The sequence below is a fragment of the Mesocricetus auratus genome, unplaced genomic scaffold (assembly GCF_017639785.1).
Source record: "Mesocricetus auratus isolate SY011 unplaced genomic scaffold, BCM_Maur_2.0 Super-Scaffold_100004, whole genome shotgun sequence".
Taxonomy (NCBI): Eukaryota; Metazoa; Chordata; class Mammalia; order Rodentia; family Cricetidae; genus Mesocricetus; species Mesocricetus auratus.
The window spans coordinates 56,301,081-56,373,169 of NW_024429189.1; the positions used below are offsets into that span (position 1 = coordinate 56,301,081).

Consider the following 72,089-nt stretch of genomic DNA (forward strand, 5'->3'; position numbering starts at 1 on the left):
CAAAGCTAGGGATCTCTCACTGTTAAAATACTTTAGACTATTAAATGTGGCTATTCTATATGCATGGTCCCATAACTCTTCACTGAAACATTTAACTGTTTATCAATGTTTCTAAACCTCTGATAATGAAATGTTAATTTACAGTTATTGTCAAATTAATAAAACTAAAAATAAATATTGAAATATTTTGGATAGGGAAAAAATTAACAAGAGAAAAACTGAAAACTATACAGTATGACAGAGTTACTCACACTGAAGCCCCTTTGTCCTTGTATCTTGTAAATGTTCATCAAAAATAATCATTGGTTGGGTTTGAGGTCTCTGGCTTCTACTACACTCTCAAAGCTTGATTCTCACTGGGACTATTCCTGGGTATCCTCTTGTTACCCTGTGCTGTGGAAATCCTGCAAATTTGTGTCAGCAGGTCAGGTTCCTGTGTTCCAGTAGGAAATAGATTGTGGTGGATGTTGTGATGGGCCAAGTGATAAACCTGGATTTAAGACTGGGAAGCTATAGTGATGGTCCTAACGAGAAAACAGGGAACAACTCTCCCATGTTTATAACTCCCAGTCTGTCACTCACACACCTGCCTGATAGAGTTGGCTCTCTGCCAGGTATTGATAAGCATGATGGAGCTACTCTATTGAACCTCAAGACAGACTGGTAATGTGGACAGCACCCCCAATGTTCATAACTTGGGGCCTGGTTCATCCATACCTTCACTAACAGGGTGGACTCCATTGGGCTTCCCCGGGTGATGTGCAGTGCCAGCTGTCCTGAGTGTTGTAGCTGGTGTGGGTCAGGGATGGGTCTCCAATGCTTTACATGACAGTGCCAAGTCTCCCATCTGTCCCAGGCATTGATGAGTGGAATAAAGTGCATCATTCCCAGATCCATGCCACAACAAGACAGGTGAGGACATCTCTTCTTGCTTACCCACACCTCAGCTGACAGGTTTGTGTCTACTGTGATTCCCTGGTGAGAAGCAGGTCCTGTTCTCCTGAGTGTTGCAGCTTGTAGGGTCAGGGATAACTCTCCCACTCTTACTACGACAGGGACAAATCTCCAATCTGTCTCAGTGTTGATGGTTGGGGGACAGGGAGGTGGATAACTCTCCATGCCCATGCTGACTTAGGATTGATGGGTAATGAGGACAATTCTACCTACTTTCTGGTGTAGTTCATGTCTTGGTTCCCTCAATGATGTACTCTAAAGTGTAATCAATCCTTTCCTTCCAAGGTTCATTTTGGTCATGGTGTCTTATCAGAACAACACAAAGTCAATGTGGATAGCAGCCTTAAATTTTAAAGGCTATTACAAGCATTAAAATAATTGAATACTGTATATAAAGACTCATGTACTGTTTATGAATGTATATACAGAGCATTTTGAGTGACCAACAACTAAGTTCAGAAACAGGTATTAGCATTGTATAAGAAGTCCACTTTGTTTCTTTTAAGCAGGGACATATTCCAAATTTAATCACAAATTTCATCTAAAGACAGTTTGTTTGACATGATCCTGCACAATTCAGACTAGGTATCACACAAATTACACAAGTTGGAGTCTCTCTTATTATTTTTTCCTCAGTATATGTTTTTATTTAAATTAGAAACATGAGTGCTTCACATGTCAATCCCAGCTCCCTCTCCCTCCCAGCCTCACTTGTCTCTCCACCAGCCACCCAACCCCAAACCAATCCCCACATCATTCCCCAGGGAGGATGAATCCCTCCTTGGGGGATCTCCAAGGCCTGTCATTTCATCCAGGGCAGGACCTAGGCTCTTCTCCATGTGTCCAGGCTGAGAGAGCATCCCTCTATTTGGAATGGGCTCCCAAACATCATTCATACACCATGGTATACATTATCTGCTACCCAAGACCCCATTGATTCCTGTGGCCTCCTCACTAACACTACATTCATGGAGTATGGATCAGTCCCTTGTTCCCTCTTTTTATTATAAGATGGTTTCTGAGAATTGTCTCTCAAAAGTCAGAGTCTATTATGTTAGTATAAGAAAGTTTATAAGAACTATACCATAAAAGTTATAATCTATCATATTATTATATGAGAGATGGTGTGAATCATTTCTTGTGTTTAAGAATTGTCAGATTGTTTGTTCCACTAATGAATACTAATTTGCGATATAAATCCACAGTATAATTTTCTCTATCCATTTTGCAGAGTGTTTAGTAGTACTCCTTTTAGAGCTGATATGTATTTCAATAATTTCTTAATATGTCACTAATTTAAAATACAATGTATTGTAATTAAAATACAATTATAAATTAAGTTAAAAAGATAAGACACTTCAGAGAAAAATTCTAGGATTACTGTAATAAGATATTTATTCAGTTGAAAAAAATAAACATGTCTAGGATTAAACGAATTGTTTATGGTACATATTAGCAAATACAAACATTGTTAACAATTCTGTGGGGTGAAAATAAAAACAGAGAATTCTGGAACAGCCATGTGTGCAATGGAGATAATAAAAAAACATAACAAAACTACCTCCTCAGAATAACTCGTATATCTGTGTTAACAAGATTAACACCTATATAGTCACTACTGGAAAATCTTATCAAATAATGCTTTCTATGCAACAGAAACGATTGTTTATAATATTTAAAAAATAAATTAATTCAGAAACAAGTCAAAGGCAAACTTTTGTATAAAGGATTCCAGTAAGAGGGGTAAGAAGTCAATAGTAAGGAAAGCTAAAGTTTCACAACAGCAGTGGACTCACATACTCAAATTCACAGGATGTTAAGTTCAGATTTCAGGATTGGTGTGAAGTCTCAATGGGTAAAAGCACCAACCACAAAGCCTGGTGTCCTGAGATCCTTTTCTGAACCCACACCGTGGAAGGAGACATGCAATTTCCAAAGTTGTCCAGCCACCTCAGTTTGCACATTCTGGCAAGTACATATGCTCACATAAGCAGACACAAAAATAAAAAACACTTGTAATAAAGAGACTTATTTTTGATAATGTATGGAAAACATTAAATACATGAAGAGGTAAATACTACTTCCTTAGATCCTGTGGAAATGAAAGACATTATAATGGGGAGGATTATAAACAGTGCAAGAACTAATGATGCCAAATTTGAAGTCATTGTTTACTGACATATTAGGAGATTTGTTTATAAAGTCAGTGTGCAGTTAAAATAAAAAACCCAAAAAGCTTTTTCTTAGCTGAGACTTTATGTGAGGCTCTCAGAAATCAGAGACTAAATCTACCACAGGACAGAGCTATACTGCTATGAGGCAAATAATCAAAGGGTGCTACATCATACCACAAGAACACTTGCTCAACTATGTTCATACCAGCTTTATTTGTAATAATAAGGACCAGGAAACTGCCTAGGTGCCCTCAGTTGAAGAATAGATAAAGAAAATATGATACATTTACACAATGGAGCATTATGTAGCTGTTACAAACAATGACATGATGAAATTTGAAGGCTAGTGAATGGAACTAGAAAAAAATCATCCTGAGTGAGGTAATGTACACCCAGAAAGACAAATATGATATGTATTCACTAATAAGTGGATATTAACTGAACAATACAGGATAATTATGCTACAATCCACAAATACTGAGAGATCAGGTAATAAGGAGTGTTCAAGGTGGATGTCTGGATCTCCTTGGGAAGGGGAAGTTGAGATTTTGTGAGTGGACTGAGGGCAGATGAGGATGAAAACATGAGTGATCAAGTAGGAGGGAGGCAAACAGAATACTGAGAGAGACTACTGGAAACAGAGGTCATTTCAAGGTCAGGAAAAAACCTAGTGCAAGGGAATCTCCCAGGATTCTACAAGGATGACTAAAACTAAGACTTCTAGCAATAGTGGATACACAGCCTAACCTGACAATCTCCTGTGACCAGGCAGCAATTCAAGTGGCAAGATTGGGACATCAACCAGCCACACAACATTTGATCTACACTCTTTCCACCATGTGGAACCTGTTATGTTAAGGATGACCTATAGATTGAGGGAGTGGCCAACCAGTGACTGGTCTATCCTAAATCCAACACCAGGAGTGAGCCCAACTCTGACATTGCCTGCAATACTGGGACACATAGGATGGATGACCCAGAGACCTGGGATAGGACCAAACACAACTGGAGCGAAACATGTCTATATAGTGATGCCTAATGATATTCTGGTATACTCATAGACAAAGACCTTGCCCAATTGTCATCAGAGAGGCCTCATCCAGCAATAGATAGAAACAGATGAACACCCACAGGAAAATATCAGTCTGAGCATTGGGCAATTCTGCAGAAAAGGAAGAAATGTAAGAGGCAGAGGGATCAAGGACACAAAAATAAAGGTCACAGAATCAACTAATCTGGACTCATAGAGGCATGTCCAGACGGAAATGTCAACAAGGAACCTGTGTGGAACTGATCTAGCCCCTCTCCATGTATTTTACAATTACATAGCTTGGTCCTCTAGTGGGACTCCTAGCATTGGAATTAGAGTCTTTCTCCAGTTCTTTTATTTGCTTTTGGCTCCCTATTCTTCATCCTGGTTTGCCCTTCTCACCCTTAATAAAAGACAAATTCTTAGTCTTAGTACAACTTGATATGCCGTTTTGACGACCTACCTAGGCAATCTGTCTCTTTTCTGAAAAGGTAGGGACAAGGAGTGGTTTCCCAGGTTGGGAACAAAGTGAGTAGAGGGAGAAACTAGGAGAAGAGGATTGAGGGAAAATTACGGCAGAATCACAGTAAATTAATTAATTTTTGCTAGTATATAACATAGTGGGCTTGAGGGATTCTCTAAAGTCTGAAGAACTGTGATTCCTGGGACACAAGCATTCAGAGAGCCTGCTGCGACAAGCTGGCAGAGACCTTCACTCTTCTGCTGTGGCCTGCCTACTACACACACACACACACACACACACACACACACACACACACACACACACGTATATATATATGTAATGAAAATTATATATGTTTTTCATTATCACATTCTTATGTGCACACATGCGTGTATGTAATTAACTATATATCATTGTATGTTGATCACATTAATTCCTCCATTTTATTTTCTCCAGCCCCTCTGCCTTACCTCCCTTTTTTGTCTATTTCACACATACACAGATAACCAAACACGTTTCTGTTTATGAACAGACAGATATATAATCAGTGTCTGACGACAATGTGTGATATATTGTGTTCCTTCCTTGTATAACTCTATGTTGTTCCTTTTTATCAGCCTTTATCACCTTTAGAGTCTTATGTCCTCTTCTGGTCCATGTAACTCATTGATAGGCAAATATACACTTATATAGGTATGTACATATGTGTGTGCATATATACGGAGATAGATAAAAAGAAAGATAGGTAGATAGATACATAGATAGATAGACAGATAGAGAGATGGTCTCCATTAGAGAAAAATATGAAAAACGTACCAATTATCATTCTGTGTCTGGCTTACTTTATTGGGTACAATGATAACTAGCTTCAACCATGTTCCTGCAAATGATATAATTCTATTTTTATTTATGTTATAGTTTTAGATTCCTATGCAAAAGAATTAAAATATATGTATGCATGAATTGCATACCAATGTTCACAGACGTATTGTTTATAACAGCTATAAACTGGTCATTAAAATATACAAATGTCCTCGAGTGAAAGACTAAAGAGTAGAATATCTCTTGGTAATAAATAAGAAAAAGTCCCCAACAATGCAATTGCATAGTAAATTTCCAAAACATCATGCTCCATGAATAATATAGACATGTAAAATCATATCACTTTTTATTCCAGAGACATAGTTTCTGGAATAAAAAAGTCACCACATGTTGCATGGATATTCTGCATAAGAACCAAAGAGATAATTATGGTGTCATTGAGGGGCACCAGAAATCTGGAATAGTTTATTTTTATATTTAATTTTTATTACCTTTAGTTTTATTCTATGTCTCTGATTTTTATTCGAGCTTGAGTACCGTTGGATGCAATGCTCAGCTGTCTACAGGAACATATACTTATAGGATTTCCAGTGAATTGGTTTGCTGAAGTTCAGCTAAGCTCCAAATATATCTCCCATTTCCAGTATTCCTTCTTTTGGTTGTTTGTTTTACAAAGCAGAGTCAGGGTCTTATGTTGTATGTGTTGCTGGGATGGAACACTTTATTTACACCAAGTTGGCCTTGAACTCATAGAGAACCCTATGTCTCTGCTTGTTGAGTGTTAGAATTAAAGGTGTCTACTACCATGTTTGGTCAAGTACTTTAAGAGTGACTCTTTCTCTACTTACTTTTCATTATATCTAGTTTTTCAGTTTTTTAGAAGTAGAGAATTCAAACCTAAACAATGAGATATACTGGGTAATATAATTAACATATTATTTAATATATATACATATATATATATAAGTACATTGACTAAAATAATAAAGTTATAGTCAAAATATTACTTCTGTTTGCTATTTTTTCTGGATTATGGCTATGATCTGAGAATTCATGAACCTTTAAATTTAAAATAGTTATATAGCTTTAAATTCAATGGACACTGGAGTTTAAAGTTCATTTGAGATCCATAATATTATTTTGACCATGGAAGAAGACTCTGGGAATACATTCTCCCTAAGGTCACTACTGTTTTTCTTCCTCTCCATAACCAGACTACATAAGAAGTGTAAGAAGGAGAATTTATTTCCAGAGGCACAACAACCAGGCCATTTCAGTAAAAGAGAAGACCTGGAAAAAGAAAGATTGAGTTCTGACCCACTGTGTTGAGGATACCAAGGATTCTCTGGTACTAATTATCATAATTACTTAGGATTACTACATTATCTAAGAAAATGGTAAAAAAAATGTGAGTTTATGCCTATTTGGAAAATATCAGCATGATTTGTGCTTCTCAAACTAAGAAAACAATAATTATTGAAGGTATGGGTTGTCAGGTTTTTGCATTTATAATAAAATTTAAATAATCTGGTTTTTTTAAAGAAAAGGAAGTGTACGATTATAAAACCAATGGTAAGAGAATGGAATATATGTATGTATGTAGCTTAGAGACAATGAGTCATAAAGGAGAATAAGAAAATGCTAGTCATTGGAAAGAACATCAAATCAGAAGTGCTGAGAAAAGCAGGAGGCTTTTAGTTGCAGGTGTCTTAGAGAAAGATTGTTTCCCTAGTCCTCAGTGCTTTAGACAGGTATCAATTTCATGTATGTCTATAAGTTCTAGACAAACAAATAGGGAAACACAGTAACAATTGCTCTTATATTCTCTGATAGGGGCTTATTTGTACTGAAAAATTTGTATTTCTAAATACCGTAAGATGCCAAAAGACAATATTTCATAAAATCATAGAATTAAGTTTGATTCCAAATGTGATTAGACTACCACTGTTCTTTAGTCCATTTCCCCCATTTATCTTTAATATACAAAATAAGACAGATACATAGTAACATTTGTACAACTTTTGAACAAAACCTGACAATAACACAGCAAACAGGGCTTTCCAGAAGCTCATGGTTTCCCTCTTTTTTCCTGCAAAAACCCCCTGAAATTTCAGGATTCTCTGGTCAAAAATTAAACACAGTGGACATTTAAAGATGCATTTCCCAAAGGAGAGCTCAACACCAAGGAAATACTTATGCCCATGAATCGATTTGAGAAATCATCTTGAAACCTCTACTAATCCAAATGTATCCAAATGTGCTTCCCCTTATCAATGATGCACATCAGTGTGTCTGTGATTCTACTGCCAAACATAGTTCTAATTAAATAGATCCCTGTCGTGTCTGTAGAATATTTCTAGCCCAATTGAATGACAACCTCTTTCAGACACTGAATTCAAAGTCATCCACATAGGGTGGTTTTGTGTACCTAATAAGAAGCAGGAAATTTGAGGATGCATGTAGAAAAGCTGATGTTAAAGTACCAAGCACTTACTCTTTTGTTTTTGATATTTTTTGTCTCTTTGTTTCATATAGGTAGTTAAGTATCATGTCAAAGAAACTGAGGAGAAATCCTGGGTTGCACATATTGGCTGCTGTAGAATTTACATAGATATTTGTTTTTATCTTGATCAATCAGCAGAGCTGGCTTAATCTACAGAAGATTCTTCCATTATTAATTATTACCATAGTGATGAATAGTCTTACCTTCAGGGTTTTGTGGTGCTTTTATGCTTAGGGAGTGATTTAATTTTATTGTAGAAGTGACCTTTTATGACAAATAATAATGATTTAATACTTTATTATATCACAAATGAAGTAAGCAAAGTCTCATAAATTTAAAGGATTCATCTGACTTACAGTGGAATCATGTCAGAATCAAATATGACTAATATAAGTTCCTTTCTGTAACACCACATATATATATTGACTCATAAAGCCAGATGAAAGGCCATAATTTCACTTCAAGATGATTCAGTTTTCAGGGGAAGGGAAGCCTGCAGAAGTCATGGAAGGTATGATACTTGTGATTTCTTAATAAATGTACTAAGGCAGGGCAATATGAAGCATGTAAAATCTGACGAAAAAATTCGCATTTCTGTATTCCAAAAGAGCAAGCATTTACTGATACTTCCGACAGCAATCTGTTTGAAATTTAATAGGAATCTTATACAAAATAAGATTCAAGTACATTTTGGAACTGATGTACAAACTTTAAAATGCAGAGGAGCAAGGTTTTAGGAGTCATAGGGGACTGGAAAAATAGACTTATTTCTTTGGATTTCACTTGTCATCTGAATTGAAAATACACAGGAATATAAAACTTAGGCAAGATAATCAGACCAGATGCATTTAAAATGAAGCCTGAGTATTCATGGCATAAGTGCTCACCTTCTACCTCCAGCCACCATAATTCTTCATTTGTTATAAAATAGAAATGCATGTGGGCTTTTTCACTTTCCTTCAGGTAATGTAACGTCCTCTTGGGAGTATGGCCTCAAGAACATATTCCACACAAGGAGCAAACAATGTCACTGAATTCATTTTCTTGGGACTTTCTCAGAACCCAGATGTTGAAGAAGTATGTTTTGTGTTGTTTTCCTTCTTTTACCTGGTCATAGTGTTTGGCAACCTCCTCATCATGCTCACAGTTTGCATTGGAAATCTTTTGAAGTCCCCCATGTATTTTTTCCTCAACTATCTATCTTTAGTGGATATTTGCTACTCCTCACTCACAGCACCCAAGATGATTTTTGACCTGTTAGTGAGGAAAAAAACCATCTCCTATGTGGGGTGCATGTCACAACTCTTCGGGGTTCATTTCTTTGGCTGCACTGAGATCTTCATCCTTACTGTCATGGCCTATGATCGATATGTGGCCATCTGTAAGCCTCTCCACTACATGACCATCATGGACCGAGAGAGATGCAACAAGATGCTGCTGGGAACATGGGTGGGTGGGTTCTTACACTCCATTATCCAAGTGGCTCTGGTGGTACAGCTCCCCTTTTGTGGACCCAATGAGATTGATCACTATTTCTGTGATATACACCCTGTACTGAAACTTGCCTGCACAGACACCTACATTGTTGGTGTTGTTGTGACAGCCAACAGTGGTACAATTACACTGGGAAGTTTTGTTATCTTACTCATCTCATATACAGTTATTCTGGTGTCTCTGAGAAAACAGTCAGCAGAAGGCAGGCGCAAAGCTCTCTCCACCTGTGGTTCCCACATTGCTGTGGTCATCATCTTCTTCGGTCCCTGTACTTTCATGTATATGCGACCAGACACTACCTTCTCGGAGGATAAGATGGTGTCTGTGTTTTACACCATTGTCACTCCCATGCTGAACCCTATGATTTACACTCTGAGAAACGCAGAAGTGAAGAGTGCAATGAAGAAGCTGTGGACTAGAAAGGTTTCCTGGGAGACGACTGGAAAGTAGCAGAACTTTATCTTTAAATCAGAAAACTTCAGTTTCTTCAGTCTGGACCAATGCCATTGCATAGTGAAACAATAGCACCATCTTCATAGGGTTCGGTGGAGAAAGATGGGGCTCTGTGTTACACGGAAGTGGAAGTGAGGTATGAAAATCATGATCAATACTATAATATTTTATGTTCAAATAATTTTTGGGAATGTGAATGAAAAAGAAATTCTACTACTCAGTCTTAATAATGCTCGTAGCAAAACTGTTGCATTCTTTTTCCCAATTAACTATTTTCCTTAAAGTGAGAGTATGCCAATAAAATACATGATGCTATTTCCAAGGTTTAGAACTCTGTTATGTTATCTGGGTGGTCGTGGTTCATGCCTTTAATCCCAGCACTTGGGAAGCAAGGGGTTGTCTGTGAATTCCAGGCCACTTTATTCTATGGAAAAAGTTTCAGCACAGCCAGGGATATGTAGAGAAACCCTGTCTTGAAAAATGAAAAAAAGAGTGGTATTTACCTATTGATCTCTCACTGTATGTATACTTCATGAATAAAGGTCATACACATGGGCAGCATCTCATCCCTGCTAATGTCTTCTTAACAGATTTCAGAAAACAAGGAGAATATTAACCTTCATAACATTGGACCTGTGGTGCAGCTGACAAACAATGTAAAAAAACATATCATATTTAGAAGGCAAAAGATTAGTTTTATTCATTTGTTTTTGATAAATAGTATTTTCATTCTTTATAAGTTATTTTCTTTTATTCCAAAAATCTCAGTCCTGGATTGAGTGATCTGCAAGAGCTTTCATTTCAGGTATACCTTTGGACTCATCCCATTCTCATTCTGGATCTGATATGATATTTCTGTTCACTAGGATTCGCAAACTGAGATTTATTTTATTAGAGTAAGTTTTGGGTATAAATATGTGTTTAGCATAATTTCATAGTATTTTACTAAAGTCCAATTATCCAACTTCTACTTCTACATATACATTTGTTTTAATTATGTTGCAAATGGAATGTAAATGTAGCTCCTGGAAAAGCCTGTATTGACTAAGAATAACATTGTTGCACCCATATGATTAGATGTTAAATAATAAACAATATGTTTACTAGATAAGCCTGAAAAATTATCACTGAATAGATGTCTATATGTGGGACCAGAGGATGGGGGGAAGTTCAGGATGAGGATTAGGCAATACTGGATACCTAGCAAAATCATGGGCAGTCTAGCACAATGAGTCATTCTGACATCTGTTCACCTTCACTTTGTTGAATCAGATAATCCTTGCAGAGGTTTATCTGTGTAAGTAAAATCTGAAACTTTATTATATCTTCTTGCTTCCTTTACATTGTATTTTTATCATTTCTCTTCTTATGTTTCTAAATTCGGAATTATTTTTAAACAAGGCATGTTTACATATTTTAGAAATAAAAAAACAATCTTGCTAAAATCTTTGTCACATTGAGGATTCTTTTTGCAAATGGGTTCCTGACCTTAAATATGGTGTTTTTCAAAAAAGGGATGGAGATACTTAAAAAACTTCCATGCCAAATTTTTCTTTTAGAGCAGAATTTTGTACAGCTGATGGGCATCAGAAATATCATGTTTGAATATCTGAGGAGATCCTACTCACTCTCTAGGCCATAGCTCATCAGCTATGAGGCATAATGGACCCAGAGATCCTGCCTAGTTTATTGAATGTCTAAAGGGATATAAAAGAAATGCCCATTAGAATCCTTAAGATGATATTATCCTATACTCAAGATTAAATTAGTTTCACCAGAAGGAGATGTGTCTCATTGCCAAAGTCTATGTTATTAAAACATTTTAAATGCCACATCCTATAGATCTATGAAGTATTGAAAGGTGACCCATCTGTCTAAAATACATCTCTCTTTGACCTTGAAGACATTACCAAATTTGACTATAAGTTTGGCTGTAGTTTTTGACTATTTACTAACCTCCATTTTCTTTTTAAAATTTTATATTGGAAAGGCACTTATTTATAAATCTATCCCCCAATTCCCTTGCCCTCCTGTCTTCCCATGCTTCCCACTGATCCCTCAACCCCCCCACCGTCTACTCTCCAGGGGATTATCAAGCCCAAAATTTCATTGGGGGGCTCCCAGGCCCTCCTTTCTGTATCTGGGCTGCAATACTACCCATCCTTAGGGAATGGGCCCCCGAAGTCCATCTGTGACTCTCCAGTAATAATGATAACTTTCAAGGACTGGAAATTTGCATTTTATTGATAAATCAATGTTAGGTACAATACTGTGAATACGATTTGAAATACATTAATCTCAAATTAATATCAATATACAATATCTGAATATAATTTATAATAGTCCAATCCAAGGTAAACTATTCAAAACTGGTAGTTACTTTTTAAATGTAGACACAATAACCTACTTTTTCATCTTATCATATTTATATCCTCCATTTTTTCTTTTGAGAGTAGATTCAATAATCTATCCCTCTTATCCTATCATATATCATTTCTTTTTTTCATTCAAAATGAAAATCTTGAATCTAATGCTGTTTGTTTAACTTTCTTCCTGACTATAAACAAAACCCTTTTTAACCAATTCCCCTAAAATTATATTCAAATAATAAGTTATCAGAAACCACAAACCCCACCTCTTGTTAATGTAGGTGTCTTAAACTTAAATTTACTTCTGCTGTCTGGGTGTGACAGCATATTTTGGGGACCCTGAAAAGAAAAATTTGGATTAACTCTCATGCTGTATCATTACTTTATGTTGGAAGATTATTCATTTCTTAAATCTATTGATACCATTTCTAGTCAGTTTTTACAGTAGAGGAGATAATGCATCACTTTTTCTTATTCTTCATAAATGTTATTTAAATTAGAAACAATCTTATTGTATTTATCAATCCAAGCTTCCTCTCACTCCCACCCTCCCATAACCCCCACCTACCCCCAACTGACATCCCGCATCCCATTCCCAATCCCCTCCCCAGGGAATATGAGGCCTTCCATGAGGGATAATCAAAATCTGTCAAGTCATTTGGAGCAGGGCCTGCCCTTTTCTGTGTATTTTTGTCCAGTCTAACCATAATGAGAAGGTACAGGGCTTGTCTCAAGTCCTGGTTACAGTAGTTTGAGAAGCTGGATCATTTAATCTACCTACCTTGAATTAGTTCTGAGCATTATCTGTGAGGCTGAATCATCTCTGATGATTATTACCTCAAAATTGTTCTGAGTAATTTGTAGTAAAAAGCTGATCTTAGTTGTCATTGTTCAGCTTAGTGTTGCTATCATAGTCCTGGTGAAATTGTCATCTGTTGGGTTCCATCTTCTTTTTCTTTTAGTTTAAATATGTTTCTTTTGTTGTTGTTATTATTATATTTTTCAAGACAGGTTTCCTCCATGTTAACAATCCTGGATGTCCTGAAACTCACTTTGTAGACAAGGCTGGTCTCAAATTCACTGAGATATGCCTGCCTCTGTCTACCAAGCTTAGATTCAAGCTTCTTTTTGGAGCCTTCAGAGATCACATTAGGTCAGATTATTCCTTTTCTTGGTAATTTTTTGCAGGTAGCTCTCTCTTCTTTCCTGAATGCTTATTTGTTCAAAGGATTTTAATTCTTCAAGACGGTTGTTTTAATTTTTCTGAAAAGCACAAAAAACCCCATCCCCCATATAACTTTGGGAAGGTTCCTAATATAATCTTTATCAATTTGATTTATGGTTTCTCCTGAATTTCTTTTGTTTTCTCTTCCAAAGCTCTTCTATCATCCAGAGCAGTATGTTTTCTTACAGTAATGCATTAAAGTTTTAAGTTGCTCTGGGAATGTGTTACCTCCATGGTTGCAGGGAATATTCTACATTTCTTAAGTATATTAATCCTTATAGATTGACATCGTGTGATTATCAAGATGTAAAAGTGTCAGTCGCTTGTCACTCAAACCTCCACTGAAGCCCTAACAGAAGAATGAATCTGCTCAGCTAGGGCCCTTTTGTGAGCACTTTGCATAACCATGGCAACCCACAGGAGGTACGTAGTAAAGCAAGGGGTGTTGGCAAATAGGCCCTGGCACTTCACAGCATTTGCCATGCTCTGGCACTGAAAAGCATCCCAAGTCTAAAGATACATTTTCTTCTCTATCATGGAGCCACAGAGCACAAGGTGGGAATTACAGGAGGAAGCTAGTAACGTATTATTCAAGGCTGTGAGGACACATCATACTCTGCTGTCTGGCCATTTGTAAAGACTTTCCCACTGTTATCTGGGCGTGGAGCTGCTTCACTCTGGATTTGGTGAATTGGTTAATTGCTTTTTCTTGTTACGCACATAAATTTCAGGATTTAAAAATAAACAGTTAATTAGATGAGACTAATGTCTTGTACCATAAACTGAGTCGAGAGGTTTGTACCAAGTGTTAATTGTTTAAGGAACTTGAGTAGAGAGAGCCAGAGTACTGTGTTATCAGCTAGACCTGGCAAGAGAGTCTGGCATAGGAATATAGGTGGCCTTTTTGTCTAAAAAGAACTTATTTCCATAACCCATACTTCTGTAATTCTGCCCTTGTGCATGATCTGTGAAATTTTAACTTACGGTCTGCTCACAGACATACTCAGTCTAGTTAATTGTACTTTGTTGCTTTGTCAGCAAGGGAATGATGCAAAATAGGCTTCTAATTTTCTTACCATTTGTGAATCATAGGTTTTACTGTAAAGGGATATTTTATTCACCAAAATTACATAGTATGGTAGAAATTCCTCCTCCTGTCAATTCAAGGAACAATAGTGTCCAATTGATGGGGAACACTTTGTCAACAGTTGTGGGAAGAATCCCATGGTCATTAGGGGAGATGTCATGGTGGCACACAAGAGAATTTCGGATGGAAACAGTGTGTTATTCATTGGCAATGGTTTAATGAAAGTTTCCTAAGAGTTTATCCTCCATCAAATAATTATTCATCTTGTGGACTGACCTTATGAATATCAGGTATCATCTACTGTATAATTTTCCAGATCTAAACAAGAATGAGTTTGGGAATTCTGACCCAAGCAAGATAAATGTCTGAGCAGAAGAAGATAGCTAAGCAAAGGATAATAAAATACATAGCTGAGAAAGAGAATGCATAATGGTAATATTATATAACACATGGGACAAACTATAAATAAAGCAGCAATATCTTATTAATGGACCTTGAGAGCTTGTTTGGAGGTTCTAGAAGGGGAGCGCAGCTACTCATATACCCTTGACCGAAGACCGGTCCTCCTCTGTTCGGGGAAGGTCGTCCTCTTCGACCGAGCGCGCAGCTTCGGGAGGGACGCACATGGAGTGGTGAGGGAGGAAGGGGACACCCGCCTAGCCAGCCAGATCAGCCGAATCAACCCTGGCGATCAATGGGGTGACAGATGTCACAGCCAGATCGCCCTCACATCCAATATCTTATTAATGAAGAACTACATAAGTATTCTTTTATAAGGCACTCTAAAAAGGCTGGATTTGGTAGGTAAATGGTGTCATTTACTGATTAGTTTCAATTTTCTAAAAATTATTTCTCATAAGAATTTATGTGATATCAGAGGTTAACAAGCATAGAATTAGAAGCACAGTAAATATAATGTCAAAAAACACAAATAAAACTTGAAGTTATAACACAGTGTTACACTTCAATGAACACAAACTGAAATCCAATATATTTGAGTAACATTTGGTATGTTTATTTATCCCTCAATTTTCATTGTCATTTGTAGGACAAATAAGGTAGAAAAACATCACATATTTGTTTTATGTAAATATGTGTATATTATATTCATAACCTTCCTGAAGCAATTTTGAAGATCTATGTTTTGAAAAACATTGCTCTCATTAACAGGAATATTTAAAAAATAGTGATTATCTTGAGGCATAGAAATATTGGAAATAGGAAGGAATTGGGCATTTCGGGGCTTGCTAATGGGTCCTCAGAATGATTCTGGAGAAGTTACGGGCCAATGAGTGGTTATATCCAACTCACCGATTCTCAACCACAGTAACCAGAGACTGAAGGGATGAAGGGAAGATGCACACCTTGTGCTTTCTATGATCTTCTAAATGATAACTGGCCTGGGCATATAATACCAGAATCACAGCAATGTACCATTTATTACAACTCTGAATGTGACATTCGAGACCACAACTTGCGCAGAGTGCTTTTCATCTCAGTGTTCCTCAGAGTGTAGATGAGGAGATTCAGCATGGGGGCAATCACAGTGTAAAAGACAGAAATTTCCTTATCCTTATTCTCACTTCCTGCAGGTAGAACATAGGTATAAATCAAGGGCACAAAAAATAAAACGACCACCATCACGTGAGAACTACAGGTTGAGAGAGCTTTGTTTTGCCCTACAGATGATCTTGTCCTCAGATTGTACCGAATGTGCATGTAAGAAGCAACTAGTACAAGAAAAATCGCAGCAACCACCATCTCAGAGTTGGCAATTACTAAAATATTAACAACATGAATATCTTTGCAGACCAGTTTCAAAAGAGGCTTGATATCACACAGGTAGTGACTGATGTGGTTGAGACCACAGAAAGGCAGGCTGAGCACCATGAGCAGTAAAGCAATGGCGTACCAGAACCCCACAGCCCAAGCCATGACAATCAACATATTACATCTCTTCCTGTTCATGATAGCCAAATAGTGCAGGGGCTTGATAATGGCAACATAGCTGTCCAGGGCCATGCACACCAGGATGAAGATTTCCACACCCGCCAGTAAGTGGGCAGCGAAGAGCTGGGTCCTGCATTCATTACGGGAAATGTTTTTTGTTGCTGCAGCCAAGTACTTGATGAGCCTGGGAACCATAGTGAGGGTGTAGCAGAGGTCCATGAGAGACAGGTAACATAGGAAGTAATACATTGTTTGCTCGATCAACTGACTGTAAGTGACGGTGAGGAGTATGACAGAGTTCCCCAGTAACACAGCCAGGTAACAAAGCAGGAACAAGAGAAAGAAAAGAAGCTCTAATTGTTTGTTTTCCCAAAGGCCCATAAAATCAAACTCTGTGACATTTTTATGATTTTTCCATGAGCTCTATATGAGCAAACAATGACCATCTGAAACTTAGTTCATCTGAAATTAAACATAATTAATGGTACAATTTTGATAGATCTTTTAGCTTTACAGAGATTTTTAAATCAAATGACAATCTTCATATTATATTTTTAATAAACATCAATTTAAAATGCATAATCATATTCCCAATGCTTAATTAAATACAATTAATAATTACTCTATGCCATTAAATTATATATACATATATACACATACATTTTACACATATTTAACTCATATAGAACCAGTTGTGTTCTATTCTGCTTTACATATTACACGGGAAGAAACATATAAGTGGCAGGTGTAGGCCAATTATAGATATCCTTAAATATGAAGCAGATCTGTGTGCTGCATATATTTCCTGCTGCCATCCTATTATTTGCACAGTAATATTGTCCAATAGTATGGAGAATTCTACTCATTTTTCTTTCTTGGGAATGAAAAAGGCTTATATCACATTTTGTCTATCATTCATGAAATATAAAATACTTGAGACTTCTTTCTTCTGAAATTTCACATATAATTTATCTGTAATAACCCCAAGTCACATTTAGCATTTCATACATCCTATGACATCGATAATCATTTTCCAAAAGGTGCAAATTCTTTTTTTCATATATGCCTTATTTAATAAATTGCATCAGCTATATTTCATATTGTAATTTCTAATCACACCAACAACATAGCATTGAATTAGCTGAGAAGACTCTCAGTACTCCTTTGAAATTTCCAAAAAAGTTGAAGACACAGAATGTCTAGGAAAGAGGTGTTTGAGGTAACTACATGTCCGGCATTTAAATAGAAAGGACAATTATTTGTATTTCTCTACAAACATAATGGCATGTTTTAGAACTAATTGCTTACGTATTAGGGTCACTCCAGGGACATGTTCATTTCCTAGTGTCATGACCTTCTTTTTAAATGGAGTGGTAGTCTTGTGATGTTGACATCTTGGATCATAAATGGAATAAGTGAATGAACCAAGTTTTAATAGCATTTAAATGCTCTCCTTAGTAACTTTATTTCTTATAGATTATATATTTAAAATAATCTGGGTTTTCAGTAGAAGTGTTAAAGTCAGTAGCTTGCCCTAAGAGCATCAAGGTCAGATTCTGTGAATTTATTTTTCTCTAAATGAGCAAATATATTAGTTCCATGCTCCCTGCTTCAAATGGTGAGAAGATATAGTGTTCTGACCTTTGTGTTTTCCTACAAGGAGATTAGTTAACCTGCCATTAAACAACTATCAAGTACACTTAAATTATGCCTTTATATATGTTATTTCCAGGTTCATATTTTATGGAATGATATCTGGAATGGAGATCCAAAAATGTGCATAAACAAGAGACTCAAAACTGTAGAAAGCACAAGTCTTAATAGTGAAAATGTTTCCTAGATATTGTAATTATGAAACTCTTTTAACATGCAAATTCAGGGCTTTCTTACCTCCTATGATCAAATTGTCTAACCATATCAAGATCTGTATAGACAAAAAATGCTCCAAGGCTATTTCATAGAATCCTAGAAGTCCAGTGAAATCATATCATTTTTTGAAACATCCACATTTCCTATTCTATCCCAAACTCCCTTTGTTCTCTTTTTAGTTTGACTTTTAAGAAAGCAAAGAAGGAAGGAGGAGCAATAGGTAGGGAAGACATAATGTGGTAAAGAAGAGAGGAATGAACAAATGAAGGATGGTAGGGAGGGAAGGAGGTAGGATGTCATATGCTTATTTGGTTGGGGTCCAGCTTTGAGGATATGTATGCTTTATCAAGCCAGATAATTTATAGCATTAAGACAGGATCTACCTATTGAGTCAGAAGCATGAAGTGGATCAATATGTTGCATACAAGTCAAGGAAATGGGGGGAATTCTCATGTTCCTTTATTAGCCTTTTTATGTATAGGTTTTTGCTATCCTTCTGCTCTTTCATCTATCCTGCTACCATTCCATCCTATCTAGCTGGTCTCCTTCCTCTACTTACAACAGTCCCTTTGTGACTGTCATGTCACATACCTGTTTTTCTCTTGTTGATCTTTTTATTCCTATAATACTGAAATCAGTATCTCCCTCATCGCTCTCTCACCTCTCTCCTTTTTCTGTCTCTCTTGCCTGTTCTGCTTTCTCTGTCCCACTCTTCATCTCCCCTTTCTCATCCCTTCCTATGCCATTCTGCCTTTTTCTACTTTTCTATACCGCTCCCATTCTCTGCCATACCTCTTTTCAGTCTTCCCTCTCTTTCTTTTCCTTTTCATATCTTTCTCACATGCACACAAACTTATATAATCAGATTTAGAGTAATCTCATTTCACCTTATTTAGTAACAAACCTTTTATCTCAAACATTTTCTGAAAGTCTTTAATTTAATATTTTAAATTGGAAAGGCCTCTGAAAGACATTGTTTACAAAGCTCTTTACTGCACCATAACTAGAAAAAAACTAGGAATGAAGGACAACATTGAAGTGTAACTCTTCAGACTTAAAAGGTTAAGGACATGAAAATATGTTACTAGTGTTAACAGGAATATTATTCTATGATTTTTCTGACACTTTGAAAGCTCACCTTATTAGTGGAAAATGTAAAACAACTATATGTAATCCCAATGGCTTGTGCAATAAAAAGAAAGGAGTTTACATGTTTCATAGCTAGCAATAATAATCCTTTGAATATAGTATTAAGTAGTATTCATAACTTTTCTTATTTTACTTCATGATACCTGATGATACCTATGTCAATGTATTTCTTCCAGTTTAGTAAATAGACATACAATGGGACAGGGCTACAAATGAACAAACAGGAGATAAGTACCTCAAACATGTTTGCATTTCTCTGAAGATAGTATTTCAAAAAAAATAACTTAAAACCTTGGGTATCAAGCCAATTTTCCTTACAATTGTCATATAATTTTAAAATGTTATTTTAAAAAAAACTGTAAGCAAATAAGTCATGAATTGAATTCATAAGCATGATTTATTAATATCAAATTTATACAGTAAAATCAAAACTCAATAGATTTCTATTGTATAGATGTAAATATAGATATAGATATATATGCACTATTTGCAAAACTTACTACTGCCAGTATCCAATTTTTCAAGTCTATCACATGTTTTAAAGTAGTTCGTCTTTCTCTCCTGTGACTTTTACATAAAAATTGTGAGAAGCACCTATCTCTCTCATGAATCTTTAATTAAATGTAGCTTTTCAAGATTTATTGCCTGAAATACTTTAAACCAAAAGATGGTAAAACCCAAGGGGAACTGCCTCAGGGGTACTTTTTGCAACATCTGGGCTGTTGTTACAACAGTGCAGGTAAACCCAACCTTATTGAGTGGTCACGTAGTGAAGATTTCTTTTATTCATTTATTAAATCTATGCCATAAATACTCTATTGTTTCTGTATGACATTTTTCTTTTTCCCAGAAATTTTCCTCAAAGTCTGAAACTGCTGCTTTGTTGTGTGTATATGACATATCCAGCAAACACTAGATTGTTTCTAATCAAATTTTTCACCATACTGAGTATAACTTAAGACTATTAATGTTACCTTCATATGTGTTACAATAAAATCATTATTATCATGAAGGTTTGAAAATACTTCCTGTCTACTTAATTATTTCTACCAAAAATTTGGAAGACATACGCACTACTGTCTTTTTATAGGAATTCACTAGCATCAGTGTAAGACTTTTCAACTTATGCTTAAGTCTGGATTTTTAATTTATGCTAAAATCTGGATTTAAAAAATAATTTTCAACTCATGCTAAAGATTGGATATAAAATAGAAATGATAGTCTATCACAGTAAAATGTATCTGTAATCATCCATCATTCAGAAGGCTGAGACAAGGATATTGCTGTGAATTTTAACCCAACTTGGCCAACCTTTTGAGTTGTACTCCAGCCATGACTATATAATAAGATCCTGTCTTAAAATAGAAAAGAATGCACACACACACACACACATGCACACTCAAACACACACACACAAAACAAATAAAATAACAGTGGTACACTTGATAGGATTTTCTAGTAATCTTGGAAATATTTTGCACTAATATGCTATCCTCAAATATTTGAAAATAGCATATTAACCACACATTCATGGATATTTCCTCTTACTGAATTTGAAGTTAATTTGTTTTAATTTTTCCTTCTTTTTACTTGCCTTGATTAGTGCAGTAAATTATTTTGTCTGACATATCTATATTTAGATATTTTCTTTGTATCTTCAGTTTTTACATATTATGTGCACTGTTTACTTAATTTCCTTTTACAAGATGAAAAAAAGCCTGTTCCTTAAAAAGAAACTGTTGCTAAGAAGGCTTTACATGAGTATCCTCATGTAATTTGATTATTAAATACCTATATAGATACATCTGCTGCCAGACACTGGATAGTTTTTTTTCACTTAGTAAAGGGCTATTAAAATCCTTAACATTATTTAAACATATTGTACTTTAACGTGTTTTAGAATTTTTTGATGCCTTTCTTTGTCATTAAAAGCAAACAGATAAACAAAATTTTATATTACATGCTACAAACTAGAGTGGACAATATAAGCAAGTAATATGAGCATCTAGAAGTGACAAAATGAAACTTAGTTTCCCTTATGGATAGCTGAAGTTAGCCCATAACAGAATAATGCAAGCGTGAACTATACATTCGATTGTAATAAGTGACTAATTACTAACTTGAAGTTCCTTATTATCCTAAATAGTTGGTACTTTCAAGGGCTACGTATTTGCATTACATTTTAAAATGAGTTGTATACCTACAATACTTGAACTTGCTTAGAATTGTATATACACTGTGTTATAAGAAAATCAATCTAAAATTTGTACAATATACAAGATTTGTATACAATATGCAAAAGTGTAATATATAAACTATTAGTTACTTATTAGGAGTACATTTCATAATCTAACCTTTTGTCCTATCATACCAGTATTCCTCTTGTTTTCTTCACAAAATAGGAACCCTGAATCTAATTTCCTTTTTTTGTTTTTCCCTGGTCATTATCAATAACAACTTGTCACCACAATAAACAATGACAAATATCCATAACCACTTAAACAAAAAAACCACTCACGCCAGCTCTTGGGAATGTGGGCATCATATTCTTAAATTTTTTCCCTGCTTACTCGGGCAACAGCATTTTTGGGATATCTTGAAATGAAAAATTTTGGCTAATTGTCAAGTCCTGGGAGAGGAAGCTGTACCATTTGTTGTCCAGTCTCTGCATGGAGTGGGTAAATGTGGGCTTGTCTCAAGTCCTGCCTCGAGAAGTCTGTGAGGTTGGATAATCTCAACAACCCACCTTGAGTAGTTTGTAGTACAAAGCCAATATTAGGTGATGTTTTTCAGTTTAGTAGTGTTACTACAGTCCTGCTGAAATTGTACTTGTTGTACAGCATCCTCCTTTAGAGTACTTCAAAGGTCACTGTTAGTCATGGTCATGGTCATGGTTCACTGAAGAAAAATGATAGACACTGATGACCAAAATCCTTATAAAGACGGTAGATGTAGCCTTTTTCTAAAATTAAGTAATATTCTATATGACCATTATTGTCATGACAAAAAATGTAAAAACTACAAATATATTAATCTTATAAATTTTGAGATAATATTTATACCTTAAAAACTATAAATAGGAAAATAAAAACAAAGGATTATGAGATTAGTGCCAATATGATAGTCCCTGAATTTTTGTTTTTCTTCTGTCCCATAATAGGTGATTTTATGACTTGAGACAGATATTTTAGGCATTACTTTAGCAAGCATGCTTTGACTTAGAGAAGGAGAGAACCACATTCCAACTCTAATACTAGCATTCGGCTTTATATTACAAAGAGCAAAAAAAGATTCATTTTCTTAGATATAAATGCTTGAGCATTATTGTCTCTCTTAATTTGTGCAGATATACCAATGGTGGCCATAACTTCCAGCAAATGTGTATTTATAGAATCCGCCTTTTTCAAACTCAAAGCAGTTGCACATTGAAAACCTGAATAGGTACCAATGATGCGCTGTACATATTTTAATTGTCCAAATTCTGAAACATCTGCCATATTCCATTCCTTTGAGTTACTTCCAACAGATAGTGGAGTTTAGTATATAAAGAACACGTAGGACCTATTCATATAATTTCCTTGGCTTGTGATGGAAAAAAAATTTAAACTCTTGCTATTGACATGATGTTTTTATGTAATTCTGAGGCCTCAAATTAATAGTTGATCAAGTTCTTCATTACCTTGTTCTAGAGGGCCTGGCAGGCACATATGGAATCAGATTATATATATATATATATATATATATATATATATATATATATATATTCCTATTCCTTACTGATTGGAAAGAGGGTCAGTGCCCTGCAGGATGAGGGGGACTTCCTCGGACAGGATGCTGCTTTGGTCCAGAACACTAGGCAGTGAGTTGTGACAATGGGTCCTGTGGACCATCACCACTTTTGTGCATTTATATTTTCTATTCCTGATTAGTTCTTGTAACTGAATAAATAATTATCTCAATTCTGTGTAATCAATTTTTAATTCAGTGGTTTCAATATGCAAATCAAATTTCTACATAATGCAAATAAGTAATTTTATAAATTTTTTCTTTAAAATTTATTAGGACCATGACTTTTGGACATAATCATAAGGTCTTTGAACCACCTTACTTAAATTTTCTGATTCATAGCCTAGCTTTCCTGAACCTTTTTGCAAAAGTAAACAATTTAGGGGTTTCAGATATTGGTATTCACCCATATAATGCAAGGAAAGATAATGTTAGTTCTCTTTAGGAATTGAATTCTCTTGCTTTGGGGATATGTTTTGTTACTCTTTCCCAAAAATATTTTTTCAAGCTCCTCCCCAAGGTTCACTTTCAGCTCATAATTTTTCAGTTTCATCATTAATAAAAGATACTAGAATTTCTGATGGGTATATAACTTCTATTCAATAAAGTCTCAATTTTCCTTTACACATAACATTTTAAAATATTAAATCTCTTCATTAGGAAGAAAATTCATTATAAGATAGTAGCTACCCTCTATCTTAATATTCCCTTGAGAGAATGGTTATGCGGCAAAATAACCAGAATGCAATCAATCTCTGGATCCAAACTATACACAAGTGCATCCTGTAATTTCTTTTACACCAAAACTGTTCTCTCACCTTCAGCTGATAATTCTCTTGGACTATTTAAGTCCTTGTCACAGTCTATGGTTTTGAAAAACTCACTCAGTTCCTCAGGATTTACCCCAACAGTGGGCCATAGATAGGAAATGTCACCTAGCAGTCTTTGAAAGTCATTAAAAATTTGCAATTGATCTCTCCTAATTTGCACCTTTTGGGGTCTAAATTGATATAGACCTCATTTATACCTTAAATAATTATAGAATATCATCTTTGTATTTTTCAGGAAGAATTTGTAATCCCCAAAAAGGGAAACTTTTCTTTACTTCTTCAAACCTTCTGTATAAATTATCAACATTCAAACCAGCTAGTAAAATGTCATACATTAAGTGGCAAATTATAGATTGAGGAAGTTGCTTACTTATCGTTTCAACCTGCTGTCATAAATAATATCGGCACAGGGTGAGGCTATTAGATATTCCCCATGGGAGAACCTTCCATGGATATGTGTTAGGATGAGAATTAATATAAGTAGGCACTGTGAATGCAAAATTTTCTCTGTCTTTATATTGTAAAGTTATAGTAAAAAAACACTATTTTAATTAACATTTTATTAGTTTACTTTTTACATTCCAGTCCCAGTTCCCCCTCACTCCTCTCATTATGCCTTTCTTGCTTGCCTCCATACCTCACCTCCCATCAGCTCCTTGGACCGGATAAGACCTCCCCTAAGAAGTCTACTGAGTCTGTCCTATCTTCACCTTGAGGCACAACCAACACACATCTCCACCACCACCCCCCCACATCCCTCTATGTAGGCTGAGCATAGTATTTCTCCATATACTAAGACAGTTTGTACATTAGAGGTAGATCTTGGATCCACTGTCAATGGCTTCTTATATTGTCCCAGCCACACCACTGCCACCTATATTAAATGAGTCTAGTTCAGTCTTATGTGGGTTTTCCTTTTGTCAGACTAGTGTCAGTTATCTCTCAATGTCTTGGGTCAGTGGTTTCCGTGGGTTTCCCCTTTATGGTCTTGACTTCCTCAAGGAGCTTGAACAAATGGTTAGTTGTGGATTTGTGCATATGCTTACATCTATTTCTGGAAGATGGTTACACGTTTTCTGGGTTTGTAGATTGTAGGATGTGCATCTCTTGGTTTGTCTGGTATCAGTTATGAGTGAATACATAATGTATTTGTCTTTCTCATTCTGAGTTACCCCACTCAGGATGAATTTTTCTAGTTCTGTCCATTTGCCTGCAAATTTTAGGATGTCATTGTTTCTTATCTTTAAGTAGTAAACCATTGTGTAAATATACCACATTTTCTTTATCCATTCTTCAGTTGAGGGGCATCTAGGTTGTTTCCAAGACCAGGACATTAAGAGTCATGTTGCTATGAACATAATTGGACACATTTCCTAGGGGTGTGAATATGCCTCCTTTGAATATATACCCAAGAGTTGCTTTGTAGTGTCTTGAGGTAGGTTGATCCCTATTTTATTGAGAAATTGCCATACTGATTTCCATCACAGCTATGCAAATTTTCATTCTCAACAGCAATGGTGGAATGTTGTCCTTTCTCTACATCTTCTCCAGAATAAGCTCTCATTGGTATATTTGATCTTAGCCAATCTGATAGTTGTAAGATGGACTCTCATAATGGTTTTTCCTTGCATTTCCCTAATGACTAAGGATGTTGAACATTTCCTTAAGTGTCTTACCATCACTTTAGATTGTTATGCTGAGACTTCTGTTTAGATCTCTATTGAAGGCTGTCTTTCTGTATATATGATTCTCTTATCAGTTAATAAATAAAACACTGTGTGGTCAATGAAGAAGAAAGGTAAGTGGGATTAGGAGACAAGGAGAATTTTGGGAAAGGTAGGTATAGTGAGTCTGATACACAGAGTCGCCATGCTCCTCAAGGGGTAACAACTAGCTGGGGCATTAACGAGTAAGCCACAGCCTCTGGCTATATATTGATTAATAGAAATGGGTTAATAATTAAGATAGAGCTAGTAAATAACCATCCCTAATCATTGGTCAACAGTTTTCTAGTTAAAATAGCCTCTGTTTGTTTATTTGGGGCCACAGGGCAGTGGGACCATGTGGGACAAAGAAAAGTCAACAACAAATCTGTATCCCATTTTTCAATTGGGTTATTTTGCACTTTGATGTCTACTCACTTCAGTGCTTTATCAATTTTGGAGATCAACCCACTGTCAGATGTGGGGTTGGTGAATATCTTTTCCCATTCTCTTTTGTAATATTTTATTTAGAAATTGGACCTTTGTACCATTTACTCTTCTATGAGGTTCAATGTGGGGGGATTTATATTGAGGACTTTGATCCATTTTTAGTTGAGTTTGTACATTGTAATAGATATGGATCTATTTGCATTCTTCTACATGTTCACAGTTAGTTTTACCAACACCAATTGTTGAATATATTTTCTTTCTCCCATTTTATATTTTTAGCATCTTTGTTAAAAATTACGTGGTTTTAGGTGTGTGGGTTTATATCAGTTCTTTGATTGAATTCCATTGGTTTGCCTGTCAGGTTTTATGCCACTAACAAGTTGTTTTCATTATTATACGTCTATATAACAGTTTGAATTCAGGCATGATGATGCCCCCAGATGGTCCTTTATTGTATAGGATTGTTTTAACTATCCTCGTCTTTTGGGTTTTCCATATGAAATTGAGTATTGTGCCAGTGGCTGAAATGCCACAGGCAAGTAGCTTTTTTGTGAATGCATGCCCCCACATTGGGTACCAACTGTAGCATGTATTCTATTTGGTCTTAATAATAAAAACCTGTAAGAAGATATAGGGCTAAAATCTGAAAGATCAGAGAGACAAAGGAGAAAGCCACAGCCACATCATACATCTCCAACTTCTTGTCCAAAAAGAGAGGAGATCATGTATCCTCCTGCCTTATATTTCTCTCTCAGCCCAGCCATATCACATCCTGTTTGCCTTTTACAGACCTCTTGGCCTCTGTGTTTCAGTAGTAGTATGGTCCAACTTCTAATATTTTGGCAAGCTTTATTTATTTACTTATTAAAGTACAATCTATATATCATCACAGAAGTTTCCAAACTTCTTGGGTATAGGGTGTACAGAAATCAACAGTAGTGGAAGCGCCCTCCTTCCTGCATGGTGCACATACCTCTGAAACGTTTACCTAAGATGGCGAGGCAGAGAAATCTAAGCTTTCACCCAGCTGTGTGTCTTATAAGGAAGTTACCTACTTCTAAATTAGTAACATGAATATTATGAGGGTAACCAACTGAATTCTGGTTTGAAATGAAGCCTACTCCAAGGAAAGAAGTCATACCTAGTATTGTAAACCTGGAAAAAAACATGGCCAGGGAATACATAAGCCATGGGAAAAAAAACTTAATGTTGTTGCTAAACTTAAAGAGAATCAAACAGATTCTAAATGTGTACAGGCATAAATAAATGCTCTTCTCAGTCAAAATAAGAGAAGGTTCTCTTTTCACTGCATAGTGGTGTATTTAGAGTTTTATGGATACTAATGTTACTAAAAATGAATTATGCTTGACAGCTCATCCCTATACAGTACATTCATACAAAATCTTAGATTCTGGTGTCATTGCTAAAAAGAGAGCATAAAGACTATAAGAGTCATACGAAATGGAGAATGGATGTGAAATGTTATTTGTGGATTTGGTACCTCCACTGCAATTGGTAACTCAGATTGTCTGTGCTTACCTGCACTGTGTCTGAACAAGACAGGCCATGTTAAATAATCCATGGTGTGGGAACAGGCTCATGTATCCCCAACCTACCTGGCAATGTGTAAACTATTGATGAATGGTGAGGACCAAAATCATTCCCTTTATTTGTAACCAACAGTGAACCTACCAGACCTCAGTGAATATTTCCATCCTTGTGGTCACTCAGATGGGCCTAGTTAAACTCAATGGTTCATAAGAAGAAGAAGGTGGAAGAGGAGAAGGAGAACAAAAATAGTAGAAAGAGGTGGAGATAATTATGGGAAAGGGAAGAGTAGGAAGGTTGAATTCAACATGGTTTAGGAAACAAGAGACGATACTAGTCAAAATAGAGCTGGAGAGATGGCCAAACTCACAACAAAAACACCAAAGTACATGATTTATATGCATGTATTAAATTGCCAAAGACACAATTGGACTAAAAAGAAGAAGGAGGATAAATGTCATGTACTTGAGAAACTAGAGTAAGCAGATCAGGAGTTCAACTAATGCTCTGCTTTACAGGAGTACTTTAAAACAGTGGTCAGTTTTTTGACTTCGATGGTTTAGCCATTAAGCAAACTTTCAAAAATGCTACCCCGATGAGAATACAAATATTATTCAGGTAATATTTATCACAAGAGAAGCTGAATTCGTATTAGATAAGCTAGAATATGACACCGTTGCTTGTATGGCATTCAGTATTCCTATCAGACACTATTAGAGAAAGGGATCTACTAAATGTTGTCTTTCCATGCTTATGAAACTCTACTGTTTGTGGAAGAAAGGATAAGTCATGGATAGTTTCCAAAACACCAGATTCTAAGACAGAGACTTTCCATCAAAGGAAATAATTAATTCCTGGGAGAGAAAGTACAATAATCTTTGAAATTCACAGAAACTACTTTAAATACCCTTGGAATGAAGGATACAAATGTTGGCTCATTGCACAACACATCCCCATTGTAAGATTCACCATGAGTAGACTGTATCCTATGGAGGCTTTTCTGTGACCTTGCCAACAATTGCCTTTCAGAATGAAGGACCAGAACCAGAAATCAAAGATAGTCTCTACATAGTATATTAAAAGAGCTGATTCTAGATTAAAGTCACATACTGTCAGTGCAACATGTTTGCATTTGAGGAAATAAGGATGGATTTTCTATGGAGACACTATTTGGTATATGTTGTTTGGATATTTGCAAAGGTGTTGAGATTTCATCCTGAAAGTTCTGTCTCCCAGGTTTTTTCTGAGAAGTCAAGGGTTCACATTGACAGCTACATATGCTGATCTAATTTGTTGCTTTTTCTTGTCTATTGAATTACATATAACATATGGAATTTGGACTTTGATCCAAAGATCTTTGGGCTCAAATCAAAATAACTTTCAACACTGCTGATGATTAGTTGATACTTTGACATCTTTGGGCTTAGATCAAAATAACTTTCAACAGTGCTGATGATTAGTTGATACTTTTTTATGTAGGAGTTTGATTTTTCTAAGTTTAGTAAGTATAGAAATAATATTTCATTCACCCTAACTTTTCCATAGTATTTGGTAAGTATTCTGCATTTTTTAATGTCAGACAATGTGAGACATAAATATGAATATGTGGATTAGATCCATGTAAAGGGAAACATTTTCCTTGTTAGCTGCTTTGGTTTATCACCCGCCAGTCACCTGGGCTCTAATGTGTTGTAGTCCCCAAATAACACGCAAGACGTGTATTAATTACGAAGCTGAGGACCTTGCTTGTTTCTTACTGGATAGCTCTGACTTAAGTAATTACCCCATAATTGTTAATCTAAGTATTTCTCTTACCGGACAACTTTCCGGGATTCTTACCCCATGGCATTACACCTGACTCTCCATGTTTCTCCTTCCCAGAGTCCTCCTGGACTCCTAGTCCCTCCTATCTAGATTCCTATTGGCCCAACAGTGCTTTATTGACATAATCACAGGACTTCCCACAACATCTCCTCTTTTCTGTCTAAACAAAAAGAAAGTCTTAACTTTCACATAGTCAAATTATATATAACAGAACAGTTATCAAGTAAGAACATAGTTACAATATTTTAGCAAGATCTAAAGAAAATATCATCTATTTCATTCTTGAGAGTCCAAAGTCCTATATGTAGCTTATCTTTTATCATAACTAAGGAAAACTATAATTATAACTATCTGTCTTCAATTCTATCAAAGACCACAGAAGGGTAATATATAAACACTAGAATTGACAGAGACATCTTGCTACCTGGACAGTCACCCAAAGTTCCTCTGTAATGTTGGGGCATCCATCTTCAACCCATAGGCCACAATGTGTCCAGAAGATTTCTCAGCAAAGCAGGAAATTTCAAAACTGTCCATCCGCATTGGCAGTCTGTCAGTCATTTCTCTGTGTCCTGCAGAAAGTCTCATAGACTCTTCCATGAAGCAGGAACCCTGTAAGAATGAGTTCAGCAGTCACTTTCCTGTGGGTCCTGCATGTCCAGTTTATGCAGCAACAGTCAAGCAGTACAGGCAAGAGCAGTTTCTTGCCCAAATGGCTAATCTTGTCATGTTGAAAGTAAACTCCATCACAAGTTTCTTCGATGCCCATGTTTCTCTCAGAGGTAATTGGTGCTGCCAGAAGCAGACATTTCTCATTGTCAAGAAAAACCCTAAACCATTTTAAATGCCATTTTCTGAAGATCTTTGAAAGGTTTGAAGACTATCTGTCTCAAATATATCTCTCTCTATCTAGAAAACCTAACTTACCTAACTATAAGTTCTAACTATTATAAGTAACTATCTATAATTTGTATTTAATTATGCATTATGTTTTACAAGATCAGTATAAACACAATACTTAATCAAGAGGAGAAATATACAAATCACAAATTTGACCTTGAATTTGTATCAAAAAATGAAAAACCATACATATACCATAATTCCCCTTTTACCATTAAAAAGAGATTGGTTGTGATCATTAACCAATTATAAACAACCCCATTTAAATGAAAACAAAGATTTATAAACAAGATGGGAATTAGGACGTCGCTCATTCCAAACTGCTTCGTGCTGGAAGGGGGCGCTGTTCATACCATGGGGATCATGACAAAACTCAGAAACCTGTATAAGTCCTTATTTTTAAGGTCTGTGAAGCTCCATCATCTTAGCTGTCTCAATTGTTGGAACACCTGGCCCACTGCTTCCGGTGGTCTTGGTTCATCAAACCACAGAAGCCTAGAAGGAATCCTCACCTTTTCATTTTCTGTAGAAACATAAATGAAGACTCCTTTCCCAAGTAACATATCCTTATACTTAAATTTTGAAGTCAAGGCATTTTCAAAAGACAGAAGTTGAATTAATTCAGCAGCATTTATAATCAAGTGTACTTTAGCAGTTGTTCCTTCCTTAGCAATGAAAAAACTGAAAAATACAATAGCATACAGTATCCAGACTCTCTGTGTATTTTCCATCTTTACGTGGCTTATTTATTTATCTATTATTACTTTGTTTCTTTTACTTTTATTTTCTCTGAGACAGGGTTTCTCTTTGGAAATCTGCCTGCCTCTACCTCTGCAGCAAATACTACTGGCGTGTGCCACCACAGCCGGGCCGCTTCCTTCTCTCTCAACCTTACGTATATTTTCAAAGACACTATAAACCTTTAGAGGTTTTTCTTCATCCAAGTCTGACTTTACTGTAAACCTTTATGTTTTTCTGGCCACGTGTCTTATCTGTCAAAACCATGGCTGTTTTAAACTGCAGTGTTTCCAAGATGGCGGGTGTGTGACTCTAGCTGCCGGCTTGGAGATGTGGTCACTGCCACTTCCAGCTGTACATACACACCTTTCAATCATTATCAGAGCCTCTTAAAACAACCTTGCTTTTTTATTATGCTGAGTCAGAAAGCCTAACTTAAGCCAGCCGCGAGTCTCTGCTTGCTTCTAACAAAACAGAGCCCACCTGAGAAAAATGTTGCTAGCAAAAATCTGTGCTTCTCTCCATTCTTCTGTTTCTAAAATTCCTTTAAAGCTTTTGTCATTTTATGTGGAAATTCATCATCCCACTCCTGACTGCCATTTGTAAAGGGAATCATTTTCCTTGTTAGCCGCTTTGGTTTATCACCAGCCAGTTGGCTGGGCTCTGACGTGTTGTAGTCCCCAAATAACACACAAGATGCTGTATTAATTATGAAGCTGTTGGCCTTGCTTGTTTCTTACTGGCTAGCTCTGACTTAAGTAATTACCCCATAACTGTTAATCTAAGTATGTCTCTTACCGGAGAAGATTCCGGGCTTCCTACCCCATGGCATTACATCTCGACTCTCTGTCTTTCTCCTTCCCAGAGTTCTCCTGGACTCCTAGTCCCACCTATCTAGCTTCCTATTGGCCAGCAGTACTTTATTGACAAATGCACAGGACTTCCCCCCAACATCCATTTATCATTGTTTTACCCTGAGATATCTCTTTTACAAACTAAGGCTATTCATGAGGTTGAGCACAGTTTAGCATAACCACACAATGAAAATCCTACATATCAATTTTAGTGAGTAATATAAGCTTATGATTCCATGTAAAGACTCAGATAATTAATTTTGGAGTTGTGTGTTATGAGTATTACAAGTCTCTGTGATTTCAGTAAAAGTATTTAAACAGTAAGTTATTGTAAGGTCAAATGTTTCATTATATTGCTGCTCAAGCTATCAATTATATTTATCTGATAACTGCATTCATACTTTAAAAATGTATTGTAACCTTGTATGTATGCTTTCCAATTATAGCGAATTCTCATTGAAAGTTATGTAATACCATTCTTCTTCCCATTTTATAGATAGATGATGAAGCAGGTATTTGATTGCCAGAAAAGGAGCCCAATGTGAGTGACAAGAGGAAGAACCAGAACTCAAATTTGATTCCTACAATTTTTGAATTAATATACTTGGTCACTGTTGCAGTACATTTCTCAAGTCTTTCCTCTAGATGTCCAACCTCTAATATATAGGATATTTGGAAAAGGTGAACTAAAAATGGGCTAACATGTAAGAATCCTTCTAAGACTCGAGCAATATTATTGACTTAATGACTAAAATAACAAATATATCATTGTGTATCAGCCTATGATCTGGCTTATCTATAAATGTGCAACAAATGCAATTATTCTTAAATGCTAGGAAACACAAAATTAAGTCGTATTTAAGATAGTTTTGGACCATCTCCACTGAAGTTTTTGCACAAATATCTGTTCTGATTTGTTGCTTTCCATTGTCTATGTAATTATATATCATATGCAATTTAGATTTAGGTCAAAGCGTTTGTATTTTCCCAAGTAGCTTTTGAAATGCTACTATTAGTATTCTATTAATGTGATTTCTCCAGCGAATAAATTCTCTAGATACTATTAACTGATGAATAACAGGCTCAGTTTATGATGTGACCATCCAAGGTTCTTTCTTACTCAAGTTCACTAATAGCTTTCTACTCAAATCTGATATATATTTTTGGATGTACATTTCCTATAAATAAACTGCAAAAGTTTACCTTTACTTTAGTGGGCTCTGCACTCAAGTACTATATACCCCATTGTCCTTTGTGAATTTAACTACCTCTAGGAGTTTAATCTAAACTACCTCTAGTCTATGAGTCATCCCAAATATTCAGGACACTTAAGATGGCCTAGTATATTTATATACATTGCTCACATCCATAAACTTTTCAGCTATCTTCAGTATTAAGTAGTCACAAGAATTTAGAACATTTACTGAAATGTTAAAATTTCATGAAATAGCAGAATCTAAACACTAATCATTAGAATATAGAAATTAAATAACCATGAATATGCATCATTTTCCTTCAGGAAATATGATTAACTGTCTCATGAACTAGATGGAATACAGGAACAATGTGACCGAGTTTGTTCTCGTGGGACTCATGCAGAACCTGCACATAAAGAAAATTGTATTTGCTGTGCTTTTGTTCATCTACCTTGTCTCTGTGGTTGGAAATTTGCTCATTCTGATCACCATTACAAACATCCAACTGTTGGGTTTCCATATGTACTATTTTCTTGATTATCTCTCCTTCATTGATACCTGCTACTCCTCTGTCAGTACTCCCAAGCTGATTGTTGATACACTCCATGAAAGGAAGTCCATTCAATTCAATGGATACCTGACCCAAGACTTTGGGGAACATTTCTTTGGAGCTGTTGAGGTCATCTTGCTTCCTGTCATGGCCTATGACTGCTATGTTGCCATCTGCAAACCCCTGAGCTATGCAGCCATCATGAGCTGAAGACTATGTATTTTACTAGAAGGAGTGTCATGGCCTGGAGGCTTTCTTCATGGAGGTATACAAATATTGTTCATTACTAGGCTAACTTTTTGTGACCCTAATGTCATAGATCACTTTATATGTGATCTGAGCCCTTTGCTTGATCTAGCCTATGTTGATACCCACAAACTAGGTCTCTTTGTTGCAGCCAACAGGGGCTTCATCTGTTTGTTCATCTTCCTCCTTCTGCTCATCTTCTACACAGTCATCCTTTACTCACTAAGAACCCACAGTGCAGAAGGAAGGCGCAAAGTCCATCCTACCTGTGTATCTCACATTGTAGAGGTGGTCTTATTTTTGTACCCTGCACATTTGAGTACATGAGACCTGCAGGTACATTACCCATTGACAAGCCGGTTGTGATATTATATGCAGTGATAACTACCGTGCTAAACCCATTAATTTATATCTTGAGAAATAATCAGAAGAAAAAAGCCATTAAGAGACTGCTTAGTGGAAAAATTCAGCCAGGCAACAAATAAGGCAACAATCATGCAACTTCAGATGGACTGCAGAACGAATGGAATGTATAGATTGAATTATATCAACATGGAAAATTTACATAATAAAAAACAAATATCGGCCGGGCGTTGGTGGCGCACGCCTTTAATCCCAGCACTCGGGAGGCAGAGGCAGGCGGATCTCTGTGAGTTCGAGGCCAGGCTGGACCGACAGCCTCCAAAACAGAGAAACCCTGTCTCGTAAAACCAAAAAAAAAAAAAAAAAACAAATATCTGCAAAATGTATGTTATACTGAGCTATGCAGAAATTAGGGCCCCAAACGGGAATAACATAACTTAGGTTGCTTCATTACCAAAACAGTTAGATCACACAAAAAACATAAAAGTATCTGCACACACATACCCTGGCTCTTAATTAGGACAAGTAATAATAGACTCTATTTCCTTTCTTTTAGAAAATATCTGATCTAATAAACTCATTTTATAGATTTTTTCAGGTCAGAAATTTTTAATTTTCCTTTTGATGTTATTTGTGATGTAGCTACATTATGCCTTTGGCATTTAAGTAGTGACCAAAAGTATTTTCCATCCCATAGCTTCATTATTAGCATAGATATTTTCCCATTAAGTAACTTTTACTTCCCATGGTAGCATCTGATTGAAGAGAATAATGGTTAGATAACTCCTCAGTGCACCTGTCTTTTCATTCATAAATTGGTTTACAAATTTATCAAAATTATATTCTAGTCTCTCCCATGTTTAGGTGTAGGTCTTAAATGATTCATTACAAATTATAAATGACCAAAACTTTCCTTTCTTATTCATTGTTTTTTCACATGTTTAAGTTTTATTTATTGTTATTAATGTGTGTGTGAATGTAAACATATCACTGGACACACATTTAGTGTTTAGTAGAAAACAGAGGAAAACTCTGTAATGTTATTTCTCTTCTACCTTTTTTGTGTGAGTTCCAAAGATCAAATATCAAATACCAGGCTTGCCGAGCAAGCACCTTTACACACAAATTGATATTGACCACACATAAACTTTTTAATTTTTTAAAAACTACAATATAATTTCATCATTACCCCATCATTCCTATTCTTTCTCACACATTTCTTACCTACTCGTCTCACTTGCTTACCTGTTCTCTAATTGATTTTTATATCCATATGGATATAATTGTCTATACATTTTTAATCACTGTGGACATACTTTTGGCCATGTGACTGACACGTACATTGACAGAGCCATCCATCAATGTCTGATGTGCAACACTTAATGATGGATTTTACCCCACTTCACATGCAGCAGTAAAGTTAATATGATGTAACTTGCAGTTGTTAATCCATCATCATGCATGTTTCTGGATAAATTAGTCTAATCATACAACCCTTTGTAACATACTATACCAAAGGATCAGATTTTGAAGTAGACATAAATCAAGATTTGTCTATAAGCTTATCTAGGGGGTGGTAAATATGTAATGTTTTGTAGCAACATGGTCTCTCAGAAGGCCATGTTAGTTTCCTCAGACAATGTAAAATACTTCTGACCCGAGACTACCAGTTACAATGGAAACATAGTTCTGTTGCATATGAAAACATGTTCATTAACTCTTACAAATGCTCACATCTTCTACTGTATTACTTTAAATTCATTGAAAAGTACAAACCAGGTTGATTCTTTCTATTAGTCCCTGTATAACAAGTTCCTTAATCTTTGAGAATTTATTAAACCTGAACTGTGAATTTTAAGAAAGTAATGACAAAAAATCACTTGAGCAATATATGCAGAAGAAAATGTATGATCCCCCATGATGTCTGACCTCAGCTTAGAAACTTGGGGAGGTATAAATCATATTCTACCACACAACTGAATGTCCATGGTGTTTAAGGAAGAGGGACTTCTTTTTGTAGGACCATGATAGTGATTTATTGTCAACTAAGTGGTCTTATGGTCGTAACCATAAATTAAAATTGCCCAGAGTTGAGTAGGAATGTTAACTGTTAGTCTCTGAAATACATAACAGTTAGGGAATTTAAGCATATGCCTGTTAGAGAGCATATAAGTGAGATGTAGAAATATCAGTTTTGTTTTCCATTCTCATCTTTAAGATCAAATTCCCAGCTCTAAACTTGTACAGTCAGATCTTGATAAACCACAACCCATCTGTCAATTTTGTCTCTATATCACACATACCAATGTCATTAGTTCTTTTTCTTTATAAAGCAATTTTTTAGAATGTGTTTGTATGTATTCATTTATGTAGATGGAAATCAAAAGAGGGAATTTATAAGCATAACATAGAAAATTATACAAATTAAGTTCTTGTTAAACATATATGATAGGGTTTTCTACCAACAGTAAACTTAGAAACCAAATAAGGGTGCTGTCAGTATTCAGGTATTTTGAGTTTTAAAAATATGACCACTGTTCAATGTCAGTCTCTCTAGTGATTTTCCCTCTTTATTTGTTTGTCTCTTGTATAATAAAAGGCTCCCAGTATATTAACAGTCATAGAACTGGTGAAACCATGCCTTGATTTCTATAATATCAACTCTAAAGGGACCTGTTCTATGTTGTCTCCACCTAATATGTACTAATCTTTTAACATGTTAGAAGAAAAATTTGGAATATCACCAGCTTGAAGAAAGACAAGAGTTTGAGAAGAAGAGCATTCTAATCCTGAATTGGAGATTTTGCTGTGTATACATATGTAAAAAATATAAATGGTATATGATACATATATACATATTGAAATTACTTACTTAGATATCAATTTATAAAAACAAAAATGAAATATATTAAATGTTGAATGTATATTGTTCAAAAGAAGAAATCACTGTGCAAAATATAAATAATAATGAATGTCATGAAAACTACAGCTGAGTGTCATATTGAGATACTTAATGTCACCTGGAAGGATGGCATTTCAATAATAAATAACAAATACTGGCAATGATTGGTAGGAAGTAAGTCTCTTCCCTGCTGATTGTGGATGTATGTTGGTGAAGAATGCAAAACACCATATGGGTGTCACAAAGACTAACGCTTGATGCAGTAAGTACATCCTTGAATTTTTATGCCAAAGTCCTGGGAATCAGAATCATAATTTCATGAGTGTTCTTAATGCCATAAAATGTTACCAGCAATAAACAATGTGTGGGAGAAAATATTATGCCCCCTGCCAGATAACTGGATGAAAAAAATGTGATAAATTTGTATACTGAAATATTATTAAGCCTTGGAGAAAACATCAATTTTAACATCATATATAAATCCTGTTAGTATTATCTTAGGAAAAGTAAGATGTGGAAAACCTATCATTGTGAAACTCAGGGCATTATTAACCCTTCTAACTTATGAGACATGTTTTGTAAGAAATGTTTCCATTGTTTCAGGTGTTGAGTATATAAAATAAGCATACAAATCAAATACCCAACAGTTAGAAAAATTTATTCTTAAATAGTCTTACTTCTTAAAACTATTCTTTGGTATACTTATGGTTTCACCATTTATCAAATAGAAAAATAATTCATTGGTAAAATGTACTTTCCAATTTATCATATATTCAATTTTTGTTAAATATTTTGGGCAAGGCATAACCTCTACATCTATTTTCATAGCTGACAGATATTGTGAATTTATAAATATCAATGTTGAAAAGATTACTTTTGACAAATATGAAAGAAACTTTTTAAGGTCCATCTCAGAAAAAAAATTCTTTTGTAAAACCAAATCAATATCCATTGTTTTATTTTGTAATTTGTATTTATGTGCAGAAAACATAGCATTTTTAACTTAATCTACATTAGTACTAACTTCTTTGGCCTTTGCCTTTACCAGCTTGGCAGTTATGATCACAGATAAGGACCCAGGATGTTGCATTCCCAGTGGCAGCAGTTTTTATTGTATCTGTCATTTTAGTAGGCCCTAAAAGCTTCACCAGAATTGTCTTCAAAGTTAAACTGTGTGTAGGCAGCAGTAATGAATGTCTTCCTGTGATTGTGCATGATGTGGACCTTATGGAGCAAGTTAGGCATTGGTGGCTAATGCCTGTAATCCCAGAACTCAGGAGGCAGAGGCAGACAGATCTCTGTGAGTTCGAGGTCAGCCTGGTACACAGAACGAGGTCCAGGCAGATCTCTATGAATTCGAGTCCAGCCTGGACTACAGACTGAGGTCCAGGACAGGCTCCAAAACCATACAGAGAAACCCTTACTCAAACACCCCAAAAAAGGAAAAAAAAGATTTTATTAACTTTGTCGTATTACTCCTCACTGCCCTGTGTTTAAAAGTGGGGATCCCCTCATGCATCTTTTAAGAATCTTTTATGAAATTCAATTTGGTACCACAAAGAGAAAAATTTTAAATTACCACACTAATTTAGGGAAAGATTGTAGTACATACCAGTGGTGCTGATCATGCCCATTTGGGAATAGCCACAGTTGTATATGGGGTTTGTGGGATATAGGCCTTATGAGAGGCTGGCTCAGTCTCTCTCAAGATTGTGGTCCAGTCTCAGAGAGCAGAGGAGACTGGATTCTCAGAGTGCTGACCCTGCTTTATCAGTTTCTCATGTAAATGATTTCTTCTCAATAAAAATAACCTATGACATGCCTATCCCATGAAAGGTAATCTTCATCCCTCCATGTGGAATGGGCTCCCAGAGTCTATTTATATGCCAGAAATAAATTCTGCTTTACTGTCCAAGGTCCCACAGATTGCTAATGCCTCATCTCTGACAACCAGGTTGTGGGGGATGATGTCTGCCATGCTAGCCTCTCAGTCATGATGAATTCCATGAATTACCTGAATTCCATGAATTCCCCCCTTGTTTAGGTCAGCTGCCTCAGTGGGTTTTGCCAGTCTGATTTTCATTCCTTTGCTCATTACTCCCCTTTGCAACTGAGTTCTAGGAGTTCAATTAGGTTTTTAGCTGTGGGTGTCTGCCTCTGCTTCTGTCAGCCACTGATTGAGGGATCTGTAAAGATATCACTAGTACCAGATCTCTCCTACAACTTATAATAGGTCCCTCTTTTATGAAATCTCTCATATTTCTCTCCTCTATTCTTACCCTGACTCAACCTTCCTGTCTCCCCCATGTGCTCCTCTTCCCCCCCCTCTCTTTCCCCCATCTCTCTCTCTCTGCTCACCTCACCCTATGTTCTCAATCCCTGAGGAGATCTGTCTCCATTCAACTTCACTGGGCTATGCATATATCTCTTAGGGTCCTCCCAGCTTCCCAGACTCAATGGCGGTAAGATTGTAGGCTGGCAATGCCCTGCTTCAGGTATAAATTCCATGTATGAGTGAGTACATACCATGTTTGTGTTTTTGTGACTGGGTTCCTCACTCAGGATGGTTTTTTTTCTAATGTCATCCATTTGCGTGCAAAATTCAAGATTCCATTGTTTTTTCTGTTGAGTAGTACTCCATTTGTAAATGTACCACATTTTCACTATCCACTTTTCAGTTGAGGGGCATCTAGGTTCCTTCCAGGTTCTGGCTATTACAAATAATGCTGCTATGATTTAGCTGATATCCTTATTGTATGAGTTTACATCTTTTGGGTATATGCCTAATAGTGGAATTGCTGGATCTTTTGGTAGGCTGATTTCCATTTTCCTGAGGAATCTCCATACTGTTCTCTACAGTGGCTGCACAAGTTGGCATTCCCACCAGCAGTGGAGGACGTTCCCCTTCCTTCACATCTTCTCCAGCATAAATTGTCCTTAATGATTTTGATTTTAGCCATTCTGATGGGAGTGAGATGGTATCTCAGAGTTGTTTTGATTTGCATTTCCCTGATGGCTAATGATGTCAAGCACCTTTTCAAGTGTCTCTTAGCCATTTTAAATTCCTCTATTTAGAATTCTCTATTTAGATCTGTACCCCACTGTTTAATTGGATCTTTTGGTGTTTTGGAGATTTGCTTCTTAAGTTCTTTGTAAATTTTGGAGATCAGCCTTCTGGAGATTTGGTGAATATCTTTTCCCATTCTGTCTTGTTGACTGTGTACTTTGCCTTGCAGAAGTTTATCAGTTTCAGGAGGTCCCATTTATTAATCTCTTCCAAGAGGTTCATTGTGGCTAGATTGATATTGAGGTCTTTGATACATTTGGACTTAAGTTTTGTGCATGGTGATAGATATGGATCTTTCTGCAGTGCACCAAGTATTCATATAAAAGAAAAAAAAAACAAAGCAAAGTAGTGGGATGCATTCTGCTGAACTTCTGCCAAGGTGATGTGTGACACTGGGAGCAGGAATTCTAAGCAGCACTGATGATCATAGGATTTTTGCAGTTCTAATAATAGTGGATTGCATACAAGGAAACTGTATGAAAAGAGTGTTATTGCCCCAAGAGACAGAACGTAAGTGGAAGAAAAGACAAAGACTTGGGAATGGAGTTTTTAAAAGCTATTGGCACAAACATCATCACAGCATATTTATACATTCTGGATGAAAACTATCGAACTTTATGTTTATTCAGCTCCATTTTCATTTTTTAACTCAATAATTTCTTCTCACCATTCTAATCCTTCCATTTTGTAATAGAAATGTTCACTCTGTGTACTATAGATCAGACTGAGCCAGAGATGTTGCAGATGGAACAGAAATGGATATAAACTGAAAGTTCATAACCTGATACTTATTTCCAGCAATGGGTTCCACTAAACACAGTTCCTTATTGTCAGTGCAATAATGTAGCCTGATCCAGTGAATTCAAAGCATGATTCCATAAGATACATTTCAGATCCAAATAGTGACTGGACTAGAGACATAGAATAGCAGGTATAAACATCCATTGATCTTATAAAGAACCAAAGTTTGATTCCCAACAGTCACATGGTGGTTCACAGGTAACATTAACTCAAATTTGCATCATAATATCCTATAAACACGTTATTATTTGCAAAAGTTCAAAGTGTCAGATTACTAAATTTAAAAATATAATCATAGTAAAATCAAAAAGGGAGTCTCCCAAAAGTCAGCGGGATTTTTGCTGATAGGTGAGTTCTCTCTAATTGTCCTAACACTGTCACAGAATATGAGTAATGACATACACACAAAAAATAAAGACACTAGCGTTTCATCTCAAAACTGAACATTAAATTATCTATCATACATATATACATGCACATATATTTGTATGTATATAAACACACATACATGTATGTATACCCATATTTATATATATACATGTATATACATGTGTCTATATATGTATGTATATGCATATATGTATATACATACATATATAGACATGCAGAGAGATAGAAAATATATTCACATATATAGTAAGCCATAGCAACAATTGTAATAGAAATTAGTAAAGATGTTCCCTGGTTAGTTGTTAAGAATAAGGAGTGAGGGTGGGAAGAATTTCATCCAAGAGCTGCCTAGCATTTCCAATATTGTCAGGCTCTGGAGGACACGTGCAGCTTTGCCCCAGATCTCTAGATTTGGGGTGGAAAAAATTTCATCCAAGAGCCAGCTCAGCATTTATCACAGTGGGCAGTCAGGGACCTTTATGGTGAGTGAGAACATGGTGGAGAAACGGGAATAAGAGAAAGAGAGGTAGAACACAACATGTGCTGAGGAGAGAATCAGGTCTAGACTGGAGAGGCAGGTGAGGAAAAGGTTAAGTTAAATGCCCTTCGTACCACCCGGGGCCAGATTTCTGGATCTAGGCTGCTGCCCACAGTCATTACTTGGTCGGTGACCCAGATGCAGTTGTGGGGGTCTGTGTTGATGTCTGTTGCTCCCCTTTCCAGCAAGGGTCCTGGCAACAGCAGAGTATGAACCACTATCTGTGACTAAGTTGATGCCCAAGTTTGTGCCTCCACAGGGGCCATTCCAATTCAGGATGCCTGCAGAATCATGGTAAGGTCTTTTCCAGACTGCTGACAGGGGGCCATGCATGTGGTTCTGTTGTGATTGGGCTTTGAGTTGATGTCCATGGCTAGTGTTGCCACTGAGCTCCAAGCAGATGCCTGTGGTCCATGCAGAACATGTTGGTCTTACAAGGTCAACTAGCCACAGGGACAATACAGACCTTTGTGTCCCATAATATTACCCAGGACCATGGTGTTGTTCAGTCTCATACTGTGGAAGTAGGCCATGTCTGAGTCTGCAGCCCTACCTTAGCCAGGCTCTGTGTGGATGTGGTGGCTCCTATTATCATCAAAGGCTGAGTGGACATGGGGACATACTGGTGTTTGGGGGTCATGCTGCTACTTTGGCCTTGCTGATGTGGCAATATGCAAGGCCAAGTAAGGACACTCTGCCATCCAGCCTGGGATGTTGTCAAGGACCAAGCCTATAGCAATTTGAGTTCCCGCTTATGTCTATACCCATATTGCCACTAAGTTCCACACTGTTTCCCAGGATCCAGTCTTCTACCTGTGTACATTTTAGAGCCAGAAATCTGTGCTGCTGCTGGGTTCATGCAATGCCACCCAGGACCAGGGTATCAGAATGGCGTGAACTGCAGATGGGCCCTACTATAGTCTGGGTCTTCACCAATGTCAGTGGTTCCCATTACCAGCCCAAGCAGAGGAAAGTGCTGGACTGATTTCGTGCTGCCAGTTACTAACTCTGCCACTCTGCAGAGCAGATCCTGCACTTTCCCAGGGCATCACAGTAGAGCTCTCCTTTTGGTGAAGATTCAGAGAAGATGGTTCTGAATTTGTGACAGTGGGAGAGACAGCCCCTTGGCCTTTTGTGCTTTGGGGACGGTGAGATAACACCATTGTTCCATCACCTGTGACATCAACAGCAGGCTAGAAATCTGGTTCCAGGATCATGAGAGATGGAGAGCTGATGCTGCCCCATACTGGGTGTAGTTTTCAGAAGAGTGGGTCCTGCACCTATCCTTGGCTATATAGTAGAGCTGATGCCATTAATGGAGTCATAGATGGTCCAGAGACTTGTATGTATGTGGGAGACCTGGCCTCATCTGTTATCTCCTCATATTTCATGGTAGAGGAGGCAAAAGATAGATGACCTCCCCATCTTCTACCCATTTATCACCTCTATGGTGGGGGGGGTCAAAAAGCTGACCCTAAAATTATGAGACCAGGAAAGTTGGCACCATCCCTCACCAGCAGGAGTATTAGGTAGAAGAGTCTCTGCACCTTGCCTGAGCAAGATGGAGCTGACCAACTTCATGCCCCATTTGGCAGATGTGATAGCTGGATGCTGGGCCAAGGAAGTGGGAGGCTAGCTCTGCCCCTCACAAAATGAAACATATGAGAGGTTGGCCACAACATGTCACCTGAGTAGAACACTGGAACTAATCCTGTTGTCAGGAGCCCAGGTTGGTAAGGCATGTATGCCTGAGAGCCAGAGAGCTGCCCACACCATCTCCCTGGTGTGTCATGGGGAGGCAAGGGGAAGCCCTTCACCTTTGTAGCAAGCATTTTTGAATCTCTAGTACAAAAATCATGACACAAAAATTATTGTTAATTGTGGCAGCTTATACTTAGCTTAAGCTTATTTCTAAGTATCTCTTATTAGCTTAAATTAACCCATTTCTATTAATCTATTGCAGACACAGGGCTCAGAGCATTTGCATCTCTCCTCGGGCATGTCCTGTTTCCTCTATTTCCATATGATCACTCTACCTTTCTTAGTCCCCGGAGATCATTCTGTCCCTCGAACTCAGACCTAACATCTTCCTATCTTTTGACCATTCATTTTTCTATTAAATGAATCACAGTGACACATCTTCACACAATGTAAATGAAAATTCCACAACACAACCTCATCCCTTGCTAACTATGACAGGCAGGAGAGACAACCTCAGCGACATGGAAATGGAAGAACTGTCCCTACTCCTCCCCAGCAACAGTAATCCAGAGAATAGCCCCTGCAACTCATCTAGGCAAAACAGTAAGGATTACTGTGTTGTTATGAATGCAGGTGAGTTAGACAGTAGGTTTGAGAGCAGAAGAACTGGCCCTGCACCTTGATGTCTGCTATATTTGGTGAGTTGGGTAGTGCAGTACTAGTGAGCTTACCTTGGTGAAGACAATAAATGAAAGCTGAAAGACTGGCCAACCCTGACTATACAGGCAGAGTACTAGGACTATGAGGATGAAAGTCACTGCCTAGGGAATCCTTCCATGCGTCTGCATTGCATGGAAGAGCCTGCAGTTGGAGAAACCTGCTTCTCCAGGATACTATCATATAGAATCACCTGACAAAAATGCAGTGACATTGGCTTTGTGTCTTTCAGAGGCACTCACACTTAACTTTACTTCTATACATGTGTTATCATATTTGAGGAATACTAATTGACTGTGCAATTTCTTTAGTCTATGAGAGCTTATTAAATAGTCATGTGATTGCCCTCCACAAGTTTTTCAAACCTTATTATGTAATCCCATGATTCTTGTTAGATCATCACTGGGTGTTCTGGGAATTAGCTTAGGCAGAGGAACAGACACTCACACAGTTGAAGACATTTAAGGTACATTCTCTGTATCTAGCTGTCAGCAAAGTACTATGTAATTCTTTCTGACTCTTAGTAGAGGGAAAGCAGTCACATTGCAAAGGGCTTAGGTTTGGTAAGATGGTACCTGACATTTGTGAAGAAGTAGCTACTTGGTAAAATTTCAGGAACACCCCTCTACAAGATTTTATTATTGTTCTTATTCATTATGTATATAATAGTTGTCCTCACTGTTTCGGGTGTTCTTAAGTTTTTCTGTAAAGGGGTTAGAAAATTTCTTAAAACAAACTTAGAAGTATGTCTATTTTAAGTTAAAGATTTATAGTATCACTCTAGAAACATATAAACAAAATTAATACTACACTATAAAATACCTTACTTTGCTAAATTAATGAACTTTCTCATCATAAAGCTTTCATTTCTCAGAAGTATTATTAAGGTCATTAGTCTATATTAAACTCTTCTGGAAATTTTAGATAGATGTAGCATCTTCTAGGTTTTAAGAGCACATGAATAGTTTTTAGTCAGTAGGATCTCATCTAGTCACTTTCCTTGAAAATATTTGGGAAATTTTCTATACTTTAGCATATCAACAAATAGTCGTAAACTTTAATACATAAAATACATCCTCTTCCTCCCCAACAACAGTAATGGACATACCTGTTACTTACATGGAATCCATGGATTTTAAAAAATTGCTTTATTCCAAAGATTGCACTTCTTATTTATCAAAGCTGGCAACATATAATAGTATCCTGGGCTATTCAATTTAATATTTCTTTTACAAACTCTAGTATTTAATCATATATTCTCGCTGTGTATTGAAACACTGAAACATGTATATTTACCAAATCTATAATAATGTGTCTCTGATCTCACAATGCAGAAATATCTCTATCACCTGTTAGAGGACTAGCAACATGAGTCTCACATGCCCAACACATTGATTTTTTGCACATGATTTTTTTTATTTAGGTTAGAAACAATCTTGTTTCACATGTCAATCCCAGCTCCCTTTCCCTCCCCTCCTACTCCTCCCCTCCTTCCCCTCCCTCCACACTAGGTCCCCCAGTCCCCCACCTAATCTCCAGTCCAATCCCCAAGGAGGGTGAGGCGCTCCGTGGTTGATCTCCAATAACTGTCATTTCATCCAGGGCATGGCCTAAGCCCTCCTCCAAGAGTCCCGGTTGAGAGAGCCATCCATATTGTGGCATGGGCACTCAAAGTCTATTTGTATGTCAGGGATAAATACTACCCAAGGCCCCATAGATTTCCTAGGCTTCCTCACAGACACCCACATTTAGGGTGTCTCTGCCATTCCAATGATTTCCACACACCATCAATCTGGAGTCCAAGAGCTCCCCATTGTTGAGATCAGCTATTTCTGTAGGTTAAACCAGGCCACTCTTAACTCTTTGCCCATGAGTTCTCTCTTTCTGATACTGGATTCCAGGAGTTCAGTTCAGTGTTTGTCTGTGGGTATCTGCCTATGCTTACATCATTCACAAGATGAAGGCTCTGTTTCGTAGACTCTCTGACAGTGGGATTGTATGCTGGCACACCCCTGATTCATGTCTAAAACCCATAAATGAGTGACTATATACCATGTTTCTCTTTTTGTGACTGGGTAACCACATTGAGTATGGTTTCTTCGAGTGACTTCCTTTTGCCTGCAAATTTCAAGATCCCATTGTCTTTTTCAGTACTCCATTGTGTCAATGTACTACATTTTCTCTATCTACTCTTCAGTTGAGGAACACCTAGGTTGCTTCCAGGTTCTGGCTATTACAAATAATGCTGCTATGGACATAATGGCACAGACATCCTTGCTGTATAAATGTGCATCTAAAACATGCATATTTACCAAATCTATAATATCCCTGAGAGTGGAATTGCTGGGTCTTGTGGTAGACTGATTCCCATTTTTCTGAGGAATCTCTATACTGATTCCAAAGTGGCTGTACAAGTTGGCTCTCCCACAAGCAGTTTAGGAGTATTCCCCTTTCTCCACATCCTCTCCAGCATAAACTGTCTTCATTGTTTTTGATTTTAGCCATTCTGACAGGAGTACGATGGTATCACAGAGTTGTTTTGATTTGCATGTCCAAGATGGCTAGGGATGTTGAGCACTTTCTCAAGTGTCTCTCAGACATTTTAGTCTCATCTATTGAGAATTCTCTATTTAATTAAGTGCCCCATTTTTTTATTGGTTTCTTTGGTATTTTGGAGACTTGTTTCTTGAGTTCTTTGTAAATTTTGGAGATAAGCTTTCTGTCAGATGTGGGGTTAGTGAATATTTTTCCCAATATGTGGAGTGCCTTTTTGTCTTGCTGACTGTGTCCTTTGCCTTACAGAAGCTTCTCTGTTTCAGAGGTCTCATTTATTAATTGTCAATCATAGTGTCTGTGCTACTGAAGTTATGTTCAGGAAAATGTCTCCTGTACCATTTCGTTCAAGGGTGCCTCCTATATTCTCTTCTAACATGTTCCGTGTGGCTGGATTTATGTTGAAGTCTTTGATCCATTTGGACTTAAGTTTTGTGCATGGCAATAGACATGGAACTTTCTGAATTCTTCTACATGCCAGCATTCAGTTATGCCAGCACCATTTGTTGGAGATGCTTTCTTTTTTGCATTGTTTATTTTTAGCTTTTTGTCAAACATCAGAAGTTCTTACATGTATGCGTTAATATCAGATAGTTCAATTCGATTCCATTGGTCTACCTGGCTAACTTTTTTGCCAATACTAAGCTGTTTGCAGGAATACAGATCTATAATAGAGCCTCCAGATGTTTCTTTGTTGAACAAGATTGTTTTGGCTATCCTGGATCTTTTGTTTTTCCATACAAGTTGATTATTGTTCTTTCAAGGTCTGTGAAGAATTGCTCTGGGATTTTAATGGAGATAGCATTAAATCATATATTGCTTTTAGTAAGATTGCCATTTTTACTATGTTGATCCTACCTATCCAAGAGCATGGGAGATCTTTCCACCTTCTGGTGTCTTCTTTGATTTCTTTCTTTAAAGACTCAAAGTTCTTGCTATACAAGTCTTTCACTTGTTTGGTTAGTGTTAACCCAAGGTATTTCATGTTGTTTGTGGCTATTGTAAATGGCGATGTTTCTCTGATTTCTTTTTCAGCACTTTTATCATCTGTATATACTAGGGCTACTGATTTTCTTGAGTTGATCTTGTATCCTGCTGCTTTTCTGAAAGTATTTATCAGCTCCACAAGTTTTGGGTTGGAGTGTTTTGGGTCACTTATGTAAACTATCATATCATGTACAAATAGTGAAAAATTTTCCTCTTTCTTTCCATGTATCCCCTTGGTCTCCATTTGTTCTTATATTGCTCTAGCTAGAACCTCAAGTACAATATTGAAGAGGTATGAAGAGAGTAGACAGCCTTGTCCTGTTCCTGATCTTAGAGGAATTGCATTTAGTTTCTGTCTATTTAGTTTGATGTTGGCTGTTGGTTTGCTGAATATAGCTTTCATTATGTTTAGGTATGTTCCTATTATCCCAGATCTCTCCAAGACCTTTATCATAAAGGGATGTTGGATTTTGTCAAAGTCTTTTTCTGCATCCAGTGAGATGATCATGTGATTTTTGTTTCTAAGCATGTTTATGTTGTGGATTACATTGATGGAAGTTTGTATGTTGAATCAATTCTGTATGCCTGGGATGAAGCCTACATGATCATGGAGGATGATTTTTCTGATATGTTCTTGGATCCTATTTACCACTATTTTATTGAGTATTTTTGCGTCAATGTTTGATGCTGCAATGATGAGTGGCACATTTATTGAAAGTATAGGTAAGTATATATTGTAGAAATTACTCACAAGAGAAAAACAAGCAACCCAGATGAGCCAAGTGTTTTTCCTGCCACCAAACTGGAAGCCAAAAAGAGGGCAAGAGGTTCTGCTGCTCAGTCATTTATTCCTTCCTCCATACTTGCCACCAATGTCCATATACGTCTTTAGTCAAGCCTAAAGTGGATATGGTTAATAGTATGGTAAACTGCCCTTTTATTACTTCATCTGTGTGCACCTCTTATGCCACATGGCTAGTGGAGGAGTACTAAGTTTCACCCTACAATTCCCCTTTCAGTCTTAGAAGGATATTTATACTTAAAACAAAACTAACTTGTGTCAATGAACAAAATGTCTCAAACATCTATCCCATCTAAACCTAATCTTATCTGAAAGAAACACCGAAGTCTAAAAACCTCCTTCCAGTCCCAACTCTAAAATAATTGAAAACTAACACTAACTGTTGTAAACTATCCTATGATATTGATAATACAGAAAGGGGGTGTGGAATTCTCAAAACTACTTCCTGCTGAGATGGGACAATGACAATCTCATGGGGACCTGTGAGAAGAAAAATGTTAATGTAACAAAATCTTCAGTGGAATAGACAGTTTCTGTTTTGCAGTAGATGCTTTATTTTAGTTCCTGACTAGAATTAGTGTTGACTGAAGCTCTCGTCTAAAGTTCTGGGCAGATTATAGAATTGCACTGTATCAGTTCCTTGGTCTGGAGATGTGTTGTATGATATAGTTCTAAGCCAGTTTCAGGAGTCTTCTCTGTAGTTCAGTGTCTTTCTGCTGTAGTTTGTCCATTTAATTAGCATTAAGAAAATTAAATGTTAGTAAAGCATTATGTAACCTGTGTTTGGTGGTCTTTATTCCCTCTGGATGTTTATGAAGCATTCCTTAAGGTTCAGTTAAGTCTTCCAACCACTGCTTTTCCTGTGGAATTGTAGGGTATACCAGTTACATGTTATATTATAATATTTGAAAAAATTTTCCAATTTACTGGACACATATGCTGGATTATTGTCAGTTTTTATTTTTGCAGGTATACCCATAACTGCCATCACCTCTAAGAGGTATGTAATAACAGAATGAGACTTTTCAGAGCTGAGGGCAGTAGCCCATTGGAAGCCTGAGAACGTGTCTGTGGTATGGTGTACATATTTCAAACTGCCAAATTCTGGGAAGTGAAATATATCTATTTACCAAAATTCATTTCTGTGAAGCTTCCAAAACATTACCTGTTAAGAAATGATCAATTTCTTCATTGTCTTGTGCCAGAGAACCTGGAAGACCCGTAAGGGATCTGATGTGTGTTATATAATTAGGATGAGTCCTGTTTCTTATGGTTTCCTGTAATTGTAAAAACAATGAGGGTAATTCTGTGCCATCAGGAACATATTCTGCAGTTTCAATGTGTAAGGCAACTCTCTCTGCATACTGAGACTCCATAACTATATTGAGAGTCTTTTTAAAGTCTTTAAGTACCATGAGAATGGCTTATGACTCTGCCTTTTGTACAGAGTTAAAAGGGCTTTGAACTACTTTACTTATGTTTCCTGATTTATATCATGCCTTACCTGATTTTTTGCATCCGTGTAGATGGTAAGAACTCCAGAAATAGGTGTTTGTCTCACGATATGTGGAAGAATCCAAATAGTTTTCTTTATGAATTTGATTCTTTCTGTTTTGAGATAGTTATTACTAATAGTCCCCAACAATTCACTGGAAGCTATTTGCCAATAATCATTGTCCTTCCACAAGGAGTAAATTTCATTAGTTAAAGGTACAGTAATTTCAGCTGGGTCTTTCCCAGTCAGTTGAAAAAGCCTTAACTGACATTTTAATACCAAATTGGAAATATTTTCTATATATGTTTTAAATTTTTTGTTATGTTTATGTGGCAGAAGTACCCATTCTAGTATGATGTCTTCCCTCTGCATTAATATTCCTGAAGAGTATTCTCTAGATAATAAAATAAACAGAATGCAGTCCAATTTTGTATTCACACAGTCCACATGTGCTTATAATATTCTCTTTTCTACACATTCTAATTCCTTTTCAGCATCAGCTAATAGTACTCATGGGCTATTTAGGTCTTTATCTCCTTTTGAAGCCATTTTCAAGTGTTCTAAGTCATGCCCTTCTACACCAAAAGTGTCTGTAATTGAGGGATTTACTCTAATACTATCTGAAGATCATGAAGAGTCTAGTAACAATCTCTTCTGATCTTTACTTTCTGCGTTCTGATTTTTCTGAGAGTTAATTCATAACCTAAATAATTAGTAAAATCTCCTCTTTGTATTTTTTTCTGAGGCAATTTTTAATACCCCGGAAGGCAAAGTTTCCTTTACTGCTTCAAACACCTTTTCCAAATCAGATAGTAATATGTCATCCATATAATGGTATATTAACGAATATGGAAATTGCTTACGGATTACTTATAGAGGTTTACACACAAAATATTGACACAAAGTTGGGCTACTTAACATACCTGAGGCTGTTCCTGCAGCAGCATCAGGTAAAAAGGCCGGCTTCCCTACAAACTCATGGAAATTGAATATGCTCAACTGCACCATCCCTGGGTCAAAGAGGAAATAAAAAAAGAAATTAAAGACTTTCTCGAATTCAATGAGAATGAAGACACAACATACCCAAACCTATGGAACACTTTGAAAGCAGTGCTACGGGGGAAGTTCATAGCACTAAATGCTCACATGAAGAAACAGGAGAACAGTTGTACCAGAGAATTAACATCACAGCTGAAAGCTCTAGAACACAAAGAAGCAAACTCCCCCAGGAGTAGTAGATGCCAGGAAATAATCAAATTGAGGGCTGAAATCAATAAACAAGAAACCAGGAAAACAATACAAAGAATCAATGCAACGAAGAGTTGGTTCTTTGAGAAAATCAACAAGATAGACAAACCTTTGTCCAAACTTACCAAACAGCAGAGAGTGCACACGCAAATTAACAAAATCAGAAATGAAAAGAGGGACATAACAACAGACTCTGAGGAAATCCAGAGAATCATTAGGTCATACTTTAAAAACCTGTACTCCCCAAAATTCAAAAATTTAAAGGAAATGGACAACTTCCTGGATAGCTATCACTTGCCAAAACTAAATCAAGAACAGATAAGCAATTTAAATAGACCTATAACCCCTATGGAAATAGAAGCAGTCCTCAAAAGTCTCCCAACCAAAAAAAGTCCAGGTACAGATGGCCTCAGTGCAGAATTCTACCAGAAATTCAAAGAACAGCTTATACCAATTCTTCTCAAAGTGTTCCACGCAATAGAAGCAGAAGGGTCTTTGCCAAACTCTTTCTATGAGGCTTCAATAACCTTGATCCCCAAGCCACTCAAAGATACAACTAAGAAAGAGAACTTCAGACCAATATCCCTCATGAACTTTGATGCAAAAATACGCAATAAAATACTGGCAAATCGGATCCTAGAACACATCAAAACAATCATTCAATACGATCAAGTAGGTTTCATCCCAGGGATGCAGGGATGGTCCAACATACAAAAATCCATCAACGTCATCCACCATATAAACAAGCTGAAAAACAAAAATTACATGATCATCTCACTAGATGCTGAAAAAGCCTTTGAAAAAATCCAACACCCCTTCATGATAAAGGTCTTGGAGAGATCTGGGATAACAGGGACATACTTAAACATAATAAAAGCTATATACAGTAAATCAACTGCCATCATCAAACTAAATGGACAGAAACTCAAGGCAATTCTTCTAAAATCAGGAACAAAACAAGGCTGTCCTCTCTCTCCATACCTTTTCAACATGGTACTTGAAGTTCTAGCTATTGCCATACAACAACAAAGCGAGATCAAGGGGATAAAAACTGGGAAGGAAGAGGTCAAACTTTCATTGTTTGCAGATGATATGATAGTTTACATCAATGACCCAAAGAACTCTACCAGGGAACTCTTACATCTGATTAACACCTTCAGCAAAGTGGCAGGCTACAAGATCAACTCAAGAAAATCAGTAGCCCTACTATATACAGATGATAAAAGGGCTAAAAAAGAAATCAGAGAAACATCACCCTTTACAATTGCCACAAACAACATAAAATACCTTGGGGTAATTCTAACTAAACAAGTGAAAGACCTGTATCGTAAGAACTTTGAATATTTAAAGAAAGAAATTAAAGAAGCCCTCAGAAAATGGAAAGATCTCCCATGCTCTTGGATAGGTAGGATCAATGTAGTAAAAATGGCAATCCTGCCAAAAGCAATCTACAGATTCAATGCAATCCCCATTAAAATTCCAGCACAATTCTTCACACACCTTGAAAGAACAATAATCAATTTTGTATGGAAAAACAACAGACCCAGGATAGCCAAAACAACCCTGTTCAAGAAGGCAACGTCCGGAGGCATCACCATCCCTGACCTCAAGCTCTATTATAGAGCTATAGTCCTGAAAACAGCTTGGTATTGGCACAAAAATAGACAGGTAGACCAATAGAATCGAATTGAAAACCCGGGTATTAACCCACACACATACGAACATCTGATCTTTGACAAAGAAGCTAAAAATATACAATGGAATAAAGAAAGCATTTTCAACAAATGGTGTTGGCATAACTGGAGACTGGCATGTAGAAGAATGTGGATCGATCCATGTTTATTGCCATGCACAAAATTTAAGTCCAAATGGATCAAAGACCTCAACATAAATCCAGTCACACTGAACCTCTTAGAAGAGAAATTGGGTGGTACCCTTGAACGAATTGGTACAGGAGACAGCTTCCTGAACACAACACCAGTAGCACAGACAGTGAGATCAACAATTAATAAATGGGACCTACTGAAACTGAGAAGCTTCTGTAAGGCAAAGGACACAGTCAGCAAGACAAAAAGGCAGCCGACAGAATGGGAAAAAATATTCACTAATCCCACATCTGACAGAGGGTTGATCTCCAAAATTTACAAAGAACTCAAGAAGCAAGTCTCCAAACATCAAAGGACCCAAATAAAAAGTGGGCTGCAGAACTAAATAGAGAGTTTTCAATAGAGGAGTCTAAAATGGCTGAGAGGCACTTGAGAAAGTGCTCAACATCCTTAGCCATCCTGGAAATGCAAATCAAAACAACTCTGAGATACCATCTCACTCCTGTCAGAATGGCTAAAATCAAAAACACCAATGACAATTTATGCTGGAGAGGATGTGGTGAAAGGGGAACACTCCTCCATTGCTGGTGGGAGTGCCAACTGGTTCAGCCACTTTGGAAATCAGTATGGAGATTCCTCAGAAAAATGGGAATAAACCTACCACAAGACCCAGCAACTCCACTCTTAGGCATATATCCAAAAGATGCCCATTCATACTACAAAGATGTCTGTTCCACTATGTTCATTGCAGCTTTATTTGTAATAGCCAGAACTTGGAAGCAACCTAGACGTCCCTCACCCGAAGAGTGGATAGAGAAAATGTGGTACATTTACACAATGGAGTACTATTCAGCAGAAAAATACAATGGAATCATGAGATTCGCAGGCAAATGGATGACACTAGAAGAAACCATCCTGAGTGAGGTAACCCAGTCACAAAAAGAGAAACATGGCATGTACTCTCTCATATATGGATTTTAGATATAGATCTGGGGAGTGCCAGCCTACAATCCTATGGCCAGAGAGTCTGGGAAACAGAAACTTCATTTAGTGGCTGACTGAAGAAGAGGCAGACTCCCTTGGTTAAGTACTGAGCTGAACTCAAGAAAGCCAGTAACAGAGAGGGAGGACTGATGATCAAAGTGATTAAGACTGGGCTGGTTTAACCCCCAGAAACAGCTGACCAGACATAGATTAACTCTTGAATCCCAGGCATTAGCCTGGGAATCCAGCATGGGACTGATGAAGACCCCCTGAATCTGGGTGTCAGTGAGGAGGCCTAGGTAATCTAGTGAGCCTTGGGCAGCAGATCAGTACCCATCCCAAGTATACACACGGACTTTGGACTCCCATAGAACAATGTGAGGTGCACTCTCTCCCTGAACTCTTGGGGAAGGGTCTATGCCCTGCCGTATATTAAATGACAGACTATGGACATCCCCCTGGAGGGCCTCACCCTCCCTGGGGGAATGAAGGGATAACGGAGGGGGGTTGGGTTGAGGGCACGGGAGGAGGGGAGGGAAAGGGAGAGGGACCTGGAACTGACTTGTGAAGCAACCTTGTTTCTTATCTAAATTTAAACTGGAAAATAAAATTAAAAAAATTAAAGTAATAAAAAAATTTACAGTGGCAAAAAACCAAAATAAACAAACAAACAAAAAAAAAAACATTCCTTGCGGCAGTACCTTCAACCGGAATCTTTGTACCAGTCGCGAATTATTATAGGTAGGTACTGTGAAGGCAGTCTTTTCTCTGTCGTTTTCTTGTAACAGAATAGTGAAGAAGCAATCTTTTAAATCTATAAGTATAATTGGCCAGTCCTTAGGTATTAGAGAAGGTAGTGGCATCCCAGTTTGTAGAGACCCCATAGGCTGAATTACCTTGTTGATGGCTCTAAGATCAGTAACTATTCTCCTTTTCCCAGACTTATTCTTGATAACACAAACAGGTGAATTCCATGCACAAATTGATTCTTCAATATTTCCAGCATCTAGCACTTCCTGAACTAATTTCTCCAAAGCCTCTAACTTCTCAGATGTCATAGGTCATTGATCTACCCAGACAGGTTCATCTGTTAGCCATTTTAAGGGTAGAGATTTTGGTTGCTCTGTATGTTTGGCACTAGCACCCTGGTTCTGTACAACCTGTATGTTTGGCATCTGTTTTCTGCACTGCCTTACTATATTATTTTCACTACCAAGAGCTTCTCTATAATTCCTATCTGATACAGTAGGAATGTTAATCTGTGTACTCCATTGCTGTAATAGATCACAACCCCAGAGATTTGTAGCAATATCTGCAACATATGGCTTTAACCTTCCTCTCTGTCTTTATGGCCCAATAAATTCAATCCATCTAATGCTCTGTTTAACTTAAGATACGGTTCCAATCCCTAAGAATTGAACGTTTACCTATTTTAAAGGCCAAATCGGGTAGCAAGACTGATTTATGATGGTGACATCAGCTACAGTGTCTAAGATGCCATTAATCACTGTATGATTTACTTTAATGGGTAACTTGGGTCTATGATATTGTATAGAAGTTTGCCAAAATATACGTTTTGTATTTCCTCCTGATATAATTGATTCACCCTCTGTAGCTAATATATTATCCAGTGCCGTATTATTTACAATGGGCACTGGATCTTCCAATTGTCCTGAGAGAGGTTGTCCTCCACTGTGACTGGGAATGAACAGACTACCTTGGATTTTGGGGCCATCATGAAGACCCTGGACAAGTTTCCCTACTGTAAAGTTCTACCTTGTCTGTCTGTATTCGATCAGCATTCCTTTGTCCAGTATCTGCCCTTGCCACACCTCCTGCAGAGACCAGAAGGCTAAGGCCTTCTGTGTGAAGCATTCCTGGTAGAAGAATTATTTCTAGGAATTCTTCATCTACAGTTCCTACTCAGATGTCCTATTTTACCACAGTTAAAGCATGTGGCATCTTTATGTCTTTTGATATTTTTAGAAATTGCTCCCCTATCCAGGCCTCTATATTGTCATGGGTAAGCCATTTGGCATCCTGATGCCTCATCCAACCTGAAGAAATCACTTCACCTACCCAAGCTCTCATATCCTGACTTTTACATTCAAGGTTAGCTGTATATAGGATCCATTCCTCCAATGGTGCTGATCCTATTTTTAATGGCCAAAGTACCTGCTTGCATTGCGGATTGCCATTCTCATATGCCAAAATTCTATAAGGAGTCATCGAGATTCTGGATTTGATACTTGTACCTTTATTGCTCTGGGCAGTCTTTCTAAAAATTCAGTGAACCTTTCCCTTGGGCAATGCACTATTTTTGTATAGGGTTGCATTATCACTCCTGTTTCGCAAACCTTATTCAAAGCATTCAAAGTGGCTGTACAGCATAAAGACAATATGTGCTTGTCATATGCAGACTGAACTTGTGTGTCAGCATAAGCACCCTCTCCAAGAATCTTGTCTTGTGGCCCTTCATAACTGTGCCTTAATCCCTGAATCTCTAGGGCTTTTGCCTCTTGCCTCCATAAAGTTCTCCATTGAATTTGACATGAATTTTTGAGCACTGCCAAGGCCAATTGGGCCATGTCTCTTCAGGTTACTCTATTTGCTGTGGCCCATGAGGTTATGAGCTCTCTGACATAGGGAGAATGAAGACCATATGAAACAATGGCCTCCTGTTTAGGTTCTTCATCTGTATAGATTCCCAATGATAAGCATAGAAATCATTTGGGTGCTTTTTTATTTCTGGTTTTTCAGTTGCAGATACTGTGAAAACCATAGAAGTGGGCTTAGGGAGCTCTTTCTGGCATTTGAGAGGTCTAGGGAAACCTTTGTCCTGACCTGTTGCCTGCATGTCTGATTCTGAAGTATCAGATTGGATGTCTTCTGAGACATGCAATCTATTTATCATTGTCTCTCTGAGTTCTTGAAATTATTGGGACAAATACATTTCCAAGAATGTCATGGACTCATTCAATTTTTTGCATTCATTATTTATACATGATTCCAAATATTTAATATTCTCATCCTTAGAAAGTATCACAATAGCATGTAAACTGCCTTCCAGAAATAACGTACTATCATCTGGTTTGTCATTGCTCTCAGACATGGAACAACTCTTTTCTGTTATCATTTCAATCTTATGTTTCAGTCTTTGTAGTTTGCTAGAGAAATCGTCAAACACAGGACAGTCTTGTTGGTTAAACATTTCAACATTGTGTTCCACTTTCTCTATTGTGTCTATTGAATCGATAGATATGGAACACATTTTCCTGGAAGTACTTCAATTATATGTTCTGTCTCTTTAAACCTGTTTGTCAGATCTACATTATCATTTTTAATATCCTGAATATTTTTTACCATACCTTCCTTACTATCTTGCAAGGAATTTTCTTTTTTTCTGAATACTTTGTATTAGGACTTCATAATCATTCTGGGATGATTGTATGATCTGTATAAGTTTGCCATTTTTCTCCCTATTCTCGAACCACTTCTTTAGTAAATTAAATGTATTATGAAACTAATAATGACCCTCATGTGTAGAAAATACCCTCCAGGTAGGTCCTAAACCCTTTCTAACATCTCATCCACACAAAAAACACAAGAAAATTCATAACATACTGCATTGTAATGTTAGTTACCATTGTATGAAGCAGTTAAGTTTATTACCAGTGGAGTTTCATTTAGGGTGAATTCAGCAGGCCGCCAGTGAAAGAGCACATGGCCACAAGAGAAATCTTGGAAGAACACTTAACCTTATCAGCAGGTAGAAGGTGCTGGTTCTAGAGAAGGTTCCATGTGTTGCGGAGAAGAAGGTATATCCCTTTGTATTTGGGTGAAATATTCTATAGATGTCTGTTAAACCCAGTTGGGTCATAACTTCTATTTGTTCTTTTGTTTCTTTCTTAAGTTTCTGTCTGGAGGTCCTGTCTAGCGGTGAGAGTGGAGTTCTGAAGTCTCCTACTATTAGTGTGTGAGATTTTATGTGAATTTTGAGCTTTAGTAATGTTTCTTTCACGAATGGAGGTGCCTTTGTATTTGGGGCATAGATGTTTAAAATTGAGACTTCGTCTTGATGTGTTTTTCCTTTGATGAATATGAAGTGCCCTTCTTCATCTCTTTTGATTGATTTTAATTTGAAGTCTAATTTGTTAGATATTAGGATTGCTACGCCCGCTTGTTTCTTGGGACCTTTTGATTGGAAGATGTTTTCCCAACCCTTTACTCTGAGATAACGTCTGTCTTTGATGCTGAGATGTGTTTCTTGTATGCAGCAGAAGGAAGGGTTCTGTCTTTGTATCCATTCTGCTAGTCTGTGTCTTTTTATAGGCAAGTTGAGGCCATTGACACTGAGGGATAATAATGACCATTGATTGATGATTCTTGTTTGTGCTTGATTTATTGTTAGTGAAGTTATTTTGTGTAGTTTCTCCTCCCTTTTTCTCTTGGTGTTTTGTAAAGTGGGATTATATATTGCCTGTGTCTTTGTGAATGTAGTTATCTACCTTGGATCTAGGTTTTCCTTCTTACATTTTCTGTAGAGCTGGATTCATGGATACGTATTGTTTAAATCTGGCTTTGTCATGGAATATTTTGTTTTCTCCATCTATGGTACTTGAGAGCTTTGCTGGATATAGTAGTCTGGGTTGGCATCCTGGTTCCCTTAGCGTTTGTAGGTCATCTGTCCAGGATCTTCTGGCTTTCGTCGTTTCCAATGAGAAGTAAGGTGTAATTCAGATAGGTCTGCCTTTGTATGTTACTTGGCCTTATTCTTTAGCTGCTCTTAATATTTTCTCTTTACTCTGTATGTTTGATGTTCTGATTATTATATGGCGAGGAGACATCTTTTTCTGGTTTAGCTTATTTGGTGTACTGTAAGATTCTTATATTTTCATAGGCATATCTTTCTTTAGGTTAGGGAAGTTTTCTTCTATGATTTTGTTGAATATGTTTTCTGTAGACAAAATCCAACACTCCTTCATGATAAAGGTCCTAGAGAGATCAGGGATAACAGGAACATACCTGAATATAATAAAAGCAATATATAGTAAACCAACAGCTAACATCAAACTAAATGGAGAGAAACTCAAAGCAATTCCTCTAAAATCAGGAACAAGACAAGGCTGTCCACTCTCTCCATATCTCTTCAATACTGTACGTGAATTTCTAGCTACAGCAATAAGACAACAAAAGAAGATAAAGGGGATACAAATAGGAAAAGAAGAAGTCAAATTTTCACTATTTGCAGATGATATGATAGTTTACATAAGTGACCCAAAAAAACTCTGCAAGGTCACTCCAAGAGCTGATAAACACCTTCAGCAATGTGGCAGGATACAAGGTAAACTCAAAAAATCAGTGGTCCTATTATATACAGATGATGAAGTGACTGACAAAGAAATCAGAGAAATATCCTTTACAATAGCCAAAAACAGCATCAAATATCTGGGGATAATGGTAACCAAGGAAGTGAAAGACCTGTATATCAAGAACTTTGTGTCCTAAGGAAAGAAATCAAAGAAGATACCAGAAAATGGAAAGATCTCCCATGCTCTTGGATTGTTAGGATCAACATAATAAAAATGGCAATCTTGCCAAAAGCAGTCTACAGATTCAATGCAATCCCTATCAAAATTCCATCACAATTCTTCAAGGACCTGGAAAGAACATTAATCAACTTTATATGGAAAAACAAAAGGCCCAGGATAGCCAAAACAACCCTATACAATAAAGGAACTTCAGGAAGCATCAACATACCTGACTTCAAGCTCTATTATAGAGCTATAGTCCTGAAAACAGCTTGGTATTGGCACAAAAATAGTCAGGTAGACCAATGGAACCGAATTGAAAGCCCTAATTTTAACCCACACACCTATGAACACTTGATTTTTGACAAAGAAGCTAAAACTGTACAATGGAAAAAAGAAAGCATCTTCAATAAATGGTGCTTGCATAACTGGGTACTGGTATGCAAAAGACTGCAGATAGATCCATGTTTATTGCCTTGTACAAAACTTAAGTCCAAATGAATCAAAGATCTCAACATAAATCCAGGTACACTTAAACTTTTAGAAGAGAAAGTAGGAGATACTCTTCAACGAGTTGGTACAGGAGACCATTTCCTAAACATAACACCAGTGGCACAGGCACTGAGATCGACAATTAACAAATGGGACCTTCTGAAACTAAAAAGCTTCTGTAAGGCAAAGGACACAGTCAAAAAGGCAAAAAGGCAGGCCACAGAATAGGAAAAGATATTCACTAACCCTACATCTGACAGAGGGCTAATCTCCAAAATTTACAAAAAACTCAAGAAACAAGTCTCCAAAACACAAAAGGATGCAATTAAAAGGTGGGGTACAGAACTAAATAGAGAATTCTCAGTAGAGGAGGCTAAAATGGCTCAACATCCTTAGCCATCAGGGAAATGCAAATCAAAACAACTCTGAGATACCATCTTACTCCTGTCAGAATGGCTAAAATCAAAAACACCGAATACAATCCGGGCATTAGTGGTGCATGCCTGTAATCCCAGCACTCAGGAGGCAGAGGCGGGCGGATCTCTGTGAGTTCGAGGCCAGCCTGGTCTACAAAGTGAGTTCCAGGATAGCCTCCAAAGCCACAGAGAAACCCTGTCTCGAAAAACCAAAAAAAAAAAAAACCGAAGACAATTTATGCTGGAGAGGATGTGGAGGGGAACACTCCTCCACTGCTTGTGGGAGTGCCGACTCATACAGCCTCTTTGGAAATCAGTATGGAGATTCCTCAGGAAAATGGGAATTAATCTACCACTAGACCCAGCAATTCCACTCTTAAGCATATATCCAAGTGAGGCAAATTCATACAACAAGGGCATCTGCTCCACTATGTTCATAGCATCATTATTTGTAATAGCCAGAACCTGGAAGCAACCTAGATGCCACTCAACTGAAGAGTGGATAGAGAAAATGTGGTACATTTACACAATGGAGTATTACTCAGCAGAAAAAAACAATGAAATCTTGAAATTCGCAGGTAAATGGATAGCACTGGAAGAAACCATCCTGAGTGAGGTAACCCAGTCGCAAAAAGACAAACATGGTATGTACTCACTCATATATGGATTTTAGACATGGCTCAGGATAGTGCCAGTCTGCACTTCCACTGATAGAGAGTCTGGGAAACAGGAAAGAACCTAAAAGATATGCATATATGCATAGTACCCAAGAGAAGAGGATTGAGACAAGATCCTCTGAATGGATGGGGAACACGGCGAGGGGTGGGGGGGGAGTGGGAGCTGGGAAGAAGAGAGGGGGTGAAGAGGAAGAGAGTTGATCATGGGGGAACAGGAAGTTGAGTGGGTGGGGGTAGAATAGGGGGAAGAGGGAATCATAGGATAGAAGACAGATCAGGCACCAGAGTGACCTCGAGTGATCTAAAGGGATGACACCAATTGGCAAGGTAAGCAATAGTGGAGAGACCACCTCGAATGCCCATTCCTGATAATGAACTTGATGTCTATAACCATCCGGGAGCCTTCATCCTGTGACTGATGGAAGCAGAGGCAAACACAAAATTAATCACTGAACTGAACCCAAGGAACCCAGTGACAGAGAGAGAGGAGTGATGAACAAATTGGCAAAGATTGGGCTAGCAAAACCAGCAGAGACAGCTGATCTGAACAGGGGAGAGCTCTTGGACCCCAGACCGACAGTGGGGAGGCCAGCATGGGACTGATCTGGACCCCCCCAAATGTGAGTGTCAGCGAGAAGGCCTGGGCAACCTATGGGGCCCTGAGCTGTGGATCAGTGTCTATCCCTGATATACAAACAGTCTTCGTGTGCCTATAGCTCAAAGAGGGATGCTCTCTCAGCCTGGACTCTTAGGGGAGTGCCTGGACCCTACCCAGAGTGAAGTGACAGACTCTAGATATCCCCTATGTGGAAGGATTTGGCAATAGGGTGAGAGGGTGGGGTGGAAGGGGAGTGCGGGAGGAGAGGAGGGAGAGGGAACTGGGATTGACATGTAAAACAAGCTATTAAAAGTTAAAATAAAAAATGATTAAAAAAAAGAAGAAAAAAGAAGGTGCTGGTTCCTGGTGGCAGAAATCCTGCCTTGCTGAGCGAAGTGGTGGGGTACTTAGCAAAAGGAGAATTCATGTGTCCCTGGGGCCAGCAGTAGTCGGGCCGAGGAGCAGCCATTTTCAGGATGCCTGGATCTGGGTTCCAAAACTTCTGACACCTAAATGATGCTGCAATGATAAATGGCATACTTATTTAAAGTATAGGTAAGTATTCATTGTAGAAATTACTCACAATAGAAAAACAAGCAACCCAGATGAGCCAAGTATTTTTCAGCTGCCAAACTGTAAGCCGAAAATAGGGCAAGTTCTGCTGCTCAGTCAGTCTTTTGTTACTTCCTCCATACACACCCCTAACCATGCCCAAAAGTGGGCCTGGCTAGGGATGTAGTTCACCACAACGTCCGTGTGCGTCTTTAGTCACTCCTACAGTGGGTGTGGTTAGCTGTTTGGTAAACTGCCCTTTTATTGCCTTATCTGTATGTGCCTGTAATATGCCACATGGCTAATGTCAGAGTTCTAAGTTTCACCCTAAAAATGTTCATGAGGGATATTGGTCTGAAGTTTTATATATTAGTTGTGCCTTCATATGCCCTGGGTATCAAGGTTATTGAAGACTCATAGAAAGAGTTTGGCAAAGACCCTTCTGCTTCTGTTGCATGGAATACTTTGAGCAGAATTGATATATGCTCTTCTTTGAATTTCTGGTAGAATTCTGCACTGAGGCCATCTGGACATGGGCTTTTTTCAGTAGGGAGATTTTTGATTACTGCTTCTATTTCTTTAGAGATTATAGGTCTATTTAAATTGCTTATCTGTTCTTGATTTAATTTTGGCAAGTGATATCATCCAGAAAATTGTCAATTTCCTTTAGATTTTCAAGTTGCATGGAGTACAGGGTTTCAAAGTATGACCTGATGATTCTCTAGATTTCCTCAGTGTCCATTGTTATTTTCCCCGTTTCCTTTCTGATTTTGTTAATTTGCATGTTCACACTCTGTCGTTTGGTAAGTTTGGATAAAGGTTTGTCTATCTTGTTGATTTTCTCAAAGAACCAAATCTTCATTACATTGATATTTTGATATTGTTTTCCTAGTCTCTGCTCTATTGATTTTTAGCCCTCAATTTAATTATGTTCTGCTCTCTTCTCCTCCTGGGTGAATTTGCTTCTTTATATTCTAGAGCTTTCAGTTGTGCTATTAATCTTCTAGTGTAACTATCCTCCAGTTTCTTCATATGCCTGCCAAACACCTTTAACAAAAGCTTTCCCACAGGATACTGAAAAAATGTTATTTCTACTTTCCAGAGATAATATATTAACACATAATGGTACAAGATATTGATGTTGTTGGTAGCATTATCACCTAAATTTTCCCTTCTTCAGTTAATCAAAAACATTCCAGAGGCTATAATTATTCTAGTGTATACTGTTTGTTCAAATTACAACAATATTAAATGAATTTTCCTTGAATTCACTAACAAGACAGGGGCTAGGCTACAAAGATATATTTATTCGCATAAAACTTACCACCGAAGAGCAAAGGAAATGTGTGAAATTGACACTACCAGGAACAAAAACAGAAAATATTATTGGTACAAGGTAATTTGGACTATGAATTCCTGCTTCCATGTACTGCCTTCAGTTAGCATTATACCATTGTGGGTCAGGGCCGGAGAGATTGTAGATCAAATGATGATATGCGTAAGTATTGTCAGGGAAGTAGTTACTGAACAATGAACACTGAAGTCTGTTCTGTGGACTACAGAAGATACCTTTGAAGATGCTGAAGTTGTTAACAATTTCTATGGGTATTAGTATAAATACAGAGCACTAAATCTCACTTTAAGGAAAAAGCCTTTCCAAGGGTTTTACAAACTTATGTCATTTGAAGCAAATAGTTCTATTTCCAGGTCTTAGTCTAATAGACATTTTAAATATTACACAGAAATTTGAGGTATATTTTATCAGAATGTGGGAAAGAAATTCAAACAAGAACAATAAAGTAGTCAAGCTAGAGACATGCCCAGGTCCTTGAAGGAGGAAGAAGTAGAAAAAATTGGGATTTCTAAGTTGCAATTGAAAAATGTAGTCTAAATCAGTAAAGGAATTCGGAAAAGAGTCTCATGGGAAATGGGGTGTCTTCAGAGACAAGTTCTATAGTATCAAGGCACGTACATTAGATTTTTGGGACTTTTTGTAGAAATAGTAATAGAAAAGAGATAAAAAAGTTTCTCAGTTGGAAAAGTTAAAGCATAAAGCAGGCAGACTTACACTGAGGGTTTGTAAGCAACTGCATCAGTCATGGGAACTTTTGGAGCATATACAATTGCTGTCTCATCCAGGACAAAGTCAGTCCTTCCATCCTATTAGGTTTCACATGAATCATGATTACTTTCTCCCGAAGTCATGCTGTTCTGATCATGATGTAAAACATGATTTTTGCCTACTCACAGGCTTCTTAAAATTCAACTCACCCAGTGAAGTTCCCTAGAGTACTTGTCAAAATGTATTTTCAGATGAATGATCCATTTATAAAGGAAATATGGTTATTTCACTGTATTGTTTTAAAATCCATAGCATGATAACTTGATGCTTTTTTCTTTAAAGTTACTATGTTAAGAAGGACATATGAAAATAAAACATTGTTAAGTGGGGGTCTAATCTACATGTTTCAAACTTCGTAATTTTTAACTAGATATGTGTCCAATGTACTGAAAGTCATTGGAAACTAGCTACCCAGGAATTTTAATAAAAAGACTTATTGAAAAATACAATTTTCTTTATAAATATCCAAATTGTTGAATCATTCATGCAATAATTTCCCATGTGTCACATTGATTTTTTCATCCATGTTTTTAGTCCATGATGTACAACAGTGATGTTATTTTCAAGAGAGACAGAAAATATAAAAGTTAGGCATTTTATGTTGAGGTGGAACTAGTTTATTGCCATGAGTGAGATAATACCCAGACTGCTGGCCATTAAGATAAAAGTTGCTGTAATAAGCATCAGTATGTTTGGCCTGTAGCCAGGAAAAAGAATTAACCATAGTCATATAGTGATATGCAGTTCTTGGTGACCCTAATATGGTTGTTTAACATTGTCTAGAGTATTGGAGGTGGAAGCTACCTGTGCGTCTGCATTCTGGTAGTCTGGTTTCTGAAGACAATTAGGTAGAAATTATAATGAGAGGAATTTACACTAAAGAAATGGGGGGTGGTTGCCTATTGCTCACTGGGATACACATTGTGGTTAATATACTTTCAAGAAATTAATCTGAAAGACGCAAGAAGGAGTAATACCAACACCAAATAACCATGTCCAGATTAGTTAAAGCAAGCAATTAATTAAAACCACCTTTTATTTTAGTCCTTCACATAGGTTTACTCCTTGTAGATTTCGTGTTCAATAAATCAGCATTGGACATAGGAAAGACAAGGATTTTATAACTCAGGCTAGCGGTTTTCCAAACGGGGAATTATGTGGGGTTACAGAAGGAAAAACTAAATTGTTGCTCATATCAACTTCTGTGAAACAGAGGCATGGTTGCAAAGGGGTTAATAAAATAGTAGTCATATCTTATATTCCACTCTGGAGCGATCATCCAAGTCTGACCCCAAACCGCCTGATCATGGGTGTCAGTTTGGAATCCTGGGCAGTCTATGGGTCCTTTGGCAGGGGATCAATACTTATGCCTATTAGAGGAATGGAATTTATGAATGCATTCCACATAGAGAGATATTCTGTCGGTCTATACACATGAGGTAGGCATAGGCCCTACTCCAAATGATGTGACATACTTTGAATAGCCCCCATGATAGGCCTCCTTTTCCCTTGGCAGCAGAAAGGGGATGGGACAGGGAGTTGGTTATGGTCATGGGAGGATGTGAAAAGAGAGAACAGGCTGATATGCAAAACAATACTGTTTCTGATTTAAATTTAAAAAAGAAAAATACAGGGCAATGCCCATGCCTCAGAGGGAAGAGGGATGTCTGGAAATTAGGAAGATTCTATATGAACTGACTAGACAATGCTAGAAGTCTTTATTCAAAATGCTCATTTTAATGCAAAACTGAATGCTTAGGCAGGGCTACTGTGGAAAACCCTTATTTTCTTGTGTCTGCACAAATTAGAAATGACTATGGATTACATAAAAATTTTTCTCATGAATTAATAATTACCCTTTTCCCACAGTAATGTAAAAATATTTTCACTCTGTAGTTTACAAACCACATCTCAAATGTACACATATGTCTAATAAAAATGACAGACGTGGTATTAAGCAATATTAAAGCAAAAATAAAGGTCTCCATTGGACTGGCACCAGTGTAAACTTGGAAAGGGAATCCCAAAGTCCATTTCAGAATGTAATACCATAGAGTCTAAGGCACTGGGTAATACAACACAGCAGCATTAAAAAGTTTTGTAATAGCATCTTTTGTCTCAAGGGTCTTTTGTCAGTATATTATGGCTTTCAAGTGTTTGTGTGTATTTGTGTATAAGAGAGAAAGAGAAAGGGGATGGAGAGACGGAGATGTGCTTTTTGTGTCCTTTAAATTTTGTTGTTGTTTGTCTGGCATTTTGCTTTGAAAAATGAGGAAAAATGGCATGCAGTTGGGTGGGTGTGGGTAGAAAAGATCTGGGTGGATATGGGGCATTATTAGAACATGGACAAAGAGGTACAAAACCATGATGGGGAAAACCACAGAGACAGCTGATCTGAGCTAGGGAGAGCTCATGGACTATGAACTGACAGCTGGGAAACATTCATGGTACTGAACAAGACCCTCTGAATGTGGGTGACAATTATGTTACTTGATCTCTTGGGGGAACCCCAGGCAGTGGCACCAGGACTTATTACAGTGGCTTGAACTGGCTTTTAGGAACCTGTTCCCTATAGTGGGCTACTTGCTTAGTTTTGACACAGTGGGGAGGGGCTTATTTCTTCCTTAACTTGTTGTGCCAGATGTTATTGACTCCCCAAGGAAGGCATTACCCCATGAGCAGTGGATGAGGGGTGGGGATTTGGGTGATAGGAAGTGGGAGAAGGGGAAGGAGATGTAACTGGGTTTGTATATAAAATGAAAAATATTTTTGATTAAAAAAAGGAAAAAATTTGCTTAAAGTAAGTTTTTAATTAATTTTATTTAAATTTAAAACAATCTCATTTTACATACCAATCCCAGTTCCCTGTCCCTCCTATCTTCCCACTTTTCTCCCAGCCTCAATTGCAACCCTCATGCATTGCTCAGGGAGGGTGAGGCCTTCATGAGTGATCATCAAAGTCTGCCACATAGTTTGGGACAGGACCTAGGCTCTCCCGCATGTATGTTGGCTGAGAGAGTATCCCTCCACACGGAATGGACTTTCAAAGCCCATTCATGAAGTACAGATAAATACTACTTCCACTGTCAGATGCCCCATAGGCTGCAACCCTCCCCCAACTGACACCCACGTTTACTGGACCTTGTTCAGTCTTATGCTGGTTCCCCAGGTGTCATTCTGGCTTCCAAGAGTTCCCACTTCCTTAAGTCACATGTTTTGTTGGGTTTCCCTAGCATGGTCTTGACCCCTTTGTTCATCATTTCTCCCTCTCTAGAACTGGATTCAAGGAGTTCTGCTCAGTATTTAGCTGCAAATCTGTGCTTCTGCTTCTATCACCTATTAGATAAAGGTTCTATGGTGGCATTTAATGTAGTCATCAATCCCTTTATAGGGGAAGGGTATTTCAGGCAGCCTCTCCACTATTGCTTAGATTCTTAGGTGAGATCATCCTGGACATTTCCCTAGTGCCAGATTTCCTGGTACACCCATAATGGCTTACTCTATTAAGGTAGCATGTCTTTCTTTGCTGTCATCCTCTATTTTTCCTCTACTAGACCTTCCTGGTAGTATTATTTAAAAATTTCAATAAGACTTTAACACTGTAGTAACTTTTTGGTTTATAAATAGAAGTTTGTTGGCAAATACTGACAAGTATATAGTTAATATTTATGACACAGGTAGATCATATGAAATGTGGAAATCCAAACACAAAGCACTTTAAAATCTCTCTTCAGACATGATTCCAAGAATGAAAATTCCACATGTCATTTTGTGGTAGGTTGTAGTCAAAATACAGATATTTTAAAAATGCATAAAATTGTCTTCAAGCCATGAAAAATATAAAGGACCCTTGCATTAAATTTGGATCCCATTTTAGAGGTATTATGGAATCCTCCAAAATATGAAAAACTTAAAAGATTACTGGTCCCTTTGAGGTGGTTTTATTCACCTTCTTCTATACCTATTATTCTTAGGTTTGCTCTTTCATGGTGTCTCATATTTCCTGGATGCTTTGTGTTAAGGATTTGTTGGACCTAACTGAAAACTACCTCAAAGGGGCAGAAAACATATCCAACAAATCATAGAAGAAAACTTTCCCAACCTAAAGAAAGACATACCAATGATGCTACAAGAAGTTTACAGAACATAAAATAGAGTGGCTCACAAAAAAGTCCCCTCGCCACATAATAATCAAGACCCCAAATATACAGAATAAAGAAAGAATATTAAGAGCAGCTAAGGAAAAATGCCAAGTAACATATGAAGGCAAACCTATCAGAATTATACCTGACTTCTCCATGGAAACTCTGAAAGCCAGAATGTTCTGGATAGATATTCTAACAACACTAACAGACCATGGATACCAGCCCAGACTACTAAACCTGGCAAAGCTCTCAATCACTATATATGGAGAAAACAATATATTGCATGATAAATCTAGATTCAAGCAATACGTATCCACTAACCCAGCCCTTCTGAAAGTTCTGGAACAACTCCAACACAAGGAAGTTAACTACAACCAGAAAAACATAGGCATTAGATAATCCCCATTTACCAACAACCAAAAGAAAAAAGGGGTAAAATTCCACACATAATACCACCACCAACAACCATTCCAAATCAAAGAATGAGCAATCAATGGTCATTAATATACCTAAATGTTTATGGCATTAACTCACCCATAAAAAGACACAGGCTAACAGAGTGGATTTGAAGATAGAACCCATCTTTCTGCTGCATAAAAGAAACACACCTCACCCTCAAAGACAGACATTACCTGAGAGTTAAAGGTTGGGAAAAGATTTTCCAATCAAATGGACCCAAGAAACAAGCACTGGTAGAAATCCTAATATCTAACAAATTAGAGTTTAAAATAAAATCAATCAAAAGAGATGAAGGAGGTCATTGCATACTCATCACAGACAAAATCCACCAAGATGAAGTTTCAATTCTGAACATCTATGCCACAAATACAAAGACATCTACGTTCTTAAAAGAAACATTACTAAAGTTAAATCACATATAAAGCCTCACACACTTACAGTGGGAGATTTCAACACCCCACTCTCACCACAAGACAGGAATACCAGACAGAAACTCAACAAACCAAAGGGTCTAATAGAAGTATGACCCAATTGTGATGAACAGACATCTATAGAACATTCCATCTACATAAAAAAGAATATACCTTTTTTTCACCACCACATGGAACCTTCTCAAAAATCGACCACATATTTGGCAACATATCAAACCTCAGCAACTACAAAAATATTGGAATAACTCCATGCATCTTATCAGACGACCATGCGTTAAAATTAGAATTCAACAACACAAATTGCAGATGCCGTACAAAACCATGGAAATTGAATAATTCACAACTGCATAATAACTGGGTCAAAGAAGAAATAAAAAAATTACAGACATCCTATAATTCGATGAGAATGAAGACACAACATACCGAAACATATGGGACACTTTGAAAGCAGTCCTATGGGGGAAGTTCATAACACTACGTGCCCACATGAAAAAACTGGAGAATAGTTATACTAGAGAATTAGAGCACAGCTGAAAGCTCTAGAACACAAGGGAAGCAAACTCCCTCCGGAGGAGTAGATGCCAGGAAATAATCAAATTGAGGGCTGAAATCAATAAAGTAGAAACTAGGAAAACAATACAAAGAATCAATGCAACGAACACTTGGTTCTTTGTCAAAATCAGCAAGATAGAAAAACATTTGTCCAAACTTACCAAACAGCAGAGTGTGAACATGCAAATTAACATAATCAGAAATGAAAAGGGGGACATAACAATGCACTCTGAGGAAATTCAGAGAAACATCAGGCCACCTTTGAAAACCTGTACTCCACAAAATTGAAAAATTTAAAGGAAATGGATGACTTCTTGGATAGTTACCACTTGCCAAAATTAAATCAAGAGCAGATAAGCAATTTAAATAGAACTTTAACCCCTATGGAAATAGAAGCAGTCATCAAAAGTCTCCCAACCTAAAAAGGCCAGGTCCAGATGCCTTCAGTGCAGAATTCTACCAGAAATTCAAAGAACAGCTTAAACCAATTCTTCTCAAAGTATTCCTTGCAATAGGAGCAGAAGGGTCTTTGCCAAACTCTTTCTCTGAAGGTTCAATAACCTTGATCCACAAGCTACACAAAGACACAACTAAGAAAGAGAATTTCAGCCCAATATCCCTCAAGAACATTGATGCAAAAATACTCAATAAAATACTACCAAATCAGATCTAAGAACACATCAAAACAATCATTCACCACAATCAAGCATGTTTCATCCCAGGGATGCAGAGATGGTTCAACATACAAAAATCCATCAATGTAATCCAACATATAAAAAAGCTGAGAAACAAAAAATCACATTATTATCTCACTAGATGCAGAAAAAGCCTTTGAGAAAATGGAACACATCTTCATGATAAAATACTTGGAGAGAATTTCGATGACAGGAACATAACTGAACATGATAAAAGCCATATGCGGCAAAACAACAACCAACATTAAACTAAATGGACAGTAACTCAACGAGATTCCGCTAAAATCAGTAACAAGACAAGGCTGTCCACTCTTTCCCTTCCTTTTCAATATTGTACTTGAAGTTCTAGGCAGAGCCATATGACAACAAAAGGACATCAAGGGGATTCAAATTGGAAAAGAATAGGTCAAGCTTTCACTATTTGCAGATGATATGGTAGTTTAAAAAAACGACCCAAATAACTGTACCAGGAAACACTTACAGCTGATTAACACCTTCAGCAAAATGGCAGGATATAAGATCAACTCAAGAAAATCAGAGAAACATCACTCTTTACAATGGCCACAAACAACATAAAATACCTTGGGGTAATGCTAACCGAGTGAGAGACCTGTATGACAAGTACTTTGAGACTTAAAAAAAAGAAAGTAAAGAAGCCCTCAGAAAAAGGAAAGATCACCCATGCTCTTGGATAGGTAGGATCAATGTAGTAAAAATGGCAATCCTGCCAAAAGCAATCTACAGATTCAATGCAATCTCCATTAAAATACCATCACACTTCTTCACAGACCTTGAAAGAACAATAATCAATTTTATATGGAAAGACAAAAGAACCAGGATAGCCAAAACAACCCTGTTCAACAAGGCAATGTCCAGAT

The 72,089-nt window shown here is 37.2% G+C and overlaps 2 protein-coding genes and 1 pseudogene across 4 annotated transcripts; 2 read left to right on the top strand and 1 right to left on the bottom strand.

Moving 5' to 3' along the window:
• Nucleotides 1-2,260: 2,260 nt before the first annotated feature.
• Nucleotides 2,261-9,890, top strand: LOC121140198 (olfactory receptor 4S2-like). 3 transcript variants are annotated; one of them, XM_040744909.1, is made up of 2 exons: nucleotides 2,261-2,267; nucleotides 8,965-9,890. In XM_040744909.1, the coding sequence occupies exons 1-2, from the start codon at nucleotides 2,261-2,263 to the stop codon at nucleotides 9,888-9,890; spliced, it is 933 nt and encodes a 310-aa protein (XP_040600843.1). The 3 variants fall into 3 exon arrangements, with proteins under 3 accessions (XP_040600843.1, XP_040600842.1, XP_040600840.1); XM_040744908.1 differs by lacking the exon at nucleotides 2,261-2,267 and adding an exon at nucleotides 5,650-5,659; XM_040744906.1 differs by lacking the exon at nucleotides 2,261-2,267 and having other exon boundaries at nucleotides 8,934-9,890.
• Nucleotides 9,891-16,014: 6,124 nt separating this feature from the next.
• LOC101834324 (olfactory receptor 4P4-like) lies at nucleotides 16,015-19,110 on the bottom strand. The gene is made up of 2 exons (XM_013120982.2): nucleotides 19,081-19,110; nucleotides 16,015-16,947 (listed from the first exon to the last, which is right to left on the bottom strand). The coding sequence occupies exons 1-2, from the start codon at nucleotides 19,108-19,110 to the stop codon at nucleotides 16,015-16,017; spliced, it is 963 nt and encodes a 320-aa protein (XP_012976436.2).
• A 14,613-nt stretch (nucleotides 19,111-33,723) lies between these two features.
• LOC101834061 lies at nucleotides 33,724-34,652 on the top strand (annotated as a pseudogene).
• Nucleotides 34,653-72,089: the final 37,437 nt, after the last annotated feature.

Coding starts and splice junctions, on each gene's coding strand:
- LOC121140198 (XM_040744906.1), top strand. CDS start 8,934: ATGGCCTCAAGAACATATTCCACACAAGGAGCAAACAATGTCACTGAA.
- LOC101834324 (XM_013120982.2), bottom strand. CDS start 19,110: ATGAAGAGTGGGACAGAGAAAGCAGAACAG. Junction 16,948..19,080: donor GGACAGAGAAAGCAGAACAG/GCAAGAGAGACA, acceptor TTGCTCATATAG/AGCTCATGGAAAAATCATAA.